The sequence below is a fragment of the Oncorhynchus masou genome, chromosome 31 (assembly GCF_036934945.1).
Source record: "Oncorhynchus masou masou isolate Uvic2021 chromosome 31, UVic_Omas_1.1, whole genome shotgun sequence".
Classification (NCBI taxonomy): domain Eukaryota; kingdom Metazoa; phylum Chordata; class Actinopteri; order Salmoniformes; family Salmonidae; genus Oncorhynchus; species Oncorhynchus masou.
Window position 1 is genome coordinate 73,334,193 of NC_088242.1, and position 72,089 is coordinate 73,406,281.

The following is a 72,089-nucleotide window of genomic DNA, read 5'->3' on the forward strand; positions in this document are numbered from 1 at the left end:
TCAATTGAATTTACCACAGGTGGACTCCAATGAAGTTGTAGAAACATCAAGGATCATCAATGGAAACAGGATGCACCTGATCTCAATTTCGAGTCTCATTGCAAAGGGTCTGAACATTTATGTAAATAAGGTATTTCTGTGTTTTCTTTGTCATTATGGGGTATTGTGTGTAGATTGCTAAAATATATATATTTATCAATTCTAGAATAAGGCTACAATGTACATTTGTTTGGAAAAGGTCAAGGGGGCTGAGCAGTTTCTGAAGATACTTTATATAGGGCCTCGTGCTCCCGAATGGTGCAGCGGTCTAAGGCACTGCATCTCAGTGCAAGAGGCGTCACTACAGTCCCTTGTTTGAATCCAGGCTGTATCACATCAAGCTGTGATTGGGAGTTCCATATGGCGGCGCACAATTGGCCCAGCGTCGTCCGGGTTTGACCGTCATTGTAAATAATAATTTCTTATTAAATGACTTGCCTAGTTAAATATTTTTTTAAATATATACAATTTAGCTGTTATACAATGTACATACATTGAGTGGGATATATTTGGCAGATGTGGCTCGAGATATGGGCATTTCTGGACATTTCTGTGTTTTAATAATAATACTGAAATCTGATATGGTCAGAGAACCAATGAGGTTAGATAATGGAATAACTATAAGAGGCAGCCCAAACAAACCACCTTATTGTTAGAGCTGAAAAATAAACCTGATTGTCTCTCTTTTCTTTGCCCCTTCAGTGGGATAGATTTTTTTCTCTCAATTTTATACAGCTTTAAAGTAGTCCTTGAACTTGCCATGTTCTGGTCAGAAATGGCCACAATTAGCAAACAATCCATCCCCTTTCTAGCCTTCCCCACCAACCCACTCATTTCCCCCTAGCATCATACACATTCACACTCAGAGACAGACCCTCTGACTTATCCACATTTCCTTCTGTCTGTACTTCTGCTTCTCCTTATCTCTCCGTTGTGTCCTGAAAAGCTATTGTTTGTGTCATCTGAAACTCTACTCTTATAGACACCAGTGGAAAAAAACAAGAGTACACAGGTTTTGAACACTGAATAGGAAAATGCACTTAAGTGGTCTTCTCTTGCCCCCATCACCCCTAGCCTCCACCCCTCCTCCACATGAGAAGGAGCAACATTTGCAGCCAACATTTGCAGCACTCTCGAAAAACAAGCATTTCACACCTGAAGCCTTTCATGCAAGGCCTCGAGGCATCCCCTTCAAGGCATTTAATTGGCTATTGCTTCAGAGCTTGTTGAGTGCACCAATTATGGGGAGGAGACAGGCAGCCAGGTACAGATGTAGGATCTTAATTTGGCAGGAGGATTTAAATATCTAAAGAAACATTTAGAATCACCACCAAGGGACAGCTGGAAGCGGTGTTTGTATGCAATGCAGTACCGGACCTGCATTGTACCTTCGACTGCCAGTCCACTGGGCGCCAGTTTAAGTAGCCTATGTAGGCTAAATGCAGGCTAAAGCGTGTCTTGTGTGAATTCCTACGTGAATTATTATAAATTAAAATATTTGTAGGGGGTAGATGTATTTTTTGTTAGGGAAAATCAGTTGTTTTGTGTTTAGTGAGTCAGCCAGATCAGAGGCAATAGGGATGACCAGGGTTGTTCTCTTGATAAGTGCATTAATTTGACAATTTTCCTGTCCTGCTAGCCATTCAAAATGTAACTTTTGGGTGTCAGTGTCACACCCTGACCATAGTTGGAGGGAGACTCCGGCAGCGCCGGGCTGGAGACTCCGGCAGCGCCGGGCTGGAGGGAGACTCCGGCAGCGCCGGGCTGGAGGGAGACTCCGGCCGCGCCGGACAGGCGGGAGACTCCGGCAGCGCTGGACAGGCGGGAGCAGCTGTAGGGATGAGACGGAGAGACAGCCTGGTGCGGGGGGGCTGCCACCGGAGGGCTGGTGCGTGGAGGTGGTACCAGATAGACCGGACCGTGCAGGCGCACTGGAGCTTTTGAGCACCGAGCCTGCCCAACCTTACCTGGTTGAATGCTCCCGGTTGAATGCTCTCCTGGAATAGCCCGCACTGGGCTATGCAGGAGAACCGGGGACACCATGCGCAAGGCTGGTGCCATGTAAGCCGGCCCAAGGAGACGCACTGGAGACCAGATGCGTAGAGCCGGCTTCCTGGCACTTGGCTTGATGCCCACTCTAGTCCGGCCGATACGCGGAGCTGGTATGTACCGCACCGGGCTATGCACCCGCACTGGGGACACCGTGTGCTTCACAGCATAACACGGTGCCTGCCCGGTCTCTCGCCCCCCGGTAAGCACAGGAAGTTGGCGCAGGTCTCCTACCTGGCTTCGCCACACTTCCTGTGTGCCCCCACCCAAGAAATTTTTGGGGCTGACTCTCAGGCTTCCATCCACGCCGCCGTGCTGCCTCCTCATACCAGCGCCTCTCCGCCTTCACCGCCTCCAGCTCTTCCTTGGGGCGGCAATATTCTCCTGGCTGTGCCCAGGGTCCTTTACCGTCCAATTCATCCTCCCATGTCCAGTCCTCCTCGCGCTGCTCCTGCTGCTGCTGCCTGTCACCACGCCGCTTGGTCCTGTTGTGGTTGGTGATTCTGTAATGGTTTTCTTGCGGTGAATGAGAGGCGGACCAAAACGCAGCGTGGTTACTATTCATGTTTTTGAATAAGACAACTAAACATGAACATAATACAAAAACAACAAACGTGGAAAACCGAAACAGCCTATTCTGGTGCAAACTAACACAGAGACAGGAACAATCACCCACAAAACCCAACACCAAACAGGCTACCTAAATATGGTTCCCAATCAGGGACAATGACTAACACCTGCCTCTGATTGAGAACCATATCATGCCAAACATAGAAATAGACAAACTAGACATTTAACATAGAACGCCCACTCAGATCACACCCTGACAGAACAAAACATAGAAACATACAAAGCAAACTATGGTCAGGGTGTGACACACAGGTCCATTACAATGTACAAAAGAGTGTCTCCAGTCCAAACCGTTCAATAGTTAAGCTATCCATATTACCGGAGATACATATTATTATTTCTATTTCATGCGCCGAATACAACAGGTGTAGACCTTACAATGAAATGCTTACTTACAAGCCCTTAACCAACAATGATGTTAAAAAAACTAAAAAACTAAATAAAAGTAAAAAATTATTAAAAGAGCAGCAGTAAAATAACAACAGCGTGGCTATATACAGGGGGTATCGGTACAGAGTCAGTATGCGGGGGCACCGGTTTGTCGAGGTAATATGTAAATGTAGGTAGAGTTATTAAAGTGACTATGCATAAGATGATAACAGAGTAGCAACAGCGTAAAGGGGGGGGCAATGCAAATAGTCTGGGTAGCAGCTTTCACTTGTAGTCTGTAATAGTTTGCAAGCCCTGCCACATCCGACAAGCATCGGAGCCGGTGTAGTGCGATTCGATCTTGGTCCTGTATTGATACTTTGCCTGTTTGTTGGTTTGTCGGAGGGCATCGCGAGATATCTTCTAAGCTTCCAGTTTAGAGTCCCGCTCCTTGAAAGTGGCAGCTCTACCCTTTAGCTCGTTGCGGATGTTGCCTGTAATCCATGACTTTGGATGGGGTATGTACAGTTGAAGTTGGAAGTTTACATACACTTAGGTTGGAGTCATTAAAACTCATTTTTCAACCACTCCACAAATGTCTTGTTAAAACCTCTTAGAGATCGGGATGCTTTTTTCAACATTCTGTTAAAAATCGCACAACATTGAAACGTCCTGCTACTCATGCCAGGAATATAGTATATGCATGTGATTAGTATGTGTGCATAGAAAACACTCTGAAGTTTCTAGAACTGGTTCAATGGTGTCTGTGACTATAACAGAACGAGTTCCGTGGTCAAAATCGCAAGGAAACCTGATCACAAAATCGACAAAGAAAAATCCATCCGCCAGTCTCGGTATTGTCTATGGCTTGCCATAAATGATGGGACTGGGCTTGCAATTCCTACAGCTTCCACACGATGTCGCCAGTGTTGTGATTACCAGAGCCCTTTATCCTTGGTCAGATTAGTCAATGGCACATCCTGTCTTCAGGTGCGCAGCTGGAAAAAATGTCAGTGAGAAAATGGACTTTGTTTTGAAAACTTCTATCTATTGAATACAGATCGCTCCGTGATCAATTTGATTGTTTATTAACGTTTACTAATACCTAAAGTTGGATTACAGAAGTAGTTTGAAGTGTTTTGTCAAAGTTTATAGGCAACTTTTTTAATTTAAAAAAATAACATTGCGTTTAAAAACAGTGTTTTTCCTGGATCTGACGGTCTTCATCAATGGACATTTTGGGTATACAAGGATCGATTGAATCAAAGAAAAGACCCAATTGTGATGTTTATGGGACATATAGGAGTGCCAACAAAGAAGCTCGTCAAAGGTAATGAATGTTTTATATTTTATTTCTGCGTTTTGTGTAGCGCCGGCTACGCTAATTCCTTGTTTACGTCCCCTTCTGGTATTCCGGGGTGTTGCATGCTATCAGATAATAGCTTCTCATGCTTTCGCCGAAAAGCATTTTACAAATCTGACTCGTTGGCTAGATTCACAACGAGTGTAGCTTGAATTGAGTATCCTGCATGTGAGTTTTAATAAACGTTTGAGTTTTAACGAGTGCTATTAGCATTTGGCGTAGCGCATTTGCATTTTTTGTTGGCAAGGTGGGGCGATTGCGTCTCGGGTGGGCCAGAGAGGTTAACAAACTATAGTTTTGGCAAGTCGGTTAGGACATTTACTTTGTGCATGACACAAGTAATTTTCCAACAATTGTTTATAGACGGATTATTTCACTTATAATTCACTCTATCACAATTCCAGTGGGTCAGAAGTTTACATACACTAAGTTGACTGTGTGTTTAAACAGCTTAGAGAATTACAGAAAATTATGTCATGGCTTTAGAAGCTTCTGATAGGCTAATTGACATTATTTGAGTCAATTGGAGGTGTACCTGTGGATGTATTTCAAGGCCTACCTTCAAACTAAGGTCCTCTTTGCTTGACATGATGGGAAAATCAAAAGAAATCAGCCAAGACCTCAGAAAAGAAATTGTAGATCTGGTTCATCCCTGGGAGCAATTTCCAAACGGCTGAAGGTACCACGTTCATCTGTACAAACAATAGTACACAAGTATAAACACCATGGAACCATGCAGCCGTCATACCACTCAGAAAGGAGACGCATTCTGTCTCCTTGAAATGAATGTACTTTAGTGCGAAAAGTGCAAATCAATCAATCAGAACAACAGCAAAGCACCTTGTGAAGATGCTGGAAGAATCAGGTACAAAAGTATCTATATCCACAGTAAAACAAGTCCTATATCAATATAACCTGAAAGGCTGCTCAGCAAGGAAGAAGCCACTGCTCCAAATTCGCCATAAAAAAAGCCAGACTACGTTTTGCAACTGCACATGGGGACAAAGATTGTGCATTTTGGAGAAATGTCCTCTGGTCTGATGAAACAGAAATAAAACTGTTTGGCCATAATGACCTTCGTTATGTATGGAGGAAAAAGGGGGAGGATTGCAAGCCGAAGAAAACCATCCCAACCTTGAAGCATGGGGGTGGCAGCATCATGTTGTGGTGGTGCATTTCTTGGAGGGACTGGTGCACTTCACAAAATAGATGGCATCATGAGGTGGGAAAATGATGTGGAGATATTGAAGCAACATCCAAGATATCTCAAGGCTAGCTTATTAAAACATAAATTTGCATCCTGTAACTCCAAAAAGTTTTGGGACACTGTAAAGTTCATGGAAAATAAGAGCACCTCCTCCCAGCTGCCCACTGCACTGAGATTAGGTACCACTGTCACCACCGATAAATCCATGATAATCGAGAATTTCAAGAAGCATTTCTCTACGGCTGGCCATGCATTCCTCCTGGCTACTCCAACCCCGGCCAACAGCGACGCACCCCCCGCAGCTACTTGCCCAAGCCTCCCCAGCTTCTCCTTCACCCAAATCCAAATAGCAGATGTTCTAAAACAGCTGCGAAACCTGGACCCGTACAAATCAGCTGGGCTAGACAATCTGGAACCTCTCTTTCTAAAATTATCCGCCGCCATTGTTGCAACCCCTATTACCAGTCTGTTCAACCTCTCTTTCGTATCGTCCGAGAACCCTAAAGATTGGAAAGCTGCCGCGGTTGACTGACAACAAATTGTCACTACATTTGGGAAAAACTGAATAGCTTTTGTTTGGAACAAAATATAGATTGGTTAGGGCTGTGAAGATAAGATACACTTGTTTTGATTCAATGCACAGTGTACCGTATCTCGGTGTGTCCCTAGATCCATCCCTTTCTGGAGACCCGATGCTGCTAAAATTCTTTCTAAAATAGTGAACAAATTGAAATGTTTTTTTATCGTAACACTAGATATTATAACATTAAAGTTAAGAAACTGCTTGTCTCAACCTTGATTCAGTGTCATTTTGATTATGCTGCTCTGCTTGGTATAGTGGGCTATCAAAAAAGCTGAAAAAAAGAACAAGGGTCATGAAAAATAAGGTACATCAGGTATATGCTGAATGTCCCCTTTAGGACACACATAGGGGTACAGGAGTTCCTGGGAGGTGGGCTTGTTGCCTTTGGAGTCCAGTGGACCAATTTAAACTTAAGTATATGTTCGACATCTTAAATGATCGTGCCCCAGGTTACATGAAAAACCACATTGATATGGTCAGCATTGATATGGTCAGCATTCAACACCATAGTACCCTTCAAACTCATCAATAAGCTTGAGACCCTGGGTCTCGACCCGCCCGGCGTAACTGGGTCCTGGACTTCCTGACGGGCCACCCCCAGGTGGTGAAGGTAGGAAACAACATCTCCACTCTGCTGATCCTCAACACTGGGGCCACACAAGGGTGCGTTCTCAGGCCCCTCCTGTACTCCCTGTTCACCCATGACTGCATGGCCATGCACGCCTCCAACTCAATCATCAAGTTTGCAGACGACACAACAGTGGAAGAATTGATTACCAACAACGACGAAACAGCTTACAGGGAAGAGGTGAGGGCCCTCGGAGTGTGGTGTGAGGAAAATAACCTCTCCCCCAATGTCAGCTAAACAAAAGAGAGGACTTCAGGAAACAGCAAAGGGAGCACCCCTCTATCCACATCGACGGGACAGCAGTGGAGAAGGTGGAAAGTTTTAACGTTCTCTGTGTACATATCATCGACAAATTGAAGTGGTCTACGCACACAGACAGCGTGGTGAATTAGGCGAAACAGCGCCTCTTCAAACTCAGGAGGCTGAAAAAAATGTGACTTGTCACCAAAAACCCTCACTAACCTTTACAGGTGCACAATAGAGAGCAAACTGTCAGGCTGTATCACCGCCTGGTACGGCAACTGCACCACCCACAACCGCAGGGCTCTCCAGAGGGTGGTGCTGTCTGCACAACGCATCACTGGGGGCAAACTGAGTGCCATATTTGTTGTTATTTCTCCACAACCTTCCCACCCCCAATTTGTGAATATGTATTACCAGCCTACATCATTCTTCGGAGATGGAACCTAAATGAGAATTTCCGCTATAGGAAAGGGATTCGTCAAAATAGGGGAGGCTTTGCGTTCTGGCGGCATTGCCCTTTAAAGCTTAATTCCTACAATTCCATTTTTTTATCATGACATATGCCATGCTAATATGATATCTGAGTGAGAATGACTAACAAAATCAATGGGGGCCCCTGGGCACGTGCCCTGCGTGTCTGGTCGGTATTCGGCCATGATTATATAGCTGGCTAGACTAATTACCAATCTAAAAATTGATATGGTTAATTGTCAACTAATTGAGTGACTAGAGAAAAACGGTTGATGCGCAACCAGATTTTGAAATTGTACCTGGTGTATTTAACTATTCTTACTCTCAATAGTAAGTTGAGACCCCGACGGAGTTAAACATTTTTTTTTTTTTTTGGCAGGTTAGGAGCCTCCTTGTGACCACTTATGTCTGGAACCAGTCCTGGATTCATGCTCTGAATGAGTGGAGGAGATCCACCATCGGATCATGCATTTATTTATTAATCTAGATAGCATAGAACCTACGTTAGGCCCAAAAGTTAATTGCATTTATTTCAATGTTTTCAAGAAATAAAATGAATATTCTGATCATTTACACAGAAAAGTGTCTCAACTCAACAAAATCATCTTTGGATAGACTCAAATATCTTGACAGCTTTAAGAAATGAAATACTAAAGTCACACAATGCAGTACAATACACACTTAGTTTCGCTAGAAGCCTTTAGATGTCATCCATTGTGCTCAATTCTGTAGGCTACAACACTATTCTCAATTATATCTTGTCTTTATATCTGATATTAAAGGTCTATTTGTGCAATATGTTTTCATAGGCAACAATAGGCTATAATCAGGGGTGTGGTGCTGCCGGAGCAAAGAGAATTGGTGTTTGATTTGATAGCATGTAAATTCAAATAAATTCAAATAAATTCTATGAATTTATACTTAACCTCTCGGATTTCTTATATTTTGTAATAGGGTATATTGTTCCTGCTAATCAAATCAAAGTTAATTTATGATACAGCGCGTAAGCTACCCAATGCCTACTCACAATAAAGCTCTGCTCGCAAACAGGGCAATGATATTAAGCTATACTATTTGTATTTACTGTACATTAGGCTATAGCTTACAAATACCTATACCACGTAGTCATAGGCCTATTTGGCTGTATGCCTACTGCAAATTATTGTTGTTTGTTCCTGAACTTGCCGAAACAGAGAGCTATCCTTCAGCACCACAAGTTGGTTCAACTTCTTTAACGTCCCTGTGGAATCCTGGCGCTGTCCTTTCAGCACCACAAAGGGTGATCCAATCGCTTAAAATTACATTTCATCAAGATCTGTTGCATATGCCTAATTGTCACTCATCATTTATTATTACAAATAGTAGATTATCGCTTCTCACACTGGTGCTCGTTTAGTAAAGTAAGATCAAAGCTGAATCAATTTCTCGCAAGGTCACAATGAAATTTTCATTTTGCATAACAGAACCAAATATAATAGCATAGCATAGTAGGCCTATAATGTTACTGTTAAAACAAAAACACCTAATTTCTAGTGAGATTTTATGATGGTTAACTGAAGCTGAATAGTCACATTTATTTTCTCAGGTGACCAAATCTCAACAGCGTGCACCACTAGGCAGGATGTATGCTTCGATTGAAACAAAATACAAGAAAGTCTAATAGCTTGTTAACACCATCTGCTCTAATTTGCCCACAAAACAGTAATTCAAGAAAATCTAAATGCATTTTCCTGTGAAAATGATTGAGATCAATCAAATGATTGGCATGGAGATGCAATTCTGACATTTCATTGGTTAAACGTGAAGAATTATCATTGACAGTGATGGTTGCCTATTTTGAAATTAGGTAGCCTAGCCTAACTTGGTGTTTGAGGGTATTAAGAATATAACATTTTCTTTAGACCATATGTGTGGGCATAGGCAGACGTTGCAATTGGAGGAAGCATTTTATGCATACTCTATAATGATAGGCTGTTGAATTGGCGGTACAAATTTAAGGAAATTATTACATAAATTACATTTTTTGGTGCTCTCTCATCTAAAGAAATAGCATGACACCATAGTTTAGGTGTAGCCTACTGTACGGCTGCATTTCAAATACACTTGTATGTCGTAGTGGAGACCAATATCGATCTTGTGTTATTAAGAGGATGTTGATGTGAATGGATTCATTGCAGACACATTTTTGTATATTTGAATGTTGCAGTAGAACATTTAGGTCTGTTTCCCAGATGGGCTGGGTGGCATTTAAAACTGCCAGACCACTTCTTGCTGGTGACTGGCAGAGGGTAGAAGTAGGTTAGATGCATACAAATCAAATCACATTTTATTTGTCACATTCTTCGTAAACAACGGGTGTAGACTAACAGTGAAATGCTTACATACGGGCCCTTCCCAACAATGCAGAGAGCAAAAAATTGAAGTAGAAGAATAAAAAAAAGGAATAAATACACAATGAGTAATGATAACTTGGCTATATACACAGGGTACCATTACTGTGTCAATGTGAAGGGGTGTGAGGTAATTGAGGAAGATACTGTATGTACATATACGTACAGTAGGTAGGAATAAAGTGACTCTGCCACAGGATAGATAATAAACAGTAACAACAGCGTATGTGATGAGTCAAAAGAGTTAGTGTAAAAAGGATCAAAGCACATAGTTAAATAGTTAACCAATAGCTACCTGCACTTAGTATCTAGCAGTCTTATGGCTTTGGGTTAGAAGCTGTTCAGGGTCCTGTTGGTTACAGACTTTGTGCATTTGTACTGCTTGCTGTGCGGTAGCAAAGAGAACAGTGTATGACTTGGGTGGCTGGAGTCTTTGACAACTTTTAGCTCCTTCCTCTGACACCGCCTGGTATAGAGGTCCTGGATGGCAGGGAGCTTGGTCCCAGTCATGTACTGTACTGTACGCATTAACCTCTGTAGCACTTTGCGGTTGGATGCCAAGCAGTTGCTATACCAAGCGTTGAAACTGGACCTCAGGAGCGCGTATAATCTGGTGCGTATTCGGGGAGGAGACGAGTGGAAAACAGCGTTTAGTACCACATCAGGCCACTATAAGTACCTCGTCATGCCGTATGGTTGAAGAATGCTCCAGACGTCTTTCAATCTTTTGTAGATGAGATTCTCAGGGACTTGCACGGGCAGGGTGTGGTAGTCTATATTGATGACATCTTGATTTATTCTACCACACGCGCCAAGCATGTTTCCCTGGTGCGCAAGGTTCTTGGGCGACTGCTGGAGCATGACCTATACGTTAAGGCTGAGAAATGTGTGTTCTCCAAACCAGCCGTTTCCTTCCTGGGTTATCGCATTTCCAGTTCGGGGATGATGATGGAGTGTGACCGCGTTAACGCCGTGCGTAATTGGCCGACTCCGACCACGGTAAAGGAGGTGCAGCGTTTTTTGGGATTTGCCAATTACTACCGGTGGTTTATCCGGGGTTTTGGTCAAGTAGCGGCACTCATTACCTCACTGCTGAAGGGGGGGCCGGTGCGTCTGCGGTGGTCAGCAGAGGCTGATGGAGCTTTCAACCAGTTGAAGGCACTGTTCACTGGGGCTCCCGTGTTGGAGCATCCGGACCCTTCGTTAGCATTCATAGTGGAGGTGGATGCGTCCGAGGCTGGGGTTGGAGCCGTGCTGTCTCAGCGCTCGGGCACGCCACCGAAGCTCCGTCCCCGCGCTTTCTTTTCTAAGAAGCTGGGTCCGGCGGAGCGGAACTATGATGTGGGGGACCGGGAGTTACTAGCTATGGTAAAGGCCCTGAAGGTGTGGAGACACTGGCTGGAGGGGGCTAAATACCCTTTCCTCAGCTGGACTGACCACCGTAATCTGGAGTATATTCGAGCAGCGAGGAGACTGAATCCTTGTCAGGCTAGGTAGGCCATGTTCTTTACACGTTTTAGATTTACGATCTCTTACAGACCAGGTTCCCTCAACACTAAGGCCGACGCGCTGTCCCACTCCCATCCTTCCAGCCTCTCGGCCTATCGTCTCCGATCGGGGTCCCCAGTTCACGTCCCGGGTTTGGAGGGCGTTTATGGAGCGTCTGGGGATCTCGGTCAGCCTTACCTCTGGTTATCACCCCGAAAGTAATGGGCAGGTGGAGAGAGTAAACCAGGAAGTGGGTAGGTTTCTGAGGTCGTATTGCCAGGACCGGCCAGGAGTATGGGCGAGGTACGTCCCGTGGGCAGAGTTGGCCCAGAACTCTCTTCGGCATTCGTCCACGAAAAATTGGGCATGCAAAATTATTCAGCCCCCTTAAGTTAATACTTTGTAGCGCAACCTTTTGCTGCGATTACAGCTGTAAGTCGCTTGGGGTATGTCTCTATCAGTTTTGCACATCGAGAGACTGACATTTTTTCCCATTCCTCCTTGCAAAACAGCTCGAGCTCAGTGAGGTTGGATGGAGAGCATTTGTGAACAGCAGTTTTCAGTTCTTTCCACAGATTCTCGATTGGATTCAGGTCTGGACTTTGACTTGGCCATTCTAACACCTGGATATGTTTATTTTTGAACCATTCCTTTGTAGATTTTGATTTATGTTTTGGATCATTGTCTTGTTGGAAGACAAATCTCTGTCCCAGTCTCAGGTCTTTTGCAGACTCCATCAGGTTTTCTTCCAGAATGGTCCTGTATTTGGCTCCATCCATCTTCCCATCAATTTGAACCATCTTCCCTGTCCCTGCTGAAGAAAAGCAGGCCCAAACCATGATGCTGCCACTACCATGTTTGACAGTGGGGATGGTGTGGTCAGGGTGATGAGCTGTGTTGCTTTTACGCCAAACATAACATTTTGCATTGTTGCCAAAAAGTTCAATTTTGGTTTCATCTGACCAGAGCACCTTCTTCCACATGTTTGGTGTGTCTCCCAGGTGGCTTGTGGCAAACTTTAAACGACACTTTTTATGGATATCTTTAAGAAATGGCTTTCTTCTTGCCGCTCTTCCATAAAGGCCAGATTTGTGCAATATACGACTGATTGTTGTCCTATGGACAGAGTCTCCCACCTCCGCTGTAGATCTCTGCAGTTCATCCAGAGTGATCATGGGCCTCTTGGCTGCATCTCTGATCAGTCTTCTCCTTGTATGAGCTGAACGTTTAGAGGGATGGCCAGGTCTTGGTACATTTGCAGTGGTCTGATACTCCTTCCATTTCAATATTATCGCTTGCACAGTGCTCCTTGGGATGTTTAAAGCTTGGAAAATCTTTTTGTATCCAAATCTGGCTTTAAACATCTTCACAACAGTATCTCGGACCTGCCTGGTGTGTTCCTTGTTCTTCATGATGCTCTCTGCGCTCTTAACGGACCTCTGAGACTATCACAGTGCAGGTGCATTTATACGGAGACTTGATTACACACAGGTGGATTGTATTTATCATCATTAGTCATTTAGGTCAACATTGGATCATTCAGAGATCCTCACTGAACTTCTGGAGAGAGTTTGCTGCACTGAAAGTAAAGGGCCCAATTTTTCAGTTTTTGATTTGTTAAAAAAGTTTGAAATATCCAATAAATGTCGTTCCACTTCATGATTGTGTCCCACTTGTTGTTGATTCTTCACCAAAAAATATAGTTTTATATCTTTATGTTTGAAGCCTGAAATGTGGCAAAAGGTCACAAAGTTCAAGGGGGCCGAATACTTTCGCAAGGCACTGTATCACTGGTACTTCCTGTTTGAGTTTTTGCTTTTAAGCAGGAATCAGGAGAACAGAGTTAAGTCAGATTGGTGAAATGGAGGGTGAGGGAGAACTTTGTATGTATCTCTATGTGTGGAGTAAAGGTGATCTAGAGTTTATTCATCTCTACTTGCACAGGTGACATTAACATTTTTATTTCACCTTCAACAAGTTCTCATTTACAACTGCGACCTGGCTAAGATAAAGCAAAGCAGTACGACACAAACAACACAGAGTTACACATGGAATAAACAAAGGTACAATCAATAACACAGTAGAAAAAAATAGGAAAAAAATATATACAGTGTGTGCAAATGGCGTGAGGAGGTAAAGCAATAAATAGGCCATAGTAGCGAAGTAATTGCAATTTAGCAAACTAACACTGGAGTGATAGATGTGCAGATGATGATGTTCAAGTAGAAATACTGGTGTGCAAATGAACAAAAAAGTAAATAAAAACAATATGGGGATGAGGTAGGTAGATTGGATGGGCTATTTACAGATGTACAACTGCTGCGATCGGTTAGCTGTTCAGATAGCTGACGTTTAAAGTTAGTGAGGGAGATATAAGTATCCAACTTCAGCGATGTTTGCAATTCGTTCCAGTCATTGGCAGCAGAGAACTGGAAGGAAAGGTGGCCAAAGCAGGTGTTTGGCTTTGGGTATGACCAGTGAGATATACCTGCTGGAGCGTGTGCTGCAGGTGGGTGTTGACATACCTCACACATACACAACATCTCCTAATACTCAATTTAAAACAGGGAAGATGGAATATGTGGGAGAGGGAGAAGTGTGGTGTCTGTATGAAAAGGTTTCAAAAGGTTTTGTGTGTTGTACAGTATATTTGTCACACCGTTGTGAAACCTGTGTTATAGACAGCACATATAGACACTGCTGTATCCCCATCACAGATAGGAGGTACTGACAGCTAACATGATGCACAACATAAGATCCTCTATAAGACTGATGGAGGTCAGTGACAGGTGTAGCAGATGACATGGTTACACAGATGCATTTGTTTATGAATGCTTGCATCCCTGCTGACTGAAATACAATACAAGTCAGAAGTGTGGACACACCTACTCATTCAAGGGTTTTTCTTTATTTATACTATTTTCTACATTGTAAAACTATGAAATAACACATATGGAATCATGTAGCAAGCAAAAAGGTGTTATGCAAATCAGAATATATTTTTATTCTTCAAAGTAGCCACCCTTTGCCTTGATGACAGCTTTGCACACTCTTGGCATTCTCTCAACCAGATTCACCTGAAATGCTTTTTCCAACAGTCTTGAAAGAGTCACCACATATGCTGAGCACTTGTTGGATGCTTTTCCTTCACTCTGTGGTCCAACTCATCCCAAACAATTTGACCATGAAGGCCTGTTTCACACAGTTTCCTCTGAACAGTTGATGTTGAGATGTCTCTGTTACTTGAACTCTGTGAAGCATTTATTTGGGCTGCAATTTCTGAGGCTGGTAACTCTAATTACCTTATCCTCTGCAGTAGAGGTAACTCTGGGTCTTCCTTTCCTGTGGCGTTCAACATGAGAGCCAGTTTCATCGTAGCGCTTGATTGTTTTTGCGACTGCACTTGAAGAAATTTTCAAAGTTCTTGAAATTTTCCAGATTGACAGTCTTTCATGTTTAAAAGTAATGATGGAATGTTGTTTCTCTTTGCTTATTTGAGCTGTTCTTGCCATAACATGGACTTGGTATTTTACCAAACAGGCTTATCTTCTGTATACCTGCCCTACCTTGTCACAACACAACTGATTGGCTCAAATACATTAGAAAGGAAAGAAATTCAATAAATTAACTTTGAACATGGCACACCTGTTAATTGAAATGCATTCCAGGTGACTACCTCATGACGCTAGTTGAGAGAATGCCAAGAGTGTGCAAAGCTGTCATCAAGGCAGTTTTATTAATTTATTTATTTATCCGTTATTTTACCAGGTAAGTTGACTGAGAACACGTTCTCATTTGCAGCAACGATCTGGGGAATAGTTACAGGGGAGAGGAGGGGGATGAATGAGCCAATTGTAAACTGGGGATTATTAGGTGACCGTGATGGTTTGAGGGCCAGATTGGGAATTTAGCCAGGACACCGGGGTTAACACCCCAACTCTTACGATAAGTGCCATGGGATCTTTAAATGACCTCAGAGAGGGTGGCTACTTTGAAGAATCTCAAATATAAGATATATTTTGTATTTGTTTAGCACTTTGTCTTCACTATTATTCTACAATGCAGAAAACTGTTTAAAAAAAAAAAAGATTTCTAAAAACTCTGGAATGAGTATGTGTGTCCAAACTTTTGACTGGCAACGTACATTGCTTTCACGTATTGTTTTCAGTATGACTGATAACTGTTTAAAGATACATTGCCTAACCACATAACATCAAATGTTTTTAAAATGATATCTGCGACTAGTCTTTCTTGACACTTGCCTCCTGTAATCTTAGCTCTAGGATGTAGGTTCCACTTTTGTTAAGATGCTCTACCTTTAAGATATGCTCTTTTATCCTCTCCTGTGCCATCTGCCTCTGAAGTTTCACCCATACCCGCCTGAGGCGCCAGGAGCATTGGATGGCAGTGTTTTTAGGGCACGCTGACTCCACGGACAGCCTTGGGGGAACCAGAGAAAGTAGGTGCTAACTCTGGACTGCTGATGAGGAGGGGATTGGCAGTGAACTGGGTTGGGGCTCATGGGAAATCTGGCGTGCAAACTAATTATGTTGTGCTGCCAAACTGCCTGTGATTACTAAATTGGGAGGGGGCATGGGTAGAGCTTAAAATGTATTAATTTTATTTAAAATAAAATGGTTCAAATTAGGGTTATTTTATAAGAACACCCCATTTTATATTAAAATAATTGCTTCTGTGAAGATGCTTTGATATGTCTTTTCAGTTTTAACTACTAAAATCTGTGGATTTCCAATGTTCAAAGATAAACCCAACATTTGTGAAGAGATTCTCGAATCTAAGCCACATGGCACATCTCCTAAAATGTCCATCCTCAAGTCACAAACTATCTATCTGCTCCTCTAAATCAGGAATACATGACAGCAAATATAAAACTCTTATTTCTGTTTCCCCACCTGCCAGTCACACTTCTGGGGAATGATGCTTTAAAAGGGTTTTCTGCCTGATTTGTATTAACACATCAGCTGGCAGGTCAGACGGCCCCTGAAGGTAAGCAATCCATTAGACCTAGAATACCAGTTCACTTTCTCAATAATGAAACACAATACAATTTAAAACAAAAAACAGCATCAGACCTGAATTAAATACATATACCTGAGGATTTTTGTATTCAAATTAATTATATTTTAAATATTTTAAATTATAAAGTAAGTATTTTGTGAAATAAGGAATTAGGTATTTGATTATTGAAGATATTTACTCTGCTATATTTCAGATATTTTGTTTAATAGTGTATACTGTAAGTTTGGGAAGCTATTCCTGTTTTAAAGCAAATTTGAAGACATGGTTATAACACTTGACAGAAACATTTCTTCTGAATCAATGTTTAATGCACAAATTATTTGTTTTTTATACCTAAGTCATATAATATAACTACAATAGTGGCTTTTAAAGAACATGCAATATACAGTAGAGAAACAGAGTTATGATTTGCACCAATTGATTGCATACTGTACCAAATAATTGATATGAAAATACATTACAGGTTGTAGACTGTACACATAAATAATGTGGTTTAACTTTTTTCCAAATTATTATTTGGATGTAATTGAAGCAGCTGCATACGATCTGTAATCAAACCTGGAACAAAAGAGAATCTTTTTTCCATTTAGCCCAAATGTTTTGTTGTTAATAGACAAGTGTAATGTTGTAATAAAGGTTAGCAGGGATGATTATAATGTGAGATAAATATTCTACGTCCTCGCCATTATTTGTATTACATTATGTTTCAATAGATGCAAATGGGTTTAGCAGATGTCTCCATGCTTTGTGACTTGCATAACTTATATTTTAGCACATAATCCATTTACTCAGTGATACACATCACCGGTTCGAGGGTACCATTGCAGTCTGACAGCATCCCACCTAAGAACAACCTCAGCTCTCTCTGTCTAGACTTAATCTCAGCATCTCAAGGGTTAAAAGAATGGATCTGATTTTATAAGGGAAATGGAGGCACAGTCATGGATCTAATCGCGATGGAAGGGATGCAGGTAACATCGGTCATTGACATGGAGCAACATGATATCAGTCATGAAATAGATCACTGGCTGTGAGGTATACATAGCACCACTCTTCCACAGACCTCATCCTTCAAAGGGGCAGGCTGGTTGTGGTTAGGGAACTGAACTTGGGACTAGAGGGCTGCAGGTTCAATCTCTCCAGTGAGACACTGAGCAAGGTACTTAACCTGAGCTGCTTCAATGAACATCCCGCTTAATAAATAGATGGCAGGTAAAATGTCACCACTGCATGCTAAAGCAGTAATGCTCTGGCAACATACAAAGACAGTGACTGTAAACTACAGCAGCAGGTTCATATTGCAGTATGCTATAATTGAGCATCTAGTTACAGTATTTGACATTGAAAGACTCACTTTGATTGTGTAGAATACTGTATATAGCAAGATGTGTAACATAAGCCAAAATAGGCCAAATTATGTAAACGGTCTACTTGCTGGATGCATGATCAGAGCCCCTAGGGCAAGGTATAGGGGCCAATGTCTGCCCTCTCTTCGGCACCTCAGCTCTCCAGTTTCTGTCCCAGGTTCTCAGGGCAAGGAGAAAAAAATCAATAAACCAACAAGACAGTGAGTCTCAATGGATTTCACTACAGATTAGGTACTGTGTGTAAAAAAGCAGTGGAGAATGCAATGGTGAGATTGCATTATGACATTATTATCAAAATCCACATTGATTTATTGAAGTGTAAAAATAAGAGTAATCCTACAAGTAGTAATTGAACCTAAATCCAACAGCTCACTGTTCATCCAGCAATGATAGCCAATGACATGACATTAAGCAATGAGACAGGGGCCACTGGTTTAAGTGATCTGGAAGGCGGCATGATGCCCTCCCTGTCAGGATCAATCAGTCCTGCTGAAATTAAGAGCAAGTCTGTAAATTGGTCTTAATGTTGTGTTTCATCCTGAATCTCCTCAACACATTGACTGGAGGCTGGTGTCCTTCATCCCGCTGGGTCCCTGCCCTCCTCTCCTTTCATTCTGTGCAGACGGCTGATCTCTGCTCTCTGAGGGGAGGGAGCCAGTGGGCCAGGGGCCAGGCAGCACCCACAACCTCTCATGGCTCACATCGTACCGCTGGCAGGGAGCACAAAACAATAGACAGAAACTAACACTAGGGTGCCCCTCAATGTTCTCTCTCTCCATAAAAACTAGTCCAACAATGCTCAATTTAGAACGGCAGGACATTTTTCTACCACCTCCATTTTTAAGTAGCATTTATCACCTCACAAAGAGTTAATGTGCTGTTTCTCTAGACCTACAGTATATGGGTGGCCTATGTCTCCAGTCCATAAATGGGACAGACTTGAAAGGCCCTAAAAACCACCCTCTCTGCCCCTCTCCCAGTCTGTTGGAAAGTAATCTGCTTACATCATTAGGCTAAGCTTGCTGAAACTAATTACCAGATGTTGTGTTCCTTTTTCTCTCCTCTTTTTTGTCTGCGTGTTAAAATACCCTCCATAATTTTCTCTCACTAGCGCCCCCTCCTTCTGTGGCACCTCTACACAATAAAGCCATTTGCAAATAACAACAATTGAAAAAAGAAAGCTCCCTGCCGCTATTCAGAAGACCTATCTTGTGCTGTTCACCTCCCTACTCTGCCAAAATATGCAGTCGTGTAGGGGCTAATAACCTGAACTGAGAAAAAGAAAATACCTGGAAAAAAATGAAAGCAGAATGAACCGAGGCAATTGAGGTCCTCCAGTCGCATTTGCACAATTTTCGAGAGTTTAGCTTATCACATTATTACCCATTTAGAGATAAAGAAGTGTCCCAGTGCTTATTATGGCACTGTAGCATGCTGAGTGTGCAAACACATATTTCAATCCTCCTCCTTTCTAATTCTGAGTGCTGGTGTGCCACAGCACATATAGAAGAGTTAAACAAACTCAACCATATCCTGGCCATAAAGATTTAGGTCCCTCAAAAGACTGGATTTGTGATGTGTGTTTATGTCAATGGATGTTAATTTCCATCGTTGTCATTTCCTGATTGTGCAGTACATTTTCTTATGAGCTGAACAGTGCCGTGTGACTCATGCTCAGTTCCGTTGATTATTAGTTTGACCACTTTCCCTCAGCAAAGGACATAGATTTCTTTGTTTTGCAAAGCACAGCAAAAAAGCACGACAACATTGTACCACATCCACCACCACCACTACTATTAATGATGTACGTTAACCATTATTATAATACAATAAGCACACTAATACTATTACAAATAATAATAATAATATTTTGAACATCCACCCTATTTATGTCTCTTACCTTTATTGTATTTTCTCTAGTCTAAACTATTATTATATTCAATTGTATTATTACATTCTACAGAACATTTCTGTTTGGAGTTTTCACATTTAACTATTATAAGACACTTTTGTGATAGATTCAGATATTAAACACTGCTACATCTGACCACAATCCACATCACAATCACATTTTAGTAATAGTAAATAAATGCATACCTTTCCACATAATGTCACAGTGCTTTCTTTATAGGAGTAATGATGATGGTGAGCTTAAAAAACAGCATTCTTAAAAATAAAACATATGATTGAAGAATGCATTTATTTGACTTTTAAAGTAACTCCATACAACTAAACAGAAACGCTGTTTGTCCTACTCTGACCTTATTTTATAATAAGGTGACCTCAATAAACAACAGAATGAAAAAAATAGACATGTGCTTTTAAAAACCACTAGCTTGTGTATTTCCCTCTTATCAACAGCCTGGCAGTGATTGTGATTCATAGCAGTCATTTAAGTGATAACGCACTCATTCACTACACACCTCCTGGTTATCTGTGTGGCAGAGTTGGTGCCGACGCTAGCCACCGAACAGGAGGCAGATATTCAAGATGGTGTTGATTGATAAATTGACAGGTTAATTTTCATGTGGATAATGAGAGTAAGAGCCAGAAAGACAGTAGAGAAAGTCTCTGGCCCTTTGCTCTACCTTGCATGCAGTGCCATCTATCTATTGCTGCCAGTACCACAAGCAGAAACAGGTATACACTATGTCAAGCCCTGGTCAATTGTTTTCATTATCTAGGCTACACATTTTCTCGGCCATTTCCTATTATCATCATCATCACCACATAACTCTATTCCTTTTGGGTAAAAAAAAAATATATATATATATATTTTTAAATGTTTAATTTCAGTGGGTATTAAGCTGCTATGTTACTTGTGTCTGCTGTACCAAGTTACATCGCAATCAATTGTAAAACCATATAGGACAACATACATGAGAGTATGAGGTCCACTGAATTGGATCCTTATTGCATGGTTGGGAAGTCAATGAAATTAGAATAAGGAAAACTTCTGCTAAAAGAAAATGTGCAATGAAAGACTTGGGGGCTAAACACTGTAAGGAATATAATCATTGTGTCCTGCAGTAAAATGTGCACATGGCCATACAAAAACAGACAATATGCTATACTAAACTAATAGTATTAGCTATAAATTGTATTATTTATGAAGTTTGTAATGAACCCTATCCGTTTAGACTGTAAAAGTGAGAAAAGAAATCTGAGAAATTCACAACCTCCAGAAATTCATAACCTCCAGACAGATGCAAAAGTTCAAGTTTTGTATTTTTTGGGGGGTTTTTTCTTTAAAAAAATCTATTCACATGATTTGAATCCTGTCTACATGCTTGTTCGTGTTATAGCAATAGGCTACTTTTTATCACGGTTGTCATTTATCATCACACTTTTAGATTTTAATAGATACAGAATTCTCAGTAAACTAATAAGAGATTACAGAAGAGATTTCCATTGATCGATTTGACAACATTATCTACAGTTGTAATTGCTGTATTTGATTCAGGATAGTAATATCACTTTTTACTAGAAGCAATTAGCACAATCTTACTTATAGTGCTTTTACAAATTAGACAGAATTCCAGCATAGACCTTAATTAGGGGACAAATTCTTGGAATGGACAAAAGGGTTTTGCTAGGGATTAGAAAGGTTGCTAAATCTGACACACGTTTCTGCTGCTTGTCACTGCAATGTTCCGAGTCTGCAAGCCCCTCTAATTAACTCTCCACTAACATTACTCTGTAGCTATATGAATCAGCATTCAGCATCATGCTAATCAAATGTCACTTCTTACAGTCCCGAAACCAACGTCCTTCAATTATAACTTGTATAACTAATAATGCACGTTCGGTGTATCTGTATACTCCTTACCCTGTAGGGTTGATCTGTGTTCATATATTTGCCCTGTTTTACCTTAATGATGTCATAATTTTTTACTTTTATTATCTATAATTTATAAAGCAACTTTTCACACATTTCTTTTAAAATATGGATGATACACAATTCACAATTGATTCATAGATTTATTTTCATAGATATTTTTTACACTAAAATCCTTGAATTTAAAACATGAATAATAGTAATAAACTTTTTTTTTAAAGAAGATGAACTGGAATACAAAGTTCAATCTACATTGGTGCTAGTGTGGTCATGGGCTATGACAATCATTGTTTGAAAAGGTAAAGAAATCAGACCCAATTAAAGTACCTCTCTGGAGCTTGTTTGTTGTACAGCTCCAAGAGAACCTGAAAACTTTGGGTTCGTCTGAATTGAATTTGCTGGCTTGTGGTTTGCGTTGCCTAGCTATCTCCCAATAGTAAAACAGTTGGCAGGGAAACTACAATTTAAAACTCACAATTGTGAACTTGCTGGCTCTTTAGCTATGCTATAAATCTGTCAGCTTTCTAACAAAATATCATATCTCATCTTGTTTTTCTTTATGTAACTCTACATGCCAAATTTCTACTAAACAATATTTTTGAATGGTGAGAGTAAGTTTGCAAGTATTAAATGAGAAGCAATATACTGTAATACATGTCTATAACTAGTTTGTTGTTTTGTATTATATCAATTCTGAAAAATACTAACAATTCAATGTGTTATTCATGAAATTGTCTAGTTGAAAGACTTTCATTTAGTCCTTTGTTTAATTTTCTTTCCTTCCTACAAACCATCATCTTATACCCAAAGGGGAAATACAGGCATCTGAGCAATTTGGCATGATTACAAACTACCTGCTTAGTTTCTGTATTCACACAGACACCGGCTCTGTCTTGTAGGAACAGTGTGTGTTCATATGACAATGAAGTCTACCGTGAGTGGGAGTCTCACTGGGTCGTCACAATAGGATGCACTCAAACTTTCTTTTCACAAAACTTTCCAATACATAGTGAATGCTTTGTTGTTTGTTGTAAACATGTAGACAAGGTGGCAATAAAACATATTTCCCTCTTTCCAAAAGTTTGAACCCCACAATAGTACTCAGCGATTTATAGAAATCAGCGATTCTCAACTGGTGGGTCGCAACTGGTGGTTTTGATAGGTCGTGGGTGTCTGAGTAAATATATATATATATTTTTTGTTATAAAAAATGTATCCAGTTTGAACTTAAACCAGGTAGAAAGTATGTAAAAATGACAATGTACTTACATGTTTTTAAAATGTAATCCCTGAACACGTTTTTTTAAGTGACAGTATTTTCAATTTATGGATATTAGCATCACTGTTTTGGTTTGATTTTGTGGTCTCCAGCCAGTGAGGTGACTTTATTAACATTCTTCATCACGAATATGGACAAAATGTAATTGACAATGAAAGAGTGGCTGGGAATGTTGTTCCCTTGTCATTTAATTGCTACATTAGCTATCAATACACCATTTATTTTTTTCCCCAATATTGTATTTTCAAGATGCGACTGAGACAACCTTGTTCAATTTGGGTCCCAAGGCAAAACTAGTTGAGAAGCACTGATATAAATCATTGGCAGTAGCTAACCTCCACTATGTCGCAAACTCAGATGGGGCTGAAGTGGGAGAAAACATTGACCCTACACTTTGACTGACAGCTACAACACTGTGCCATACATGCTGAGTGTCAACGCTTTGATGTCAAGACACCTCTAGCAAGCTGATGACCCACTTCATCTTAATGTAGCCATGACTTAAACTTCTCACATCGGTCAAGTTCCAATCAAGAGCTGTAAAATTATGGCAGGCTAAACAGATTATTCATTAGCTTTTAGTAATGAAATAGCTTGTTGAAACTATATTCGTACAACCCAATTAAATCAAGAGTTCACAAAAACAAAAGAAAGAAGTTGAATGTGATGTCTAACTTTTGCAGGTTGTTACTTTGTTTACAGCAACAACTGTTCAGCGCTCAAAGTGGAAATGTTTGTTTCTGTTGTTTACTTTGTTCCTTTGATGCATTTTCCTTCTCAACAATGCATATTCATCTCACTATACTAACACTGAATACATAATCAGATAAAGGACACAGACACATTTTGACATTTCTTTATTGTCTATCTTAATATTGAAAATATCTCAGTGAAATGAGAATGACTGCCGTGAAAAGAGGGATGAGACGGATGGTGTGAGGTGCCGCTATATTGGCGTCAATGCTGTTGTTCACCAAGAACAGTCTGATAACACCTAAGGATGCCTCACCCCTTCCATCCACTTCAGCCGAGGTCTGACAAACAGACAGCAGAACAACGAAGGCTATTGATGATGATGCTGTGGTAAAGGAAGGCTGCAGAGGACACATCTTTGGGAATTCATCCCATCCTGGCCTCCAAGGCACCCAACAGCTTGATCCTGTGTCACTCTAAGGGCATGGCTCTCCATTGATTTGCCTTTGAAATCTAAACGGTTAATTTTGACAAATAAAAAGGGTTCAACTAAACGATGGGTTGAAGAATATGGACAAAGGGAGGGGCCTGTTTAGAGAGTCAGGCTGTAAAATTAAGTTTAAAAAAATCAAGAGGGAATAATGAAATTAGGGATGGGGCGAGAGAGAAAGAGAAAGCGAGGGTTGGAGAACTTGAAGCATTGACCCCTATCGTCCATGGTGAAAAGCAGGAGATTAGAAAGTGTTTCATGCCAATTTCCATGGAGATTTCTGTAATTTCTAAAAAATTACTTCTTCCCACTTTGATTTGTCCGTCCTGCCTGGCCCCCCACTAGTGTGGTCAGGGTGGTCTGCCACATCATGCTGCTGCTCTCGTGGGCCCCGAGATGGCCCCTCGCTGGGCCCAGACGTCGTGAGATTACTGAAGCAGCACTGACGTCTCTATCAGCTAGCGCCACCACCGTGCCCTCTCCCAACACCCCCAGCATAGCCCCCACCTCACCCACCACCTACCCTCACCTCAAACTCTCACAGATCTGTCAGATGATGGCTTCATTGGTTCACATTGCTCCCTTCAAACTCTCACCAGTCTTTTTGCACTCCCCCTATCCCATCATTTATTCCCTCCCAGAACCCCCCACACCACCAGAATAATCTCCTCCCCCCTTTTCATTGCAGAATGTTTCACCTTTTGCTATCCCTCTGCCTCCTCTCTCTCTGCCTCAGCCTGGTTTGTGCTTCTGCCTGCCACATCAAAGGAGAACCAGGGGTCATGGAGCCACAGGCATGGAATATAAATGCAGCCAACTGCGTGGCAGTATGGGAAATCAATCCTCTAAAGATAGCTCCATCCACTTCCTGAACCCATCATCATCCTCTATCACATACAGTATCATATAGGAATAGTTTATGATAGCATACTCTAAATGGTTATTGTGCATGAGATGATGTATTATTGGGAAATGTTTGTTGTCCATACATCTAGGTCAGAAGCCACCCTGTTTTGTAAGAAAAAAAAGTTTGTATTCGTTTGTATTAATCTGCATAGTTGGTGAATATATTTGAAAGTATGTATTGTAAATGTTTTGAGTGAATTATTGAGAAATATGCACATTTGTTGACTGATGATACCAACACTGTACTTGCAATTCACAAAGAAAGATGTTCTATGAATGTTTTCTTCTCTAAGGGTAGAAGAGTATAAAGATAGAAGAGTATAAAACATGTAGGTATAGATGTATATGAGAATTGCAAAAGTGACAACATCTCTATTCATCAAACACAAGCTTGAATATCACTTGGGGGTGGGGGCATGTCTTTGTGTTGATTCTGGAATCCTATGAAAAATGTCAGACAGTTTAGTGAGCAAAACACTGCAGCAGAAATGTGTAAACAGCCTTGGTTGGAGGCCTTCTACTGAAGACTGATGCCAACAGAGAGTACTCATGCTTCCTGCTGTATGTCACTATCATGCTCCACTTAGATTTTAAACTACCCGGGAAATACGCTTGTATCATTTATCAGTCAGATTGTCTCCTTGATGATTGATAATAACATCCTGGGTATGATTTACTCAAGAGAAATGGCTATGCAGCATTCCATGTAACAACCATATTCTACTGACAATACCAAAGCTGGATAAAAACAGCTTGTGATTGGTGAATCCGTATTCACTGCTGAGTGAAGAATGATAAATTCCATGTCAAAAATATGTCTTTCACCAGTTGCCAGGCGTTCTTGTTTAGGGCAGAATGTGATGGCTCCACGTGGGGGCCATTGGCTCCAGTTGCTTAGCGTAAGCATCAGATGAACGCCCTGCCGGAAGATGTCAATGTCTCCATTAATGCCAGGCCTGCCACGCAGGCAGTGCTTGAATGACACAGGGTTTTGTGGAGAGTGACGGGGGGTTGTAAATGTTAACTCTCGCTGGCTGGTTGTCCCAGCCTGGCGGCCACATAGCCTGGCAACACCTGTGAGTACAAGGCCTACAAGACATAATTCTTAGTGAACATGGACAGCTGTTATCGTTTAACCACATAGCACCACGGTGGTTATACAGAAGTATGATTTTAAAAAGGTAATATGAAAAAAAGATAACTGGAATTAGTGTGGGTATGTGGGGGGATCTTGGTCATTGGTATTTTGATAAAAGTACATAGTTGATTAAATAAATATAATTAAATTATTATTATTTTGATATTATAACAATAATATCCAAACCAGAGACTGAATTTGTCTAACACGTGCTAGCATTTAATAAGCATGTTCCATGACCATGACATGAGTGATAAGAGAGTGTCACAAAGGGGAGGAGAGACGGACCAAGGCGCAGCGGATGTTGAGTTCCACATATTTATTATAAAGTGAAACTTAGCAAAGCTAAACAATAAATCAAATAAACTAACAACGAAACGTGACTATGTGGTGCACATGCCCAAAACACAAAATAATATCCCACAAATGCAGGTGGGGAAACAACCTACCTAAATATGATCCCCAATCAGAGGCAACGATAAACAGCTGCCTCTAATTGGGAACCATATTAGCACCCACATCTATACTAGACCAGCCCCTAGTCACGCCCTGACCAACTACACCATAGAGAACTAAGGGCTCTCTTTGGTCAGGGTGTGACAGTATCCCCCCCCCCCCCAAAAGGTGCGGACTCCGGCCGCAAAACCTGAAACCAAATGGGGAGGGTAGGGGGGTGATTAGTGTCGGTGGCGGCTCCGGTGCAGGTCGTAGCCCCCGCCCAGACCCCGGATCCGGCCATGGCGCTGGGCTGAACGCTGTGCCTGGACTGGGCATCAGCGCCAAGGAGGGCTCCGGCCATGGAGCTGGTTTGGACACTGTGCCTGGACTGGGCACCGGCGCAGGGGAAGGCTCTGGCCTTGGAGCTGGACTGGCACCGGACTGGTAACACATTTCAGGGCGAGTGCCTGGAGCTGGGACAGGACTTACCGGTCTGGAGTGGCGCACTGGAGGCCTGATGCGTGGAGCCGGCACAGGTGGTACCGTACTGGTGACACGCACTTCAAGGCAAGTGCGGGGAGCAGGCACAGGACGTACCGGACTGGGAAGGCACACTTGAGGCCTAGTGCGTGGAGCTGGCACCAATTGTACTGGAACGATGACACACTTTGCACGGTGAGTCAGATGAGCTGGCACAGGACGTACTGGGCTGTGGAGGCGCACTGGAAACCTGGTGCGTAGAGCCGGCACAAATGGTACCGGAGAAATGACATGCTCCTCAAGGCGAGTTTGGAGAGCTAGCACAGGACGTACAGTGCTGGGAAGGCGTACTGGAGACCTGGTGTGTGGAGCCGGCACAGATTTTACCAGAATGATAGCACGCTCCTCAGGACGAGTTCGGAGAGCTGACTCAGGTGGCATTAAACTGGTTACATGCTCCTTAGGGCAAATGTCGTGCATCTTCCACCAGCTCAACAACTCTCTCCGTTCTCTCCCCTCCAATATCTCCATCCACTCACTGACGGTCTCTGACTCTCTCCTCCAGTTTCTCCCTCTTCACCCAGACTGGCTCTGGTTCATTCCTCGGCTCCGCCGACCACCCCTTGTGCCCAACAAAATAAATATTTTCGGGGAGTTTTTTGGGCTTTCTTTGTGGCCGCGAACCCCGGCGTCGTTGCTGTCCTCCCTTCTCTCCTTGCGTCTGCTGCCAAGGAATCCTGCCATGATTTCCTCCCAAGTCCAGGATCCCTTCTCCTCCTGGGCACGCTGCTTGGTCCTGTTATGGTGGGATCTTCTGTCACGAAGGTGAGGAGAGACGGACCAAGGCGCAGCGGATGTTGAGTTCCACATAATTATTATGAAGTGAAACTTAGAAAAACAAAACAATAAATCAAATAAACTAACAACGAAACGTGACTACGTGGTGCACATGCACAAAACACAAAATAATATCCCACAAATGCAGGTGGGGAAACAACCTACCTAAATATGATCCCCAATCAGAGGCAACAATAAACAGCTGCCTCTAATTGGGAACCATATTAGCACCCACATAGAAATGTCTATACTAGATCACCCCCTAGTCACACCCTGACCTACTAAACCACAGAGAACTAAGGGTTATCTATGGTCAGGGCGTGACAGAGAGGCATTAAATCTATGCCCACTTATCCCGTTGTGCCATCCTTGCTCTGAAAATATTATCCTTTGGTGTGCCTATCCCAAAATGATTTTCCAAGGTCCTCAAAAAAAAAACAATATGAAAGCTGTGTATTCAGCACAAATGTAATACACTTAAAGGATCCCACAAGTGCACACATCCAGCAGCACAATGAGCAGGATATGGGTTTTTCCACACTTTGACAAAGTAGACAGGAGTTTTTCCAGTCAGAAATGGAGCCCTGATGTCTAGAGATGAGATGTATTTTTTTAAAGTGCAGTAGAGGCATTTTTAAAATTATATCACAGGTGAACTGATGACCCACTTACCTTGGAAAAATGCAAACACCAAGGACTGCCGGAGATGAAGTCAAAATAAAGCCACATCAACTGTTCGAGTGACACTGCATGTTGGAGTATTATGCCAAATTCAAATGACACAAAGCACACCGGAGCACTCCAAACATGCAAAGTGTGGTTATTGTAGAAATCATGATCTTAGGAAGACCGGAGCTATTTTTGATTTCCAAGAGCAAGATGTAACAATAATGGGCTAATAGAAAAGCCAATCGTTGCCTTTCACATTCAGGTAAGTGAAATACAGTCAAAACGCCGAATCATGAGCTTAGTATTGTCTGGAAACTGAAAAAGCATCAAAATTCTTGAATCTTCAGAATGCTCAAGCAGCAATAGGAATTGTGGGAATGTTTTCATGCTCTCTAACCTGCCTTGAGCTCAATAAGACTAGCCGTCTACTGTACACACTGGTCTGCTGTTTTCTAGGCTGGAGGGCTGAACAGAGTAGTGTACTCTTCCCCCTAATGTCCTGTCCATTGATCTTTCCCGTAAGTACAGCTCCCTACAGAAACCCACACAATCTGGGCAGAGGAGTGCTCCAGGGCACCCCTCACTTCAAAGGTGCATATTTACTCTTAGAAATTTAGAGAAAGTGCAGCTGTGGATGCATCCTGCAACCTCAATCAATGATGGGGCTGGTCCTCCTGACCCCCCCTGCTGGCTAATAAAGTGCTTATTTGGCTCGGTGGTTTCACTGCAAGCCTTTTGGGGTTGGCTCAAACTAGCACTTACAGTATGTTATAGCATGTTTGTTTCCACTGCCTCTTCTCATAAATATACTTTAATACTTATCTGTCGTTTCAAACACAGTAATTTAGAGGGGGTTGGTGGGACAGATTATTATTCCACATTAATCCTATGGTAATTAACACTTCCTAATTTGTGTAGTAATACAATAACAAAAACATGCTGCAATATTAATTGTATTTCTTGCCAATTGGTAAAAGGAGTCACTGTCTAATTAGAATAAAGATTTGACTAACACATTTAATATTTATGAAAGGTTGGTGAAACCTGTTTTCATGAGTTTCATCTTTATTATCTAAATAAAAAGGTAAATAGATAATTACAATGTCTTTAATTCGTTGTTTTAAGGATCTACATATGTGTATTATGTAAACTTAGGAGATCTCGTTCTTAGTTTTCAACAAAAGTTTCATGCTGTGATGCAGATTATCATAATTGTCTTTCCCACTCTTCTAAAACAAATATGTATTAAGACTGCGTCTAGAATGGGCCTTCCGCCATGGCAAAAATGAGACAATCAGAATATTTTGTAATTACGTGCAACAATATTCTAATTACTGATGATTTGCTGCTTCCTCTCTCACTTGCTACAATTAGAAAAATATATATGTCAGCTGTATTTTTGTCGAATCATTTCATTTAAATATAAGTCACCAAAGTGGCACAGTTGGAGATTTATTTTAAAACAATGAGAATATAATTCTCCTCCATGAGAATTACATGTGTCTTCTGCTCACCACGTAAGGTTTAAGTGATAGATAGAAGAGGTCTGCACAGATTTCCATATCTGCACACTCAGAAGGGGATACAACTTGTCACATGTTATCTTGCTGTCTTGGTGTAGTTTGACAAATAAGTATTATAGGTGTTATTATTATTATTTTTGTAAGAATACAAATAAACTAGGGGAAGGTTACTCAGGCTCCCGAGTGGTGCAGCGGTTTAAGGCATTGTAAATAAGAATTTGTTCTTAACTGACTTGCCTAGTTAAATAAAGGTTCAACTAAAAAAACTTGGAAAAAATAAACATGCACTATATTAATTAAGCAGCATACATATTTAGGCCTGCTAACACATACATATACAGTATGTATTTCACAAGGTGAGGGCTGGGCCAGGATGACCTAAATTAAGACACATTTTTGGAGAGAACTGCTTAGAAATGTCCTTCACTAATACTCATCACGTGAGCAGATCTCTGTTGGAGGCCACCTGTCAACCCAGGCCAGCTCCTTCTCCACTTGACTGCACTCTGCGTGCCTGCCACAACTGTGACTGAACAGCACAGACTAGCCTCCCGATCATTAATCCTGACTGCCTTCTTCGACTTCTCCTCCCTCTTAAAGAGCACCTCTCTTTTACACCTGCTTTCTTTTTCTCCCTCTCTACGCTCTGCTAACATGTTGACAGCCGTTGAGAGGGAGGGGTGAGGTAATCATCTTTATCTCCGTCCCCTCGGCATGCTGGCAGACACTTGCCATTGAGTGTCTGTCAGGCAGAAAGGGTGTGGGATGTGGGCTCAGGCTGCACAGGTGACAGGTCACGGTCATTTTGCACCAAAAGCCACTGGAGCTAAAACCTTAAGTGGCATTTGAGCTACCTGCACTGTCAGCTCTAACACTCCCAACACTAACAAGGAGACCACCAGTACAGAGGCAAACTTCATTATTCCTCTCAGGTGGATTTCACTAAAAACAACAACTACCGGAGTCTCCCTGTCAAGATCCACGCTGATGCATGCAACTGATATTGAATTTGATGGTAAAGAGAATTGTAGCCGCCAAACTGTTTAAATGCTAATGCACCCTGTCCCTGACTACGCCTTATGTGTCTTAGTCTTCACCACAATGGTGACGAAGTGTCCATCAAAAGCCTTAGGACAGAACAGAGAATTAGACTCTCCCCCTGAATACTGTTCAGTCTAAAGGAGATGTTGCATTGGTTTACAGGCCAGACCAAGGCCATTACAATACTTTCCAAGATGTCACTATCCAGGTTGTTAAAATTTTCAACAATTTCCAAAGTCAAGTTAAAAGAGACTTAGACAATACCATCGTATCAGATAAAGGATCTTCGCTGAAAGACTGGCAGTCAGTTTTCATGTAATGTATCCTTGCCTGCTTATACTGACAGTCTCCATAGCTGATGGATTACTAATTATGAGAAAGAGAACTGGATGACAGCCTCATTGATTGCCCACTTAAGAACATGTTAGGATAGATAGCAGCCCACACGGCATAAACCACATATATCAGCATCCATCCATTTTTTTTATTTTAAATATGACAGCTGTTACAGGGGTGGTTTTCATTGAGAGTCCTTCAAGCAGTAAGTCTCAAGGCCTTCGGGAAACTCTAGCAGTAGTTGATGGGCGTTGATTAAGCTGTTATACGGCACAATTGGAACCACTCTGTCCTCGTTCTCTCTGTTGCGGCAGTGACAGATGTGCTGTTGAAAAGGTATTGGATTTGGTTAAAACACAGAACAGTGAAAGATTTAAAGCCAGTGGTCAGTGAGGTTTACAGAGGTCCTGCAATGCTCGACTGGTTTCTTTTGTGCTGCACTCTGGGTAATGTTAATGCCCAGAAAAAGCACTGAGGAGGTCATATACTCTGAAAACCCCAGGCAAAGACTGACTTTGAAGTAAAAAAAATAAAAAATAAAAAAGCCATTTATTTGAATGACAGTTTGACTTTTTTGTTTTGATTCAATGCTATAAATTGACATTCTTCTGCCAGTAGTAACTTAAATGAGCCATACTATACACCAGAAGGGTAACTTTGATATGTTATTGCACGGCAGAATCTCCTAAACCGTTGTTATTTTCTTGTGGCGGTAAGGGAAAAGAATGCCAAAAAAGAGAAAGAATTAATCATGTGCAGTTTCCAGGAGGAGGCCAGGTGGGAAAAGGAGGAGTGAGAATTACACAGAACTCTTTGTCAGAGAAAAAAGGTAATTTCACTGGGAATACTCTCTGAAAGTTGTGTACCAGGGTAGCTGACCATGTCTTGCTCTTTTTCGTGACAATTATTCTGCAGTAATGCAAGTTCCTGCTTGGTTCAACAACCCAAACCCTTTTAGTTCATGCTGTGTTATTTGGCAACAAAACTAATTACCAATCAAACTCTCAAGTTGTACCAAGAGGTTATCTCCCTGAACAAAACTATATATGAAAAAGAAGTCTTACTTGTGGGGATGTGAATTGGATCCTGCTCGATATGTTACAGGCTCTCGTAACCTGGAACCATGATCTTTTGAGGGAAGCCTTCAAGTTCATAGCAACAAATGCCCTCAATCACTCAGGGAGATGCAGACTCTCTCTGCTGGCCAATTACTGTTTTTTCAAAGCCTGGGGCGCCCAGGAAACTTTGACTCTTGGAAATGAAGTCCAATCTTAGAAAGAAACATAGCTGCTATTAAAATCTTTATCATTCTGTAAATCACAAGTGATTTGTTTTACCCCATGGCTTGTTCAGATACATCCTTGCTGCTGTTGCAGAGGTTAAGAGGTTACTGCAATTGAGGATAGCAAGCTTATTTTTACAACTGGGCCGAGAAGAAAAGGAAATTATTTTCTTTTTTTTCTCTTTTGGGGCACTCTGAACAGCCAAAGATCTCCTCTGTGTCATAATTGCCTGAAGTGAGTGAGCAAAGGCCCTGGACTCCTGATGTTAGTGTGGCTCTTTCATGAGGGGTATGGAGTCAGAGCTTCTTTAAAAGATCAGTCTCTCTGGAGGATATTACTGTGTGTTGTTTATGTAATAAAAGCATTTTGAAAGAAGTGGAAAAAATACTGTTTTATTTATTGTTCCTACCAATATGTTTCTACTACTGAGGTGTTCAATCTGGACTATTGTTTTGTTTTACCTTGCAGTTATTCTCTCTCAATTACAGTTATACATATTGCATTTCTGAATACCAATAGTGTGAATATTGATTGATTTTGAAGATCATGAAATTAGCTTGCTTTTTAAACAAAGTGGATGCCAAAAGTGGCAGAGAGGATAATGTAATTATGAATAAAATCACTCCAATTAAACATCACTATGTTAACTTTTGGAGAGCACACACACTCAGCTCTCAACTCCACATAATGTAATTACACAATTTGGAGAGAAAAAAAAAACAGAAAACGAGAACACTCAAATTGGGGTTTGAACATTAACAGCAGATGGATTATGAAAAATCTGTCCCTGCCTCTGGTGCTACAGGTTAAGAATGACACTCCTACTCCCAGCCCCACCCTACCTTTTGAGAGCTGATAGGCCCTCTGCTACTAGACAAGGGTCTTGACTGAGGCCACTTTGATACTCCAGCCTTTAATCACCAAAGTGTTCCTAGTGCCCAGCTGATGGAGGATTTCCAAACCATAAAGCAGACTACAGAGGTGACAGAACACAAAATAGGTAGATTGTTCCCAGGGCCTAGGGCCACCCTTATGTCCCTGAGTGACCCCATACTTTTTATTATTCAGGGGTGAGTCAAATGGATACCCTACCAGCTATTCTGCCCTTCCCCATCTGCTTTCCTCCACTCTCCCTGTCTGGGCCCAGATGTGAACTGCTCCCAGAGTCAGTTACCAGCATAATTGAAAGTGCTCTGTCATCACTTTCAGCCAAACACTGATGAATGTGAAGTTGAATGAGGTTTGGGTTTTAGTGATACGGGGGAAGTCTGGCTGAGATTTATCACTGGTGGCTTATGAGGCTACAAGAAGACATTTAAGCAGAAACTCCATCTACCCCTCTGTGATCTGTTAATTAGTACTCATTAAACCAGCACACCTTAAATCAGTCTAGTTTAACATGGACCTGAACGTTACTGCAGTCAATATGATGCTTTACATGGGAAATTTAAATTAAAACAGGTTTGATTGTCAAGAGCCAACTACTGTAGACACAATCCAATGTAGCACAATATGTTCTATAAATAATGAGTATGCAATAACTAATAGTCAACCCACTTGAATAAAGTAATGAGCAAAATCATATACTCTATCAAGTCCAGCTTAAAATTCAAAGATGACACTAGCTGTGTCAACTGCTCTCTGGAAGAATAGATTTACTGCGTAATCAACTCAAAGACAAATGCCATCTCCATTTGACTATCGAACCAAATTGAATCATTCAAGTATTGTCAGACGTCCCAGCTAGCTATCTAGTAGCCTATTACCATGATTGGCTACGTCAGTTGTTAAGATGGTCATCAGAAACAAGCCAGCCATAACCATGGATTTATAAAACAATCACAACATCACACATTGATAAATTGTATTCAGAAACAATCGATATTGTATTCAATAACCTCATTTTCCATCTCTGGCATGTCTAATTGGCTAGCTTGATACTCAACTAAAGAAAACATAGCAGTTGAAGCTATCTTTGCCATAGCTTGTTACTGGAGACATGCTCCTCTCCAATGAGCTTGTAAGCCTGCCAATACCAGATATTTCTGAGGGCTGAGCCAGCAGGCTTTAAGCCCTTTAAAATCGACCTGAACTGTACTCAAAAGTTAATGGAAAACACACAAACTGTATTAACTCTGACCAGGTTTGAGACGTAATTTGAAAAGAAGGTCTGTTATGTCTACAACTATCTGTATCTTTGTACATGTGCATTTCAGATAAACTGTAGTATATTTTAGGTATTTTTAGCAGTGCTCGCCTGAGAATCAGTTTAATTTGTAAATTATGAAAATCAATTGGGCTAATATTAACTATTTGTAATGTTTCAAACAACATGCTTTATGTAAATGCCATAGTAGTGTGCACATCATTATGTGTCTTACACACAGCTTCCATAGCAACATTTACAAGACCTTTTGAAAAACCTATGAAACCTGATTCAAACTCTGATTCGACATCCAAATGCAAAGCGTAGGAGGTGAGCAAGTTCTCATTGTCTCTCCCTTATTAGAGCACACCCCCAGCTGCCTGGGTATTCAGGGCCTGGGTCCTGGCTCCCGTCCAGCACTGCTCTGATCTGGGCTTTTTTGTGATTTGAAGAGTATGGTGGTTTGCTGAGTTGCTGTCCTAAAGCCATGTTGGAATGCTAGAGCGGCAGTGGAGGTGCAGAGGAGGGAAGTGACCTCACTGTGTGATGTTCGAGAGGGAGTGGGCCAGGGGCTACACAGCGAGGTTGGCTATATTATAAATAAAGCAAAGCATGGTTTCTTCACAGAGATAGGAAGTTGGGTAAAGGTGAATGCCAGCTCTTTGCAGCACAGTTGTAAATGGTGACCTCTATTGTAACTCTGTCTCAAGGCAGCCAAGATCCCATGGCCGAAATGTATTTTTGAAAGAATTGTGCCAAACCCCAAATATACAATATGCTTTCTATCACAATATCAAAAAAAAATTTCACTAGTATTTTTATTCTTACTCTATGGTAACATTGCAACATGGCAGATTGAAAAATATTTTGACAGATACAAAGTGCCTGGCAAAAGCTTTTCCAAAGACTATCAGACAACAACACTAAACATCTTATCAGACAAAATGAGAGGTTAGGAATTTTCTGGGGGAAGTTTACATTTTTTTTTTATTGAACTACAAGAATCCACATTAAGGTTTCATAAACTGTGTGAACATACACTAAAGAAAGTAAACATAATATTTTGCAGGGAATAATATGTTTAACTTACCCACGGTTTGTGTGTGAATTGGACCCAACATTTACCTTGCACATGAGATAACCTATTGGAATGTAGAATGTGTGCTGAAGAGTGATCATGACTGGTCTGCTTGGATGGGCCTCTGCGTGTCTCATCTCTCTCGCTGAGTGCAGGATGGAACAAAGAACCAGGACCCTGCATTCCACAGGCACCAACACCTGACAGGAGACACAAAGACAGACACACTTTAACAGGAAGCACAGTTTCCAGGGTAAACAGAGCTCACCTGGATACACCACAAATAAGTGAAACTCAATCTGACTTGTTATCAGACTGCTGTCTCTGTCTAGGTTGTCCCACTGGAACCAATAGCAGACCAACATAATCCACTGGCAATTGGTTCTGCTCTGTCATTTATTTTGGCAACAGGAAGAGAAACAACTTAACACCAACAGAATTCAATAGCATCCAAGTGATTTAACTTGCTTGGACTGTAAACTTCTATCCCACACAGATTCAATTACACTGAAGGCAACCTTTTAATTTGGTTAAAATATTTCTCCTGCTAAAATTACTTAATAATTTTAAGTGTGGGTGAATCCCCCAAGAATAAATCAATAAATGGACTGTTGCCTATGGGAAAATCAGCAGAGTAAATTAATATTAACTTGCAGATGGTTGGGTATAGGGCATCAGTGTGGCTCCTAACTAACAATTGATTAACTTGTAAATTCCCATCGCACAGCTGTTGTTTAGGCTGTTTACCATAATAGAGGGGGAGCAGTAGAGAAAGGATCCAGATGCTTTGAGTGCAGAGGAAAGGCAATCTGTCATTCTTCTGAACTACCTACAACTGATGGATTCTGCTTTGAATGGGTATTGGTTTTAGTTAAACATGACAGAGTGAGGGATGACATGTCATTGGTAACAAAGGTTTAGAGGTCCGACAACGCCTCAGCAATCCCTTTTTTTCAGCCAAGGCAACCTCTTGTGCATGTACCAGCTGCTAATTAAGGCTACATTTTTTGTTCCTGGTACTGTCTGCCAAACTTTGCCTAAATGTAAAACAGACTTAACCTTCCACATCTCTATGTAAGGTGATGTTTTTGTCAACTGAAGTTGGATTCTATAGAGCAGTCCACTAAAAACCAAGGTCAGACCTTTGTCCTGCAGACATATAGATGTTTAAACAGTCACCACTAGCAGGCATCCTCCCAGTACCCTGCCCTAAACCTTACTCACTGTTACTAGCTAGCTACGAGCTGTTACTCTACCCTGCACCTTAAAGACTGCTTCCCTATGTACAATGCGTTCGGAAAGTATTCAGACCCCTTGACCTTTTCCAAATTGTGTTACGTTACAGCCTTTTTCTAAAATGTTTTAAATAAAAAATGGTCCTCATCAATCTGGACACAATTACCTATAACGACGAAGCAAAAACAGTTTTTTAGAAATGTATGCAAATTTCTAAAAAAATAAAAACAGAAATATCACATTTACATAAGTATTCAGACCATTTACTCAGTGCTTTGTTGAAGCACCTTTGGCAGTGATTACAGTCTTCTTGGGTATGACGCTAGGTACACCTGTATTTGGGGAGTTTCTCCCATTCATCTCTGCAGATCCTCTCAAGCTCTGTCAGATTGGATGGGGAGCGTCATGGCACAGCTGTTTTCAGGTCTCTCCAGAGATGTTCGATCGGGTTCAAGTCCAGGCTCTGGCTGGGCCACTCAAGGACATTCAGAGACTTATACCAAAGCCACTCCTGCGTTATCTTGGCTGTGTGATTAGCTTCGTGGTCCTCTTGAAAGGTGAACCTTCGCCCCAGCCTGAGGTCATGAGCACTCTGGAGCAGGTTTTCATCAAGGATCTCTCTGTACTTTGCTCCATTCATCTTTCCCACAGTCCTGACTAAGGCCAAAGAGTTCAATCTTGGTTTCATCAGACCAGAGAATCTTTAGGTGGCTTTTGGCAAACTCCAAGCGGGCTGTCATGTGCCTTTTACTGAGGAGTGGCTTCCGTCTGGCCACTCTACCATAAAGACCTGATTGGTGGAGTGCTGCAGATATGACCATCGGGTTCTTGGTCACCTCCCTCACCAAGGTCCTTCTCCTCCGATTTCTCAGTTTGGCCATGCGGCCAGCTCTCAGAAGAGTCTTGGTGGTTCCAAACTTCTTCCATTTAAGATTGATGGAGGCCACTGTTCTTGGGGACCTTCAACGATGCAGAAATGTTTTGGTACCTTTCCCCACATCTGTGCCCCAAGAAAATCCTGTCTCAGAGCTCTACGGACAATTCCACCGACATCATGGATTGGGGTTTTTGCTCTGACATGCACAGTCAACCCTGGGACCTTAAATAGACAGGTGTGTGCCTTTCCAAATATTGTCCAATCAATAGAATTTACCACAGGTGGACTCCAATCAAGTTGTAGAAACATTTCAAGGATGATCAATGGAAACAGGATGCATCGGAGCTTAATTTCGAGTCTCATAGTAAATGTTCCTGAATAATTATGTAAATAAGTTGTTTCTGTTTTTTTATTTGTATAAATTAGCAAAAAATAAATAATAATAATAATCATGTTTTTGCTTTATCATTATTGGGTATTGTGTGTAGATTGATGAAAAAATATATCTATTGAATCAATTTTAGAATTAAGGCTGTAACGTAATAAAATGTTGAAAAAGGGAAGGGGTCTGAATACTTTCCGAATGTACTTTATGTTTTCGTTCCCATCTTAACATAACGATCCGCTTGGACTGGCCGACCAGGAGGTCATGACTAAGCTGGCCCTTAACTTGGTAAGCTGCAGCTGTCTCCTGGGCACATGTGCATCCAACACGGTCCTCAAATGCTGATTTCTCACAGAAATCCACACATTCATTAATGTAACTAGGCCTAAGACCCCTAGACAAAGCGAGTGCAACAATATCCATAAGATAGTTATTCGGTCCTCAATAATTATGACAAAATGACATTCATAATAATTAAAAAATATTTATATATATTATTAGTACAACAAAAAGGTAAAAACGCAACTGTATTGAGTTTTGGCTAGCCAGATATTTAAAAATCTAGACATCTGGGTTTAGTCAAACAGAAAGAAAACCTTCACATCAAAAATACATTGGATGGCCTCAGTTACAGACAGTGATGTTGTTGGACAGGAGGCTACGACTAGAAAGCCAGTCGCTAAGCAGACCTGAGCAAAACGTGGCATGGTGAATGGTCCACTGCACTCTGCCTCTCATGTAACCTTGCCTCTCAGTGACCCTCAGCTCCTCAGGGTGAGGTGAGGTACATGTGGACCTTCCATCCAGTTCCAGGGAGGAACCAGCCAATCCAGAGCCCCTAGCAAGGCTCCAGTTGAGCTCTGGTCAGCAAAACACTGGGGTGAAATCTGGAGATCTCACAGGGATCGTATAAAGAACACTTCTGCAGAACTCATCACTTGCTGCCAAATCTTGTTAATCTCTCATTCTAGCAGCTTAAAGGAAAACGCAGCCCAACAACTACTAATCGTTGTTGATATAGACCCAAAATGGTTTGCATGTCAGCAGTCAAGTTTTCAAGATACTGTACATAACGTTCAAAATACAAAATTGCATCAGATGCATTTTGCATCATATGATGCAAAACACAGCATCACATTTATTTATTACCTTTATTTAACTAGGCAGGTCAGTTAAGAACAAATTCTTATTTTCAATGATGGCCTAGGAACAGTGGGTTAAATGCCTTGTTCAGGGGCAGAACAACAGATTTTTACCTTGTCAGCTCGGGATTTGATCTTCCAACCTTTCGGTTACAAGTCCAACACTCTAACCACTAGGCTACCTGCCGCCCCACACATGGTGCAAAAAGCATCAGGGTGACTGTATTTCTGTATTTTGAAAGTTATATATCTTGAAAACTTGATTGCTGACATGAAAAACATTTTTGTACTACATCGACAATGGACTTTTTGAGTGGAATTTTCCTTTAAGGACAACTAGGATTTTGAGTATTGCTTGATTTCAAAACTTTCAATACTTGATTTCAGTACATGCAGTTATTGTGGATATTATTTTAGCACCATTCTCACTGTCTGTATGTATAACAAATGTATATCTTTAAAAGTAACCCCATCAGCATCTATACTTGAGTATATTTTAAGTATAAAAAAAGACAGTAATATAAGTTACCAAAAAACGATAAATAATTTCCAGTCTACAGTACAGCAGGATGTGAGATCAACATATTTAAGGCTTGCTGTGGTGCTGCAGTGAGGACTCTAGAGTGAGCCCATGTAGCCAGACTTCTCACAGACATGACCACTGGCTGAAGCCAACTGTCTGAACCAGGCAGAAGACCAGACTCCCCACATGAAGAAAAAAAACAAGTGTAAGGTTTTCAGCAGGCAGCCTTCAGACAGGGAGGCTCTGTAGGAAACACTAGAAAACCATTAACTGACCACAGTATTATCATTTGCTGGAATGAGCTAAAGACAGCTAATGAACTAGCTTTAATGCTTTTCTTTTTCCCCCAGCTGAAATGCACCAGTGAGAGCTCTTGCTTGTACAAAACAGTGTGACAGATCGATGCTTAAATTCCTAAATCAAGGGAAAAGGTTATCCTCTGTCTCACTGGGATTCCACACTCTATCCCTCCTACATCGAAGACCCTCTCCTACCCATTTAAACCAAACAAGTCTCTTTTCTCTACACTCTTAATTAAGAGAGGCGGTATGGCTTTTTTTCTTCTTGGTTATGCTTCCAATGTTAGTGTGTGTAGTGTGAAAACAGATCTGATGGACTTGTGCCCTCAGCTCTCCCTGATCAGGCTCTAGCAGGTATCCTCCATGATTGACAGCCGACAGGTCAGCAGCCCTTCTCTCAGACTGTTAGAGGGTGGGCGTTAAAGAGATTTGGAATGCCTGGGACCCTGATTGCTTTATTGCTCGCCTGTCAGAACCATTGTACAGCTCTGTATTATTAGGGCTTGCCATCTCTCACCGTCTGGAAGGCGTCGCGTCTCAGCTCTGCATAAAGAACCACCGCCACACTATTCAAAATCCTCTTTCTTTTTGGCTCAAAGAAAAAAGGCACAGATTTTTCAACAAAATTGCTTGTGTTGGTTTGTCAGATTGTGTCACCAAAGTGTCTCCTGGGAATGGGTTTGATGGCACTGTGCAATATCAAACTGAGACGAAAGATTCTGTTTTGTTATTATCACAGACATAAGCCATTTGCATTTTCCAAAATGACAAACTGAATGGATCCATGACTTACCTGATATAATCATGTTGATTACCTCAAATCTAAAAGAGATCAGAATTAGTTGATATGCAATTTACTTGCTGTTTGTTTTCAGTATACTATTTACAATAATCCATGAACTGCCAATATTACAATCATTTTCCTTTTATGAAATATCTACAATGACTATTACAGCATCAACATTGTCCTGTGTGATAGTCATGTTGTCATCCAATAGCCAATCCCATACTACTTAAAGGAAGACAATTTACATTATATTTTTTACTATCCCTACGCAACTGAGGGAATCAAGACAGTAGAGGCAGAAGAAAAAGTCACCCTAGTACACAAAATAAAAAGCTATCTTTAGAAGCACCACGCCACAGTATTTGCAATATTAAGGGCAGATAATGCATATGGTGAGACATGTACTGTATGACTCAGTACGTACATCCTGGTTTACAGACTGGACCCATAACCGATGATTGCTGTTTTGGGTAACTGCTCTGAGAATATGTCCACTCTCAGTGCACCTGGGAGTGATAACCACAAGCACTCACCCTGAGGATAGGTTAGTAGGGGATGGTGAACACAAGGCTGTACTTACTATGCTTACTTGCAGCACATTGTACAATGTAGACTGCTTCAGTGGTTGGGTCTGAAGTAATGTTTATCGTTAAATGTTTTCATTTGACATAGCCTGTAATCATGGCAGGTGCTACTGATTACATTTTTTAGATTTCTCTCTTTTAAATCAAATGTTGCGAACTAGAATGCTGCCTGGGGGCCTGTCCAAACAGTAATTTCACTCCATTGTTCTGCTCTTAGAAGTAAAGACAGAGTAGAATACAGGAATTGGGATGATAGCTATTATTGCTGTCTAATTATGTTAATTTCGTTTTTTCTTTTTCTCTTCTGCCAGCTGTTTCATTTTTGATAGAGCAATCAAATCCAAAATCCAAAAGTAGATCGCCTTAGTCCAGCATTTAAAATCTTTCCACATCAAGATTGGCTAATAGAGACAAAGGAAGTATTAGCATATCAAATTAGCACATATATATATATAGTACCAGTCAAACGTTTGGACAAAGTACTTATGACAATGTTGATGCTGCAAAAACCATCAAGCGCTATGATGAAAATGGCTCTCATGAGGACCGCCACAGGGAAGGAAGACCCAGTTACCTCTGCTGCGGAGTATAAGTTCATTAGAGTTACCAGCCTCAGAAATTGCAGCCCAAAAATATTCTTCACAGAGTTTAAGTAACAGACATTTCAACATCAACTGTTCATAGGAGACTGTGGGAATCAGGCCTTCATGGGGCGGCAGGGTATCCTAGTGGTTAGAGCGTTGGACTAGTAACCGAAAGGTTGCAAGTTTGAATCCCTGAGCTGACAAGGTACAAATCTGTCATTCTGCCCCTGAACAGGCAGTTAACCCACTGTTCCTAGGCTGTCATTGAAAATAAGAATTTGTTCTTAACTGACTTGCCTAGTAAAATAAATGGTCAAATTGCTACAAAGAAACCACTACTGAAGGACACCATTAAGAGACTTGGGCCAAGAAACACGAGCAATCTATCCTTTGGTTTGATGAGTCCAAATTTGAGATTTCTAGTTCCAACCGCCTCGTCTTTGTGAGACGCAGAGTAGGTGAACAGATGATCTCCGCATTTGTGGTTCACACCGTGAAGCATGGAGATGGTGTTTTGCTGGTGACACTGTCAGTGATTTATTTTAGAATTTAAGGTACACTTAACCAGAATGGCTACCACAGCATTCTGCAGCGATATGCCATCCCATCTGCGTTGCGCTTAGTGGACTATCATTTTTTGCCTACACAAAGTATCCATATCTTTTGACTTATTCCACATTTTGTTGTGTTACAGCCTGCATTCAAAACAGATTAAATATATTTTATTCTCACACATCTACACATCTACACACAATACCCCAAAATGACAAAGTAAAAGCATGTTTTTAGAAATGTTTGCAATTTTATTGAAAATGGAATACAGATATCTAATTTACATAAGTATTCCCACCCCTGAGTCATCGCATTTTAGAATCACCTTTGGTAGCGATTACAGCTGTGATGTGAGTATTTTTGGGTAGGTCACTAAGAGCTTTGCACATCTTGACTGTACAACACTCACATTATTATCTTTCAAATCCTTCAATCTCTGTCAAGTTGGTTGTTGATCATTGCAAGTCTTGCAATGATCAACAAGCCAATTCAAATCAAAACTGTAACTAGCCCACTCACGAACATTCAATGACATCTTAGTAAACAACTCCAGTGTATATTTGGCCTTGTGTTTTAGGTTATTGTCCTGCTGAAAGGTAGATGTGTCTCCCAGTGTCTGTTGGAAAGTAGACAACCAGTTTTTCCTCTAGGATTTTGCATGTGCTTAGCTCTATTTAGTTTGTTCTTATCCTAAAAAAAACTCCCTTGCCGATAACAAGCATACACATAACATGATGCAGCCACCATCATGCTTGAAAATATCAAGAATGGTACTCGGTGATGTGTCGGATTTACCCCAAACATTACACTTTCTATTCAGGACATAAAGTACATTTCTTTGCCACATTTTTTGCAGTTTTACTTTAGTGCCTTATTGCAAACAGGATGCATGTTTTGGAATATATTTTATAGATATGTCAGCTGACAACTTAACCAAAACGATGGTGAGAAATCAACGTATCGTGATTCTGTATGGCCAGATTGTTACCAAGAATGACAAGAGAACGGCCATGTGATGAATCAAAAGTGACTCATTTCATCTTGTTCTTGATACCATGTTTTGTTTTGAGGTGTTTTGACTGATTTCATGGCAACTTTAATATGGCAAAAAAATGCTAGCTAGTTGACCAACAACTGTAATGATGTCTTTGAGAAACAAGTGCTAATTGTGGAAATGTATTTATGTTTTCAATAAACATTGGAGATGAAATACAGCTTACATGTGGTCAACAACCTAAGCCATCCCCCATAGTTGCGCACATGTCGGTTTTGTTGCTAAAAACATAACTAATCTATTCTTTGCAGGGTTCCATCTTTTCACTTGGTCATTTAGGTTAGTTTTGTGGAGTAACTACAATGTTGGTGATCCATCCTCAGTTCTCTTATCACAGCCATTAAGTAAATGTTTTAAAATCACCAGTGGCCTCATGGTGAAATCCCTGAGGGGTTTCCTTCCTCTCCGACAACTGAGTTAGGAAGGATGCATGTATCTTTGTAGTCACTGGGTGTATTGACACATCATCCAAAGTGCAATTAATAACTTTACCATGCTCAAAGGGATATTCATGTCTTTTTTTTTACCCATCTACCAATAGGTGCCCTTCTTTGATATGAATTGTAAAACCTCCCTGGTCTTTGTGGTTGAATCTCTGTTTGAAATTCACTGCTCGACAGAGTGACCTTACAGATAATTGTATGTGTAAGGTACAGAGATGAAGTAGTCATTCAAAAATCCATGCAACTTATGTGACTTGTTAAGCAAATTTTTACTCCTGAACTCATTTAGCCTTGCCATAACAAAGGGGTTGAATACTTATTGACTCAAGACATTTCAGCGTTTCATTTTGAATTAATTTGTAAACATTTCCAAAAACATTATTCCACTTTGACATTATAGGGTACTGTGTGTAGGCAAGTGACACAACATCTCAATTGAATCCATTTTAAATTCAGGCCAAAATGCAACAAAATGTGGAAAATATCAAGGGGTGTGAATATTTTCTGAAGGCACCCTCCGATCTTATATCCCTTTGTACATAGTGCCTTCTCTACCACAATATAGATCCCCTTTGTTCTCCAAATAAATATACACTGGCACAGTCAATAGTGTCTCTATAGACATCCCCAGTTGTTAAAAAAAAAATCCCAATTCCCCAGGCAAAGATGACAGGCTGACAGGTTGTTGAAGGTCATTTGAGCAGTGGCTCCTGGTCCCCCTGGAGCCAAGGGAATGGTCAGGCTGCTTCCCAAACGCTCCCGCCTGCTCCGGGCCACAACGGAGACAAGCCCATAGGGGTGCCATGTCCCTGTCTCCGTGGAGACGAGGCGACGGACCGGCCAAAGCTCACTCACACCTTTCTGGTCAGCGCCTCCAAGTCTCTGAGGAGACCAGACCAGCCTAACAGCAGCAGTTGCAGAACAACTTGTTTTTTCAGCCCCTCACCATCTCTTTTTTGTTGTCTTCTTTAATGCCAGTACAAGCACATAGCGGGAAGCCCCACCTCCAGTCCGACCCTCCTGCCCTGGCAGCACTACCCCTGTGAGGCCTGCTGGGAACAGTGGTGAGATGTGAGATAAGACCTGCGAGTCTGGGCAGGGCCTGAGAGGGGATAGGACGCTTTGGGACAGCCCACGCTGTCTGTGGACCAGGCTCTATTATGTTTGTATCGGGGTGTGTGAATCCACCATTCCCAAATGCCGCCTACTTAAAGATCCTTTCAATTCATTTCAAAATTGGCTGTTGCTGTGAGACTGGCTGGCCTAATTCAGTTCATTATCCCTGCTGATATATACCACAGCTTTCTGTTGGTATGCGTGTTATGTCTTTGTCTCTTATTAGATCTACAATGTAATACTGTGACTGTTGTGTATTAAATACAGTATTAAAATGTGTATAGGATGACAGACAGCTTTCTTCAATCCATGCTCACACCAGTAGCCCTATTGATTTTGAGCAAGCTGCGACTTTGTTCTTCTGTGTGTCTTGATCTGAGAAATAAGTGTTAACCCCTTCATCACTTTACCCCAGTGTGTCCTTACTGGAAGCCATATTGATTTTGTTTTTGGGAGCGTCCTCCCATTGCCCATGCCCTTTACCACTGGGACTCATCTAATTGTTTATCTCTGGACACTTTCCTGCCTTCACTCCCTTCTGTCTCATTATGTGCCAAGATTTGACAAGTCAAGTCTCCCCACACTCTCAAATCTCGCTTTACAACATGTCGTTCGGCAGAACACTACAGATGGCTTGCTTCTCAACAGACCCTCCCACATGGAACGCTACAAACATGACAACAGAACACACTTGCTAAAATACACACAAATCGACATATAACCACTCACTATGAACCTGATTACACATACGCCATACAGACAAGTAAACACCAGAACCCCACACAGTGATTTCAGACTCAATGATTCTACCATAAATGTGCTGACAAATGTTGAAGAGCACAACACTTGAAAAGGAAAACTAGAAGGAGACCTTTAGTAAATGTTGGCAATATTGATATTGAAATAACAATACTGTCTGCAACACCACTAGCTACTAGTAGCCATATTTTAATTTGAGTAGGATCCCCATTAGCTGCCGCTGATGGCATAACTAATCTTCCAGACCTACTGTATACTGTATTACATTTTGTTATATATTCTGACTGATATTATTCTCCATAACTGTCAAAGTGTCTCTCACTAGGCACAAGGGGGAAGTTTGTGTTACAGGCTGTATTCTTTTGAATATTGTCTTTTTAAATGCAGTTTCTTACCAGCATTCCAAACGATTTCAGTCCCAAGAAAGCCCTTGGTCAGGATATATCAGTGAGTTAACTCTATAGAAGTGGGCCAGATCAATAAGCACATTCTCAGAGAGGAGCCAGAGAAGAGTTGGAGGCAGGCACGGGAGAGAAGCAGTCAGGGAGCAATCAGAGCTCTGTGTTTCTGTGTGCCTTCAGGAGTAGATCGATGCTCTGACAGGAGCCCTGCTTTGTTTTCTCTCACTGTTCAGATGTTAGACGTGCTTTACATGATTGCTTAAAGGTTTTTGTTTGCCTACTTGTGTATTTGTTTGTCATTTTTGGTTCAGTCTATTTAAACTATTCCCCCATTGTCCATTTTGTTAGTAAGGTAGAGGACATGGCCAAGTCACTGTATTTATCATAGAGTATGACTTACATGAATCGCAGAGATATATATAAATGTATAGACTGTGATCATTATAATAAACTGTAGAAATTATAGGCCGTCTGCACTTTTTTATACTAAATAGTGTCGGTTCCATATAATAAACTGCAACGCAATCTGCTATGTAAAATATATAAGCTAGTTTCAGGGTATATAACATATTAATAGACTACATCACAATTAGCTGACTTCTGCATTCTCTCTACAACTATTCAACACAAGTTAGCCTGTTTGTAGAACTTCAAGTTCGAAATATGTAAGTGCTATTGCCCGAGAAGCCAGTGTTTGGAGGATATATTGGCACAGGTGTTGTTAGGCCCGAGACGAAACCGTGTCAATATATCCTCCAAACACCGACTTCGAGGGCATTATCACTTTGACACAACAGGTTACCAACTTATTCAAATAATGATTGACATATTTTAATTAAAAACATTATTTTGATTAATTTATTCGTACTACTTCAACCTTCCACAAGATATAGTCCCAACACAAATGTAGAGTTTCTAGGGACGCGAACCAATCGTTCAGTCTTTTTGTACTGTATCTATGAATGCGACCCAGTCGTTCAGTCTTTTTGTTCTGTATCTATGTATCCAGTCGTTCGTTCTAGATGTTCCATTGCCATACTGGATGGCAACGTTCTTATCCCTTGCTTGCTAGCTAGCCAACTATGGCTAACTTACAGTCACATCAAAAAGTGCAGCCAGAATAACAGCAAAGTAGCTGCATTTGTTTAAGCTTTTTTCTAGTGACATCCATAACAATGAGCTAATGAGGCGCCATTTCGCCTGGCATAGAAAATGTGCTCACTCGTCAGGACACTGTTGTTCAGAGGAGCTAGCCAACAACACAGCTACAGTACATAATCACTTCAAACTAAAGCTGGAAAGATGGCACATTATCTATGTTTTGTTTTAATAGAATATATATATTTTTGTATATATCCATAAAAATGATGCCAACTGATTCATGATTTCTGTCTCTCTGTCTGTCTCGTCCAGACACGTTCATTACTATGGGACAGCAGGAGATAAAATTTGAATATTGAAACAATGTTGCAAATGTCGGGGAGACAAACAGCAAAGTCTATACAAATCTCCGCTGTTGATAACGAAATGTTAGTCTAAAATATATGTGAAATAATGCATACATGCTTTGTATAGTGGAGATCAGGTTTATTAGTAGCCTGGCTGGACTGATGAGGCACCGGATTGTGCAGTCAGATGGAACAGAGTAAATAGGTATTTTAACGTCATAGATTTAGCCGGTGGGAACTTGTGGAATAGACACTGGCTAGAATGCAGTTTTAACCAATCAGCATTCAGGATAAGAACCACCCATTGTATAATGATTAACAATACCCAGGCTCTCTATATCTCAACAAGGGAGTAATGAGGCTCAAAAAGTGGTTGGTGCTTGTAAGTACCCACAGAGAGGGTATCCTTGGAGTGTATTCCATATTGAAGGGCAGTTTTCTTCTGACTGGAATGGCCTTAGACATTCTTTGTCATCAGAATTTTTCCATTTCTCACATGGCCACCTAAACCAAGTTAAGCACTTGCCTCTCCAAATAAGCTGCCCAGAATTACTCCTAATAAGAATTTGTGAGTGTCGGCTGCTCCTCTGAAAGGTGTTGACCGCAAAGGACAAATAGGTGTCAATAGATCTGGTCACAGCTCCTATGGGACATTGAGAAACATGAGCTCCTTTCCAAGGCTTAATAAGACAGCACAGATGCACCCTTGTCTCAGCATAGCCCTGTGTCTCATTGTACTTTGGCCTTCCAACCCGGCCAGCACAGGACCAGTATTGCAGCGGCCGCGTGAGTGGGTCTCATTAGGACTGGCAAAGGAAAAGCGGGGTCACGATACATAAAGGTACCTCAAGCTAAGGAGCATGCCTCTAGGATGAGCTGGGAGCTCCACCTAGTCCTAAGGCCACCCCTCCAGACCTCTGGCCCTCCCCGTCGTGACCTCCTATCTCTACCATTATTTGATGAAGCAGAGCTTGATAATTATTTTGTGTGGATGGAGAAGGGGGCACAGTGTGAAAAGAGTGTGTCACTCTGAGGGAAAGGATAGCAGGAGATGACAGAACAGAGAAGAAAAAAACTGAAAAAAGATCAAAAGCGGCCCTTTCACTTTTCATGCCTGCGAAGGCTCCAAAGAGGATAAGGAACAATCGGGCCTGGGGTCTCCTGTCCTCTCTGGCAATTAGACTCAGCTGATGAAGTGAAAGGGATGAATGGCAGGTTTCAAGGCCTTCTCTAGGATTCACACAACAGGGTGTGTTTTTTCCCTTCTTCTCCTTTATCTTCATCTCCCTTCAGAGTGGCAGAAATGCAGCTGAAATATTTCCAAATGAAGACAATGTGGTCTAAGGTGCCAAATCTTAATCATGAGGACTCATGAGATTGAAGGGGTGTTAGAGTCTGATGGGGAACAAACAGACAGCATTCAATCCTGTGCATTTTTGCACATGACCAAAATAACAAAGTAGGGATTCACACTTATTAGAAACTACTTTTGTTTAACATACACTTCTACAAGTTCATGCATATCTGTTTAGGTAAAACATTTACTTCATTCTGGATTGAAAAGGTACAATACCCATGTGGCTAAAGCAGACGGACCACACATATGGCAAATTGTTAAGATGTGTGAAAGCATTGACTAATTTGGGAATATACCTGATAGAGGGCTGTGGCCAATTAAAAGCAATTTCATTACCATTTGATTGAATGTATGCCTCTTTTTCTAATACAAAATTTGTGTTAGAGTAAATCAGTACATGTTTACAATGAATTTAAGACCTATAAATGAACTTAAAATCAAGATGTGTTTAGTTAAAACATTGAAACATCTAACTCTACTTAATGTGACCCAAACTCAATTTAGCATGAGAGAAGTTCTCCACCCCCCTCGGTCTGTTTTCTCAGCCATTGTTAATACAGTATATGGTGGTAAATGGCCCCAGAGGCCCAAACCATGCCGCCACACTGCACTAAAACCTTAAGATGCTTAGTGATATTCTTTAATCTGGCCCACTGATAATGTGTTTAAAGAAGCGCTTCAGATTTTCCAAACTTTGAGGGTTCAAAGTCTAAGAAGCATGGGGTCAGAATGCCAATGAGCTAAATAAAGAGTAGCCAAAACAGGCTTTGGGGGATTTGAAACTCAGTCCCCCCCGAATCCCTTTGATCTAAACAGAGTTACGGCCAAAATAATGCAGAATATCACATGCCAGGCACGGTGGTTCTGCCAACATACTGTCTGTTTGGCATGTAGAATGCAAAGTTCCAGGTTTAATATGGAACGGTTAATATGAACTACATGTGGAATTCATCTCAATTGGATTGTTTGAGGTTCTTTGGAAATAATATTCTAATGAGATGAGGCCCATGTGAAAGTTTTTGTTTTGACCATCTCGAAATTAAACCTCTCACTGTTCTCTCATTTCGAAGACATGACAAGTGTCCTTTCAGATGCTATACATTAAGGGTAAGAAAATAAATTTCTGCTCTTTCTCACATATTAGCATGTGCCAAAATATGAACTGAAATTAAGCAAATAAGCAAATCTAACATTTATTAAAAACAAATTGCAATTGCTTTTGATATTTTGACTAGTGTTTTTGGTTAGTGTTACATTCAATTTAGCAGAGTGAAATAAGATCAGATGTTTTGAAAGACTGCATAAATTTAATTTATAATTGTGATGCCCCTTTCCTATTGCTATATGTAGGAGGAAATTCATATAATGTGCTTTGCAATTAGAAACTAAAAAGCTTGTGACACATTTTGCCCACAAAAAAAATGTGGGTAAATTTGTCAAAACTTCCATAATTCAATCTCTACCATAATACACACCAATTTCTACCATAATACACACCAATCTCTACCATAATACACACCAATCTCTACCATAATACACACCAATCTCTTCGTCAAGCCACAGAAATGAGGGTGTGTTCACTACGGTCAGGGGACCAGATTATAACCCTCCGGCCCAAACATGGCACATTGCTTTTCTAGGGCAAAGCAAAACATGAAATGTGAATGGACTTATCTCCAGACACAATATAATCCTACTGCTTGAAAGAACGCACACATACTACAGAATAAGAACCATCATACACTGTAGCTTGTTAAAGTAGCTTTCAAATAACTAAGCAGAAGTCAGAGGTGCCTGGAAAAGTCAACATATTGTACCCAGAACCTTAAAACATCAGCAAATGTCATGAGAACAGACTTTTATTCAGAATAGCTTTTGTATTCATCAAGTAAATAATCACTGGGCTTCTTTATTACATGATTTTCTAACATGTTACATGACTAATCTGCACCATGTTAAAATCCACCAAAAAGCCATGACTCAATATTCAGTTCAGTAACAAAGGAACTTCTCACTTACAACACTGTTAATGAAAAAGGGAGTAGGGAATTGCCAGATAATGGCCATCTTGTTTTAATTGTTCATATATTTTTCTTTTTCTGGGCGACATGGCCATTACTTCCCAGTCACCACTTATCAGCAGAATCACACAGGATTAATGGTTTCACTTGTGCTGGTAAGACATGTTTAAATTGTCCTGATTATCAGTGCAAGAAAAATAATGGTTATTTGTCATTGTGCTATGCAGTGAGATTGAGTAATCTAACAAACACTGAGTTAAGCACACTATTAACCATTCAGGGGAATGCAGCCAGTTTGAATGGGATGCACAAGTCAGACAGGCCTATGCAATTGTGGCTATAATGTTTCGGGAAATGTTCACAGAACATAGTGTTGTATGTTGAGGCTGATTGTTAGTTATAGTTAGTTCAAATGTGTCAAGAAGCTAAGTAACATGATGGGAAGTCTTGGGTTTATTGATTTCTCAAGCAGAAAATAATTCTTAACCTTCATGTCCAAGGTACAATTGATGGTCTGGGTTGATTTGAGACTCCCCTCTACAACAAAGACAGGCTATTACAGTATGCTGCTAACCAACCCTGAACTCCACCCAAATGCACTTTACACTGGCATGCCTTTTATGTGTCTTTGAATGTTCTGGTCTCCAAATACAATCAGAACCACATTCTACACACTGTCACATAACCTATCCTATTGTATAAAAACCCTGAAACATAATGTCTTGTTGAGCTCTGAATAAATAATGCATTAATATCAAATAATGAATGTTGAATAAAGACAAGTCACAATACACACTTACTAAAAAATATATATTTAATAACTTATGCAATATATTTTGCAACCCACAAAAAGTACAATTTCTGTGTATGATTTTAGCAATAATGCTCCATTACTAAACTAGAGTCATAGACAATTAAAAATAAACTATCAACAGCATGTCACTTTAATGGGCTGTGTTTTAAAAGTAAGGCAATATCCATTCATACCTCCAGTAGGTGAGAGATAGTGGGTAGGCGATGTATAACACCCCTAGTACTATTGTGACTAGTACTGTACAGCACGGTTGACACATGTCTTATCTGGTTGATTCAAAGTGAGAAAGCTACACATCTCCAGTGCTCTCAGGGCCATGGTGTCCACAGGTTCTTCTCCAGAGGAGAGGATCCTTGAGCCAATCAATATCTTTATTTGATCAATTAATTGCCAAGCAGAAAAGAAGAGACAATCTCTCAAGTGCCCATTTAAAAAAAAAGTCAGGATTAATGATACCTAATGTAATTTGTCGATATCTTATCACACCTCACTATGGTCTCATGAAAAAGGTTACTTATGTTACTTATGTCAAATTCCAGTGTCATATATCAAATAAAGTCAAACGATATTTACATGAGATTAAATTAGTGTTTAGAGTTCGATCATTCTGATACGTGTTTTACAAACAGTTCATGATTTGAAAAGTATCTAGTCTCAAGTTTTTATTTACAGTAAATTCAAGCACTAATAATCGTAGCAGCCACATTTGACAGATATAATCTGACTTCTGGAACTCCAGCCCTATGGCAGAGTCTCTATATTTGTACTGCAACGTCCATGCATGTACCTTCCTCTTTAATCTACTCCATTATTTTCTTGTATGTCTCTTTCAGAGTATCTACTAGCCACTCTCCACTATCTGTTTGTGCAGTGTTTTCTCTCCTTTTTTCCCCATGAATGTTTTATATATTGGAAAGAGAATGATTGTTCACTGCAATGAGGCCGGCCCACGGCCTCAGTAAGACAAATTGCTCCAGAACGCCTAAATGGCAGTCAATGATAACTCATTGTAAGGAGAGTAAGTGACTTCCAATGGAGTGGATGGGGGACGGAGAGTAATGGCAGAGCACAGGTGAAAAATAGATGTTTGGCTCTGTGTAATTACTCCATTAGGGGGCTTTCTGTTAATCTACCAAACCACAGCAAGTGTTTTTACAGCATCCAGGAATAAATGACTGAAACCGGACCGAGAGGAGTCCCACAAGTCTTAACAACACCCTATCAAAACAGACTCTATGAAGTGTTAACTAATGGCCAAATATGCACTCTATTTATGCTCTAGATAAGCACACACATTAGCTACTCCACAGTTAAGTGCACTAATAGATGTAAAGATAAAGTTCATTTATTGACTTGACCAATTAATTAACTGTAGTATGGTAGCACATGTTCAGACAGCTTTAACCTTCCCTCCACATCGCCCGCTGTTGAATGCATCAGCTGTGAAACATGAAAATCAAGGTTAGCAATAAAAAAGGGACAAAGGAAAAACTGTCCATTAGATATCAGCACCCCCGTCCGGCCCGTTCCCAGACAAACATAATGATCACAATTTGTTTTTTACCATTTGGTGTCTGGCAGCAATACTGCCTGTAGCAATCTACACAAAAGAAGCATGAACAAATGCTGCAATATGGTCTTGAGTTTTGTCTGACCATACAATCTGTTTTCTTAAGTCAACTTTAAAAACACTGCTAAGAGCGGTGCCCACAGCTTTATCACTGAATCTCAGATTGACCTTGGACTCGTCTCTTACAGTACTTCCCATCTGTTGGGGTCCCACCCCAGGATACATCCCGACGGGCTTGGGCTTTAAACCTGCTTTTTGCTTTCTTTCAGCTCTCAAATCTTGGTAGGGCCTATCTTATTAGTGTACTGGATGACATGCTGCAAGTTCAAAGGCATTTCGGTCTGGAACCTTCTTCAGAGTAATAATGGGAGGGGGTCCATACAGCTGCATATCGGGATATTATTTTAGGCGATATATCGTATCCACAATAACGCAATATAATTTTTACACTAGTTGGCTGTACCTGCACCAAAACTCCAGTATTTTCCTTAATAGCTTGTACTCTATCTTCTTTTTAAATAGGGAGACCATTTGTTTTCCCATGACTGATGACAACTAATTTTCTCAAGGCTCTCTCTTGTCCCTCTGCAGCAGACATATGGCGAGCAATATATTTGGAACATCGAATCACAATAGCATCACAGTATCGAGCCATAAGAAGTGGCGCAGTGGTCTAAGGCACTGCATCTCAGTGCAAAAGGCTTCACTACGGTCCCTGGTTTGAATCCAGGATGTATTATATCCGGCCGTGATTGGGAGTCCCATAGGGCAGTGCACAATTGGCCCAGTGCTGTCTGGGTTTGGCCGGGGTAGGCTGTCATTGTAAATAATAATTTGTCCTTAACTGACTTGCCTAGTTAAATAAAGGCTCAATAAAAATAATAAAAATATATATATATATATATATATATATATATATATATATATATATACACACACAGAACGCTATACATATCTTTTCGGCACCTAAATATTGTGATATCATATCGTGAGGTCCCTGGCAATTTCCAGCCCTACTACAGAGTATGAAATCTTGACCTTTTTTTAACCTTTCACCAATATGTTGTTAACCTTTCTATAATATGGCTGGGGCAGATGATATGGTCCAATGCTAATCCTTCACCAGCTATGTACTTTGTAGAAAGGACTGTTGCTTTCTTATTTTACAAGTTGTCTGATGAGTCAAATGTGTTAACTGATTTGCAGGTAGGTCTAATTTCCCATTATTAAAGAGACTGAAGGCGATGTGTGAGAGAGAGAGGAAGCAAGAATTACAGAAATAAAGATAGACCCAAGTAGCCTAAAATAGATTCTGGAATATTATTGTTATTTTTCATTTGCTTTGTTGAACCCATATCCCATTGTCTAGTGAGAGTCTATCAATACAGCCTATATTACAATACATTTGTATGGAAACTACATTGATGATACTGAATACACTGTATAAAATATAAAAGCTGTAAATTAATTGAGTGAATCTGATCACACGTCAACATTACGTGGCATTTCCTGCAATGCAAGAGCTTCCGTGTACACATGCTTTTACAAACAAGGCCACCCCAGAACAGACAAAAGAGGACAAATGAATTAGACACTATTTGAAAAAAATATATTTTGTAATGTGTTTTGTTTATCTGTGCGTTGACTGAGTGTTTGACTATTTCGGGGGAAGGTGTGACTTTTCAAGATGAGTATAGCCAACAACTCACCCTGACGCCATGCGCTGAGAATGATTAACCATGCATTTCTAGATTATGAAGACTTGTATGCTTAATTTGCATACTCGCGATAAGCATAGTCTGAGGGTTTTACCTACCTGCAGTTTCCTTTTAAATAGCTGTAGTTCACTCCCCCATCATTGTCAACTGTCTAACACATAACGGTTCCGTGCAATTCCCGAAGGAAGGATAACTGCTTCCGCCTTCCATCTCGCGCATGTCTACCTTCAAAAAGCGGGCCACAGCGCCGCTCAGTGGACATATCTGTACAGTCAGGTCTTCCAACATGATATCCCACTGTTCGCTCCTGATGATTCTGGACATTTTCCCGTGTTGTAATAATTACTTTAATGATCTGCAAATTGATTTATAATCGAAAAACCGAAGCAGCATTGGCTACTCAATTACAATACTGGGTTATTATGTCCATATTTGTTTTATGTTCGGTGGATTTACTTTTGAAGGCCCAAATTGAAGTTTCAGAAAACGTTCAAGGATCGAGGGTAGTTCTACCCAGCATTGCAAGCAACAATGTAAGCATACCGGCATGTATTTTATTGTTTTATTGTTTTTTGAACATTTGATGTACAGTGGATTGCTACATAACTGGACACTAACCAGGGTACTACATTCCAAAAAGAGTTATACTAACATAAACAAATTCTGCAATGTCTAATTTAGATAGATGAAGTTATGCATGATAGTTTATAGGCAAGCCCAAGCTTCTTATGTCTCAACCTAGCATGTTATTTGTCCACACATTCATTATATTTAAATTCAGACATATATTTCTGTTTGGTGATATAGGCCATATTCACATTATAATCTATCAAATTTTGCACCTGACCCTTTGTTATTCACATAGCTCTTGTGGGGTGTGTGTGTGTGTGTGTGTGTGTGTGTGTGTGTGTGTGTGTGTGTGTGTGTGTGTGTGTGTGTGTGTGTGTGTGTGTGTGTGTGTGTGTGTGTGTGTGTGTGTGTGTGTGTGTGTGTGTGTGTGTGTGTGTGTGTGTGTGTGTGTGTGTGTGTGTGTGTGTGTGTGTGTGTGTGTGTGTGTGTGTGTTGAAATAGCATAAATGTTATATAAAGTATGAGCACGGCAGCCTTATTTATTAGCAGGCTTATTTTCATGGTATTAAAAGCCTTCTTTGAATCCACAATTGTCTTCAGAAAAGCATTTTCTGTGAGCATAGTGCTGTATTTTTTGAGTTCAACACCCCCCCCCCATGTGGAACAGTGTATTCTGACCTGTTTAAAAAGAAAGGTTTACCTTGATTAGTTTTGATTGATTAATTAATAACAGATCATTGAGCATGCATGCTGAGATTCAACTGAGGCCTGGCCCATGGCAGAGTGGGGGTTAGGCTGCTGCCTGGCTCTGGGTGTAATTGTGTGTGGCTGGGTGGCCTCCTGCACTGTGAGGGAGGGAGAGAAGCCGCCTCCTGCAGCCTCCTACTCTCTGTAGCAGCCTGCCACGACACGCTCACCCAGCACCTCCCCATGCTATATTGTTATAACACCTAACTACAGAGAATAGAGAAAGACTGCACACGCGGAAGGATTTCTCTCGCCATATATTGAATGGCATTGTGAGGGAACCATCTCATTAGATAATGCTGCACAGGTACATGTGAAATGTATTCTGCTTTTCTTGAAAGGGCATTGTGTGCTGAAAATAATATTATTTCTCAAATATAATTTCAACAATTGGTTGGAAGAGTCTAAGCCGGGGGAGTGTGGCTTCTACTAAGCTAACATATGGAATTGTTTTAAGATGGTCATACCAAGGATCATTTTGTTATTTGATTTGGAATTTTAGGACACTTTAAGGTATCAAGAAAATATATACAAAAATTATTTGATGAAACATTCAATTTGGCCTTACTTCTATAATTAGCTCATAGAAACGCTTCATATATGGATAAACAGGTAGTAAAAATAATAACATCTAAAGGAAGTTTATTCTGAAGTGTCTGTCCTATATCACTATAGCACTAACCTATAGCACTAACCTATCTCCACATATCTCCATATCTCCATGTATACTTTCAGAAAAAAGACTAGTCTTGTGAGGCTTGTGGGCATCCTAGAGCAAAACAACCGACATATACAGTACGTATTTGTGAGAGACTCACCTTTCCACAGAGGGTTCACATTAGTGTGTAGCTCAATCTGTTGGCACTACAGACAGGCGTTGACAGATTGGCTTTACCAACTTCAGACGAGTCCTGTGAGGCTTGTGGGGGTCGTAGAGCAGAACAGAGACCATCATCGTGTTGGTGAGAGTCTCATCATAGTTTGTACGCCAAACCATTTGGACACTATAGATGTTTTTGTGAGAAGAGCGATTTTCAGGATGTCTCATGGTCTGACAAACACCGCTCTAGCTCTGCCACCTTTCACCGCAGATGCAGAAGAGCAACATTGGCGGATGCGGTGGATTGAGATGCAGCCCAGATATCTCTACCTTAAACTGATGGATGTTGATTTTCTATTTTTATTATGCTAATTCGATTTCAGCGGCGGCCCGGACATTGACTCTAGGATTTAAACATAGCCCTCTTTTTTACCCATTCAAACATTTGTGAGCTAGTAAATTCATTGTTATTTGCCATTTAATATAAGATATTGTTTACTATAATTAGGGTTGCAAAATTCTGAACAATCTCAATAAATTCCCAGTTTTTTACGTAATCCTAGTTGGAGGTTGGAGAATCAGGAGGGAATAAGCAGGAAATCTGGAATCTTCCAACCAGGGTTTCTGGAAAACCAGGGAATACATTGGACGTTCCTGGAATTTTGCTGTAATATAATTATCACAGTGAGCTAACAGTTGAATTGTCTTTAGATTAAACAGCTATTTTCATGCAAGCTGCATGATTTATTGTCCCATATCCTCCAGTTTACCACAACTGGTAAGCCTGTATTGGTGCCCTTTTGTATACGAGCAACAAAGAAGTTCACAGCGTCGGTGGTCTAGGCTTCTCCAGACTTCCTTTGCATTAGACGGGCTGCCCTTTATCTCATGCTAATGTAGCCCAGAAAATGATCTGCCTTTAAAGACATGGCAGTCCGTTAAAAAAGCCTCTGCCTAGCATTTGAAGTCATAAAAGTGACAGAGGACTTCAAGGGGAAGACCCAGGACTGGCAGTCTTTAAGATGAGTGAGAGGAGGACAGGCAACATTTTGCCAATCTAGAGGGATATTCTGTGGCCAAGCTTGATTATTAGAGATGAAGGATGGGCTGAGAGGATGTGGAATTGTTAAGTCCTTGAATCCTTTCACCAAAGCCTCTCGTAGTAACATTCTTCGTCTCTCTGTTTCTCTATGCAATTGATGATGCATCCGAGATATATATATATATATACACATATATATATTTTGTTTAAAAAAAATTCAGCGTCGGCTGAACTTGAGATGCATTCAGACTGATTATACGAATTGAAAAGTTATCACTAAGATTTGATATCAACCTCCCAACTCAACACAATTATTTATTACTTTCAAATCTGAGGTGATTAAAAAAAAAGTGTATTTAGAAGTAAAAGCTAATAAAAAAATTGCCATACTCCACACAAAGATGCTATTGATATCTCATTCACGAAAACATGACAATACATTTCTGTATTAACTCAGAAGGTACTTACTTAATGATGTTTGGAATAAGATTGCATCTCAGTATGGTATTACTGGGCACTGGGTGCAATCTATGGCATCACAGCATAGCCATAAACCAGCTGTGGAGTTATGTGACACCCCTGATCTTGGATTCAGGATCTCTGCACCATGAATGTAGCCTGCCACTAAAACCTTCCACGTGAAAAACTGTGTTTTGTTTGAAACTATGCTGTCAGTTATTGTCAGCATATTCGAGAATTCCTAAGCCCTGAAATGAGTCCCATATTATTTCAGACAGGACTGAATATTGCACGGCAGGAGGCTGAAAATGAGACCTTCTCTCAAGAGACTGCCTGCAGCGCCTTCTATTTGGTGCAGAAACCGGGAGGTTTCATGTAGCGCAAAAACACACTCTTTGACCACACAATTATATATTTATTAACAACTCGTTTGATACTTTTTTTCTGCTGTAGTTGTTATTTGTAGAAGGAAAACGAGGGAGGAGATGCAAAACTGCAGTGAAAATATGGACAGCCTTGTAGTTTTGTGCAAGAAAAGATTAGTATCAGCGCAGCGACATCAGTGACCCATAAAATATGTTTTTTCATCACCCTCTTAGAAGCAAGCACACAGAAAAGGGAAACTGGCGAGTTGTACAGCTCAGAGTCACAGGCGTAGTATAAGAGCTACATCAGGTTCAGTACAGGAAGCTGGCCCAGATTGATTATTGAACTGTCAATACTGCTGGAAATCTGATCCCAGTGGTTGGAGATTAGCCCTCAGCAGTGGCTATGATGTCGTACATGATACCGTAGGTGTGTTAAGTCACACATTTCTTGTCTGCAGACAAGAAAACAGCACGTGTCTCTTTTGACAACCGGGTGTGGATCTTAGTCATGTGATTATTGACTTGGTCAAATTAAACAGACATATTTCAGTGTTTCTGTTTCTTTGATAGACATATGGTGCCCAGTATAGATATATTATGGTATGGTGTTTCAACTCTGGGATAAATCCAGGATTTTTTTGACTCATACACTCTTAGAATTTGCTTTTGCTGTCTAGTGGCTTGCGCAAGTTTTCACCCCACTTGGCATTTTTCCTATTTTATTGCCTTACAACCTGGAATTAAAATAGATTTTGGGGAGGTGAAAACCTGAGAGTGCATAAATATTCACCCCCCAAAGTCAATACTTTGTAGTGCCACCTTTTGCAACAATTACAGCTGCAAGTCTCTTGGCGTATGTCTCTATAAGCTTGGCACATGTAGCCACTGGGATTTTTTTCCCATTCTTCATGTCAACACTGCTCCAGCTCCTTCAAGTTGGATGGGTTCCGCTGGTGTACTGCCTATATTTAAGTCAAACCACAGATTCTCAATTGGATTGAGGTCTGGGCTTTGATTTGGTCATTCCAAGACATTTACATTTTTCCCCTTAAATCACTCTAGTGTTGCTCTAGCAGTATGCTTAGGGTAATTGTCCTGCTGGAAGGTGAACCTCCGTCCCAGTCTCAAATCTCATGAAGACTGAAACAGGTTTCCCTCAAGAATTTCCCTGTATTTAGCACCATCCATCATTCCATCAATTCTGACCAGTTTCCCAGTCCCTGCCGATGAAAAACATCCCAACAGCATGATGCTGTCACCACCATGCTTCAGTGTGGGGATAGTGTTCTCGGGGTGATGAGAGGTGTTGGGTTTGAGCCAGACATAGCGTTTTCCTTGATGGCCAAAAAGCTCAATTCTAGTCTCATCTGATCAGAGTGTTTTCTTCCATATGTTTGGGGAGTCTCCCACATGCCTTTTGGCGAACACCAAACATGGTTGCTTATTTTTTTCCGTAAGCAATGGCTTTTTTCTAGCCACCCTTCCGTTAGCCCAGCTCTGTGGAGTATACGGCTTAAAGTGGTTCGATTGACAGATTATCCAATCTCCGCTGTGGAGCTTTGCAGCTCCTTCAGGGTTATCTTTGGTCTCTTTCTTTCCTCTCTGATTAATGCCCTCCTTGCCTGGTCTGTGAGTTTTGGTGGGCGGCCCTCTCTTGGCAGGTTTATTGTGGTGCCATATTACTTCCATTTGTTAATAATGGATTTAATGGTGCTCCATGGGATGTTCAAAGTTTTGGATATTCTCCACAACTTTGTCCCTGACCTGTTTGGAGAGCTCCTTGGTCTTCATGGTGCCGCTTGCTAGGTGGTGCCCCTTGCTTAGTGGTGTTGCAGACTCTGGAGCCTTTCAGAACAGATGTATATATACTAAGATCATGTGACACTTAAATACAGTCCACCCGTGTGCAATCTAACTAATTATGTGACTTCTGCTATTATTTAGGGCCTTCATAGCAAAGGGGGTGAATACATATGCAAGCACCACTTTTCAGTAAAAAATAAATAATGTTTTAAACAAGTTATTTTTTCACTTCACCAATTTGGACTATTTTGTGTATGCCCATTACACGAAATCCAAATAAAAATCTATTTAAATTACAGCTTGTAATGCAACAAAATAGGAAAAATGCCAAGCGGGATGAATACTTTTGCAAGGCACTGTATATACCTAAAAGGTTTCTTCTGCTGTCCCCATAGGAGAACCCTTTGAAGAACCCTTTTTGGTTCCAGGTAGAACCCTTCTGGGTTCAATGTAGAACCTTTTGTCCACCGCTGAAGAACCCCTTTTGGAACCCTTTTTTCTAAGAGTGTAGCATGGCATTCTCTTCTCTCTCACCTCTCCCAATATGGTATCTTCTTAATATTCACTATTTAATTAGACACTGACCTATACCATATAGAGCTTTAGCCTGATTGAACTTGAAGGTTGAGCCAAATACACAATTTGCACCCAAAAGTACAGATTTCAATGGGGAAAAGTCAAACAACAAAGCATGGCTTAATCATGGAAACTTCAACGGGCTCTGACCTTTGGGAAGGATCCATATCTCTATTTCTGAAGAAACTATGTGAAGATATTTAGTGTTTGAAGTGATAACACTGACACTAAGCCTCTGGGGTGAGTGGGTGATGGCGGCATGTCACACAATGGGATGGGACTTGGATCTTTGCTTTCCCTCCTCTGACCTCTCACCCTGACTGGTTTCCAGGGTTGCACTAGCCTGCAGTCCTTAGTGCCAGTGTCTACTCTGATCAGATCATGAATTTGCCAGAAGAAAGTACTTATATATATACATGGTATTAACACAAACTATAACAACTAAAATATGTTTATTACGTTTATTGTATAAGTTCTGATCATGCAAATATAAATTGTCATCAGAATTTAGATTAAGATTCCTCAAACTACAGAATGTAAGAACTACAGTATGTGAATAGTTTTTGTGAAGAATATTGTTTGACTCGTTGTTTGGGCTCTCAGTAAGTCATTTTAGCTGTGTAGAGACCCTAAGTGTCTTGACAAACCAGTAGCCGTTCCTTTTCATGGAAATGACTTTTGCTAATTATTCTTAGAATTTTGGATGACAATGTTTTCATGTGATCCTTCCATATTATATGCCTCCAATCTCTAGACTGACATGATTCATTGAGGCCACACAACACAGCGTGCCATCTGCACCTGGAGTATGGCTATCAGCTGTATCTTTTTCTCTCTCTCTTTGGTTTTTACTGCTTGTGTGTAGCCTAACCCTGCTCTTCCCTTTCCAGGCTACAGAAGCGAAACCAAAGGGAGCTTTCAAAAGGGACTGTCTGCTCGAATCAAGTCAGGGGCCTTTTTAGAATCGGTTCAGAGATCATAGCAAGTGGAAGTCGGGGAAGAGGATGACCCTCTCCTCCAGGCTTGATGGGATCTTGGCCCAGTCAAATCCAGCAGGGCTCAGTCTCTGGACAGCTCCGTCTCTGCAGGCTTTGACTCTGTGATAGTGGGAATGAAAGAGGGCACCAAGAGAGCACCAAGAGAGCAGCAGTTCTGATGTGTCAGGCTCAATGTCCTGGCAGTCTCACAGAGCAAACTGGGAAAAGCAAAAACACAGCCAGCAGGCACAAGGCCAGAACAAGACCCCAAGATTGTGTGACATGTCATCTAATGGCTGTCCTTTTGTTTTAAGTTTATGCATCCAGGATGAGTTGGGGCCAATGATGAAGGTCAGTGTTCATGAGACGAAGAGGAAGTCCTGAACAGGATATCCATGCAGTACGGCATGACGGATATGTCAAAGATACATCGTTTAGAGTGCAGGTTACACAGGATAAATGTCATTGTACTCATGTCAAGTTGCATACGGGATCATCAGCCACAGAGGGAGTCTCATGATTTGTCTCATTGTTATCTTCTATTTAGTTGATTAGTTGTCATACATTCTACTCCTTGAATCCTTCTCTTTGGTAGTGACCATGCTGTAAACTACACTCAAATCGGCTGACTTGGTTTTCAAGTGTAGGCAACTGAGAAAGGCATGAGCATCTGGCTGCAGGCCCACACTTTATTGGTGTGAAGATGAAGCATATCAAAGGCTGGGGACTCAAGGTTTCTACTCACTGTTGCTGCAGGTTGTGATAATAGGGAGTTAACAGTTGTCTTGTTGACTCACAGGATTATTCCCTCCGTGTTTCTGACCCTGCCCTGCTTGACTTGGGTTCCCCCTACCCCCCCGGATCCCTGCATTCATTAAGATTATGTATTTACTTAAAGCCCTATGTCTCTTTACATAATGGCTAGCAGGTTTCGTGGCTGGATGGCACTGTGCGTTTCAAGTGCTCAACAGTGGGGAGAGGACTGAATTTTAAACATGATGTGCCTTGCCTCAGCATTGACCTTGCTCAAAAAGCCCAGGGATCTCATTCTTCGCTTCAGTAGAATGCTGCTGATTCTCTCTGTTGCACTGTTACTCCTGTTAGAAAGGAGCTCTGTGTTGGCTGATAATGGCATATCACTGCAGGCTACTCTCTGTCTGTTCACTGAAATAAGAGGGAAGGAAAATGGCTCAATTCATAATGCTTTGATATGGAGATGTAGACTAACCTCCTGTTTAAGTACTTCAAAGATAGAAATGAACCACCGGAAAACATAATCCATCTGTATTTTGAAAAACAGACCTAAAATGTGGGGGTGAGGGGAGGAGTGGTGTATGATTCCTTCTTTTCTATATTTAAAACTGTGGCAGTCCATCCCTATGGTTATTAGCAAAGACTGGGAATAATGTGTATGGTTACCACTGTACTATTGACTTTGGATGGAGATAAGTATTGACAGTCATATTCAAAATCCTAAAGAACATTTCATAGCTGGTGTCAGTCACTTCAAAGTGTTGAAAAGTCAGGGTTCCCAGTGTCCCCAAGACAGTAAATGGATCCCTCCCAGCTCCCATTTGATGTAACCTGATCTAGTGCTGACTGGCCCAGAGACCTTCAGGTCAGGAAATGTCACAGAGGTAACCTCCTTGCGTGAAGGCCACATTGTTCCACCCACTCATATGGATCAAAGGCTTATATCAGATGACCTTGAGCTGCCTGTTGCACCGCACAGGGCCTATGAGCTGAGCTGATCTCCACTTGGTTTATCTAGCTGTTGGAGCGGAGAGCCTTTGCCTGTCCCACTCTGTTCTATGGTGTTTAGGGACAAACACTGCTAACACGGTGTGTCTGAGCCACTTGATAGCTCCTCTTTAAGGGGAATCACAGTTGGATATCCCAAAGTAAAGCTGTTGTGGTTTACAGATGTAGGATCTTAATTTGAGCCAGTTTGCTAGAGAAGGAAAATAATCCTGCAGCAACAGGAAATGTGTATTATTATGTGGATTATAATCAATGCACATTTTTTTAAGTGTTGATACATTTTTTTCATAAGGAAAATCAAGTCTGACATTTTTAAGCAGAAATTGCAAACTTCAGATGCCTTTTTAAACCTCATGTACACTGCAAGTTTGACATGTCCTGCAACAGGGTGATCGAATTAAGATCCTACATCTCTGTACATAGGAGACAAGTCATCATGGAAACAGACAACGACATGGCAGGATCTTCTCTAACTCTGAGTGAAAGGAGACTTTACCGTTAAGTCTCATTTTCTCAATGGAGCTAGTCATAGGATTTGACTTTTATGAAGTGCTTTAGGAATGCGTGTTATCACTCACTGGCCTTCATCCATGGCTTTATGTGACTGAAAGCATTTATTAAAGTGACACACAACAGTAACTTTGATTCTTGGGCTGTCAGTGCTTGGCATTGCTAAACTGTCCCAGTCTGCAACTTGGGTTTAGGAAGGTTAATACTGCCAAGTGCTCAAAATTCAAATCGAGACTGGAGGAGCTCATTGATGAATGACTGATAGTTGACCCCATATTGCACTTGTCATTGTCTCCACTAGAGGTTTGTCAGACAAGTTTAATCAGAGTAGGTTTACAGCTTATCCCTCAGTTGTCTCCATCTTTCCTCTGCGCTATCTGTATCGCTGCAGACGAGTCAATCCCTTATCGCGACTCATCGCCCGACCTGATTAAATAAGATCCGCTCTACAATCAGTTCCCTATAACCTTAGGGTCATGTTTTAGATGATTGTGTGTGTGTGTGTGTGTGTGTGTGTGTGTGTGTGTGTGTGTGTGTGTGTGTGTGTGTGTGTGTGTGTGTGTGTGTGTGTGTGTGTGTGTGTGTGTGTTTGGCGAGCGTGCGTCCAAATGTACTGCTTCTGATCTACCTGGGAAATTCAACCCAGTGAAATAGACTTAATTAGAAAAAGGGCAGTTAATATTGAAGGCAGATTCAGTCTGCATTTCAAGTAGGCTAAACGTTGTGTTCTAGATTTGGGCAGTATATGGTATACCGTATATCGGGGTATTTGGAAAAAGCCACAGGATGGTTTTTCAACATTTGTTTTCCATTAAATGTGAATATTTGTAGCTATTTTTTAAGGTAATACCTGCAGCCAACTTGTGCAATACGTTAGGAGATAAAGCAGATTGCGTTCTTCATTCCACCTTTCACATTATTTTAGATTATGAAGTTTACCGTAGTTCCCCAGAACAGTTGAGCCAGTCACGTGTCTGTTGTATAGAGCACAACGGGAGAAAGCAGTAGCTGGTGAGTCCATAGCGTTCTATATATCGGTGAGTCTCTGTTGTGAGGCGCACATGTGTTGCGTCGCACAGCTTGTATGCAGTTCACTACTAAGTGTTTGCCATCAGATAACTTATAACGGCTTTCTGCCGCGTTTGAGAGCACGGCAGAAAAGTCCAAAAGCTCTGTAATCTGTACAGCTGCCATTTTACCCCCTGTGCTTCCTACTAGTGTTTTTTCCCCCTCTGTTCTCTCCTATACTCCCCTCTGCTCTGTGTACACATGCTGCTCTTCCTTCAGAAAAGCATGCATCACAGCTTTTTTCAATGCACAGTGTATCTCATTCACTTTCCCTTGTAAATGTCCACACTTACTAAAAATGACATTCGGTAGCTACTAGCTATGCTTGTATAACTTTATGAGCTTGATTTGCCTATCTTTAAAATTAGTTTATGTTCGTTTTTGCTCGTTAGCATTTCGCTAACAGTGTCTGTGTGATTTTGCTATTACTTGTGCTAATTTTGTTTGCATTTTAGTAATAGAGGCCCAATAATATTTTTGGGTGTTTTTAACACACCTTTGTGTGCTATGCCAGTAATACCGTAAATCCCGGGATGGCGGTATGACGGTATAAAAATCTGGATACCGTCGAAGCCTATTGTGTTCCTAAACTGGTTAAAGTTGAAAAGTCCAACAATGCTTTCCCTGTATCCTAGAAATGACCTTTAAATATGGACACTTGCCAACAGAATACATGTGATATCCCTTCTCTGTCACATGCTATACAGCTCGATGGTGATCCCAAAGAGGCCTGATTTTGTCACCTTTCATCTCTAACATGGCCATGTCTTGCGGAAGGGTCGATACCCCCCATTTCGCCCTAAGTTTTGCCCTTTCCAGAATTTAGCTGGAGGATAGGATTTTAGGACCTTGCAATGATGAGGGCAATGTGTCAGTCAGACGCATTTAAACTCTTAGCCAGCAATTAGTCCTATCAACGTTGGATAAGTTGTCTGGTCGAGGAATCATAGGACAAAGGCAACTGTACTCAACAAGCATGAATTCATTTCATGAATCATCTGTAAAGGTCATTACAAATAGACTTGGCTTGATGTAAGTGTTTTAGAAAGTTACTGCCCAAATACACCACTGTATTCCACACATTACTTTTTGATATAACATTTAAGATTGTTGTATGGACCTGTGTTGAGGAGAATGTTACATGTATGATACATCTATGTTTGCATAGTGCTGAGCGATTAACCAAAATGTCTGCTATTTTCTGTTTTTTGAAGCAACTAATTGACAGACGTAGGTTCAATTATTTCAATTCCATTTTGGTGTTTTTTCCCCATTCTTCACACATTGCACAGTTTCTCTAGAGATAAATCAGATCGAGCCTGAACTGTGCGATGTAGTAGGCAGTTGTAGTTTCCAACAGGTCAATATTCTACATATTTTAGCACATAAAACATGGTAATTTTCACTGGAAATGTTACGAATACACATTTACTTGAAGAACAGTGCAGATGCAAAATGTACAGTAGTAACAAAATGATGGTTTGTGCTGTTTGTGCGGTCATACTTTGCATCTGCACTGCTCTCCAAGTAAATGTGTTTTTGTTAAATTTTCAGTGGAGATTGTTCAAAGTAGTCCTTGTGCATAGGGTTGTATGGTTTGTTTATATAAGGACACAAATGCAGACACAGGAGGCAGATGGTCGACCTCCGATATTTATTATAACAAAAGGTATAGACAAAAGGCAGGTCGGGGACAAACGAGAGTTCATAAACCAGGTCACAGTCCAAACAGTACCAGGCGATAGGCAGGCTTGAGGTCAGGACAGGCAGGGGTTCAGTGATCAGGTCTGAGTCCAAACAGTACAAGGGGATAGGTAGGCTCGAAGTCAGAACAGGCAGAGTGGTCAGGTACGCGAGTTCGGCGTCAGAACAGGCAAGGGTCAAAACCAGGAGAGTTAGGAAAAAACAGAGTCTGGGAAAAAGGAGCTAGGACAAAATATTGATACTCCCTGAAGAGGGCCTGTGTGCAGATAATTCAGAAGAAGAGACAAAGTATAAAGAATAGCCTACATATCAAAATGTTCTAGTTGTGCTGTCTTGCTAGTGTCCAGCACTGTTTCTTCGATCCATTGATCATTCCACATGACAGTAAGTCGGCAATTATAACATCAAGTAAATGCTATCATCACTGGCCTGACTTCCCTCATTCCTGCACTGTACATGGAACCTATTAGAGCAGGCAGAATCCCTCAGTCAGTCTCCCCCTGTTTATCTCCTGCCTAGCCCCAGCATTGCTGCACCAAACAGCCATTAACCACCATAACCGGACTGGGCCGTTTCATGGTCAAAGAGCATTTCAGTGTTAGCTCTCCTTGGGGCTAAAAACCCACCCATGTGTGTTTCAATCCTGCATGCTGAGCTACATACTGTATGTTTAATATTTTCCACCGTTCTTCCTCCCCCCTCTAAAATCTCTGTGTTGTGCACTTTAACTCTGCAATTATGACACAACTGAAGTTATCAATACATTATCAATAGTGTGTAACTTTCGGGTGAATTGGGCAATTACGCTTAACTTCAAATGCTGCTGAGGGCAATGTGCATATTCTACTAATATTCTCAATGCCAAGTCAATGGTATGTGGCGAGTCAATGGTATTGTCCCATGTGGCTCAGTTGGTAGAGCAGGGCTTTCTAACTTTCGGGTGAATTGGGCAATTACGCTTAACTTCAAATGCTGCTGAGGGCAATGTGCATATTCTACTAATATTCTCAATGCCAAGTCAATGGTATGTGGCGAGTCAATGGTATTGTCCCATGTGGCTCAGTTGGTAGAGCATGGTGCTTGCAATGTCAGAGTTGTGGGTTTGATTCCATGGGGGGCCAGTATGAAAAAGCACCTACTCATGTAAGTTGCAATGGATACATGTAGGTAAAAAACATGTGTATGAGATTTGTGCTGGAATTGTATGAAATTTGTTTATTGATTTACAATAACATAAGTGATTTCAGCCCTACATTCTGGAAACGTTTCAACATACATTTCCTCCATAAATACCTCATCTAAGAAATTACAACACCTGCACTCTTTGTTTTTTCATGTTATTACTGAAAATATCTTAAATTTGTTTGTTGTTGCAAGATATATGCAAAATAATATTTTTTGCAGGTGAAATCATGACGAGAGATTCCAGACTCTGTCTGCAGTACCGGCATTATGTTTTGCTTAAGCATGAAACACAAAGAGAATCTCACTGCTGATAGACTGTGGATAGATAGTGGAAGGCCGTTCCTTCTCTTTCCAGAACGAAAGCGGTACCTGCTATGTGCCGGGCCATTAGTATCGAACTACCGATTCTACTTAGAATCGCAATGATCATCAGTGGCAAAAAACTTGACTTTGAGCCAATCAGAGAGCATGAACCCCCACGTGGGGGCGCCAACAAAAAATGATAATAAATAAGGCATTTTTCCGTACATCCACAGATGTGCCAGTCACACTCCATATGCAATGCAAGCTATGGGATGGTAGCTAGCTAAGTGCACAGACGCAATGCACACAACACTAAATACTTCCTCCAAGATAGTTAACCACTGTAGCTAGTATTGACCTTATAATTAAATCACAGTGGATGACCTAGTTTCCATTAAACAGCTTCCTATGTTAGCTGCCGAGTTAGTGCAGTATACTTCGCTGGCTAGGGCTTTCTACAAAATAGCAACATTAGCACAGATTGCTTGGAATCTAGACCATAAGCAATACGCATGGCTATGCATTGCCAAACAACGCTACTGCCACCTTCTGGTTTGGAGTATTTAAGGCTGTGTGGCTGACAACTTCCAAGGTCTTTGCTGTGTGAACACAAAAGAGATTGACTGCTGACACTCTGTTCAAAGGTGCTAAGTACTGTTGGAAGGCAATCCTTCCAGTGTGTCTGAGCTATCAAATACTTTCCCTTTAAAATAATTTTGAACAGCTGATGTGTTAACTATCCTGATTACGGTTAAGATTGTGTTAAATCCTCAATTTGCCAAAATGTGTTACTCAGCTTACTTTCCAGGTTAACACTAGGTTTGAAGCTGACATTTCAAGTCCTTTGCCTAAATAACAAGAGGTAATGGCTAGAATGTGGTTGCCTTACACAGGCATGATGAGTAATGTCCTATAGGTGCTAAATCAGTAACAATGTTGGGAGTAGGGTGAAAGCTGATATTTATGCTGGGGTAGGGTAGTAATTGGTTCCAAATGCAAACATTTGGGGCTTCTCTCAACCATAGCCACACTATCCCCCTATGTTTAGGCTGAATCACACGTCAGAACATCTGGAATTCTTCAGCAATAAAGTAATCAAAATTGATGCCAAGCTGCTCTGTGAAGTTTATTCCCAAGAGTAAGCATTCTGGCTCACAATCAATATGCTGTGTAAAGAAACATTTCCTTAACGAATAAGAGTGGTTTATGGTATATGATAACATACAGCAGTGGAACATATTATGCAGCTGTTGTCATCAACAGACATCACAGTGTTGTGTTGTGAGGGGGAGACTTTGCCATCTGGCTGATGCCATTGTGTTGAGTTGAAACTGAGTTTAGCCTTCACGTTCCAATTCTCATGTTTGGCAAATTTTACTTTTGTTATCTTTTAACATCTTCTGTTCCTATAGGACAATTCTCTCACTTTCCATAAATACATCAATGTTGAGCCATTTTCAATCATATCTGACAACCAGGTTTTTAGGAAAAGTCCAAAACGAAACTATTCTGAACAAATGTGTGAACACAATATATTATAATTTCAAAGATTCTACTGAGTAACAGTTCATATATGGAAATCAGTCAATTTAAATAATTTCAAATATTTGGATTTCACATGACTGGGAATACAGATATCCATCTGTTGGTCACAGATACCTTTAAAAAAAAGTTAGAGACAAAAATAAAATAAAATAAAAAACAGTCAGTATCTGGTGTGACCACTATTTGCTTCATGCACATCTCCTTCACATAGAGTTGATGAGGCTCTTGATTGTGGCCTTCGATGGCTGTTCAAAGTTGCTGGATATTGTTGGGAACGGGAACACGCTGTCGTACACGTCAATCCAGAGCATCACAAACGTGCTCATTGGGTGACATGTCTGGTGAGTATGCAAGCCATGGAAGAACTGGAACATTTTCAGCTTTCAGGAATTGTGTACAGATCCTTGTGAAATTGGGCCATGCTGAAACGTGAGGTGATGACGGCAGATGAATGGCATGACAATGGGCCTGAGGATCTCATCACTGTATTTTTGTGCATTAAAATTGATAATAATTCATAATTAATCATTTTGTTCATTGTCCGTAGCTTATGGCTGCCCATACCATAACCCCACCTCCACCATGGGGCATTGTCACGTTCTGACCTTTAATTCCTTTGTTTTGTTATTATTTAGTATGGTCAGGGCGTGAGTTGGGGTGGGCAGTCTGTTTGTTTTTCTATGATTTGGATATTTCTATGTTTCGGCCTAGTATGGTTCTCAATCAGAGGCAGGTGTCATTAGTTGTCTCCGATTGAGAATCATACTTAGGTAGCCTGGGTTTCACTGTGTGTTTGTGGGTGATTGTTCCTGTCTCTGTGTTTGCACCAGATAGGGCTGTTTTAGGTTTTCACGTTTCTTGTTTTTGTTCATTAAATAACCATGAATAGAAACCACGCTGCGTTTTGGTCCGCCTCTCCTTCACCTCAAGAAAACCGTT

At 41.0% G+C, this 72,089-nt stretch overlaps 1 long non-coding RNA gene across 2 annotated transcripts; it reads right to left on the bottom strand.

Moving 5' to 3' along the window:
* Positions 1-31,684: 31,684 nt before the first annotated feature.
* Positions 31,685-55,901, bottom strand: LOC135525280 (uncharacterized). Of its 2 annotated transcripts, none has more exons than XR_010453113.1 (4): positions 55,811-55,901; positions 36,090-36,242; positions 32,600-32,805; positions 31,685-31,860 (listed from the first exon to the last, which is right to left on the bottom strand). It is a non-coding gene; the product is annotated as an uncharacterized LOC135525280 (long non-coding RNA). The 2 variants fall into 2 exon arrangements; XR_010453112.1 differs by having other exon boundaries at positions 36,055-36,242.
* Positions 55,902-72,089: the final 16,188 nt, after the last annotated feature.